The sequence below is a fragment of the Equus przewalskii genome, chromosome 6, assembly GCF_037783145.1.
Source record: "Equus przewalskii isolate Varuska chromosome 6, EquPr2, whole genome shotgun sequence".
Lineage (NCBI taxonomy): Eukaryota > Metazoa > Chordata > Mammalia > Perissodactyla > Equidae > Equus > Equus przewalskii.
Window position 1 is genome coordinate 72,684,365 of NC_091836.1, and position 66,935 is coordinate 72,751,299.

A 66,935-nucleotide genomic window follows, 5' to 3' on the forward strand; every position below is an offset into this window, starting at 1 on the left:
ATTATTTTTCTTCCTCTGCATTCTAATTCTGCGCTCTTGACACCAATGGATCAGCTTACCTTGGCTTATTCTTAGGCCTTCTCCCAGCATTCAACAACTATCTGAGACACTCTCCCATCTCTTTTGATCCGTAGGACCCTGAGCATGAGGGTCTCCCTCTCCATCTCTCTCTCTGTCTCCTTCTTCCTCTCTCTCTACACACACACTTTTTCCCAAGACTCATTTGAAAGTAAATTGTAAACACTACAACCTTTCTTCATAGATAGTAAGCATGTACCTCCTAAAAACAGATTCTCTTACATAACTACAAAACCATTTTCAAACCCAGGCAAATTATACTAACCTAATAATATCATCAAGATACAATACGTATTTAAATTTCACAGTTGTCCTAATAACTACTAGTTAATGCTAGTATTTGGTTATTATGTATCTTTAATCGCTTTTAATTTAAGTTAATTCCTCTGATGTAGTTTTTATTTTTATTTTATTTTTATTTTTTTATTATTTTTTTTTTTAAGATTTTATTTTTTCCTTTTTCTCCCCAAAGCCCCCCGGTACATAGTTGTGTATTCTTCGTTGTGGGCTCCTCTAGTCGTGGCATGTGGGACGCTGCCTCAGCGTGGTCCGATGAGCAGTGCCATGTCCGCGCCCAGGATTCGAACCAACGAAACACTGGGCCGCCTGCAGCGGAGCGCGCGAACCTAACCACTAGGCCACGGGGCCAGCCCCCTGATGTAGTTTTTATAACATTGCATTTTTAAAAGATTTCAGGCTAGTTTATATGTGTGTATGTATGTGATCCTTCCCATACTTGAGATTTTTCTGATCATTTCCTTATGATTAGGTTCACGTTGAACATTTTTGGTAGGAATTTGTACATGTGATGTTTTATTCTTATTGTACATCTCAGAATGCACGCAAGATCAGATTATTCCATTATTGGCTAGGCTAAATTTGATCACTTGTTTAAAGTTGTCATGGCCAATCGTTTTATTGTTTAGGTACATTCATTGTTTTGTATTTAGTAAGTAAACTTTCCAGTGATGCAGAGAGACTGTGGATATTTTGTTTCCCAACATCCTTTATGCATTTGTTGATTATTTTTAAGTTACGTTAAAAACTGCAAAAAGGTACTTTTCTAAGTCTATGATAATACTTTAGCATTTATTATATGACATTCTTCTATAAAGAAGAGTTTTCTTCTTTTCCTGCTATTTTCCCTCTTTGTTTTGAATATCACTATGGACTCATATTTTTAAAAAACTCAATTCATGATCACCAATTGCTGTGAAAATTGTTTTTAATGTTCCAATTGTCAACCTTTGGCCACTGCTAGCCCTTTCACATGAATTCGTGTGTTTCTTTTTTACACGACCTTATTGTTTCCGTAGTCTTTACTGCTTCAGTTATAAGCTATTCCAGTATCAACTTATATTTTCCCTGTGTCATAATTGGAATTACTATTGCTCCGAGGATCCTGGGTTATTTGTAGTGGGGAATGGTATTTAGAAAGCAGTAAGTGGGTACTAGCTCCGCTCACTGCTACTGGTGTCACTGCTTCTGGGCACTTTCAGAGAACAGAGAAAGAAAATGTAGATATATAATTTTTAAAAAATATATCTACTTTTTTCCACTACTTATTACACTGACTTAATTTATCTTCCATTCCCTTTTTCCTGTCTGTTACGACAATCTCTTAGATGGTTTCTTTACGATGTTTTTCTTCTCCCTTTCAACCTTTCTAATCTGTAATCCACAGTTAAGCCTGTGCAACCTTTTACAATGCAATAGCCTTTCCATGACTGGCTTTTAAACAAAGAATGAAGGTCAAATGTTTCAACAGGTCTGAGGGGCCCCAAGAAATCTCATCACTGCTCGTGATTTCTGCTCATCTTCTGTTTTTCTCCCTCCAACACATACAGATTCTGCGGAGCCATATGCGACTACTCACCTTTCCATAAGCACGGCAAATTATTCCACACCTCGGGTTTTTGTTTTTTACATTCTTTTCCCTTTCTTAGGTGCGCCCTCCCCTTGCCTATCTTTTCTGCCTGACAAACTCATACTCACCTTTCAGCCTCCTGACCTACCTCCTTTCTCATTTCCTCTTGGCAAGGCAGTAAGCCCTCTTCTAGGTTCATATAGCACTTTGTGTGTATCTATTGCAGCTCCATTAAACTTTATTATAATTATGTGTTTACAGGCTTCTGTCCTCCAACAGATGGAGGAGACCATATATGGTTCATTTTAATATCTCTTGTCCAGAGCACAAATTCTTGCACTAGGAAACACTAAAGAAAATATCAGAGGTTAATGAATTCAGGGAAGAATCAAGACAGTTCTTCACCCATTAGTCTGAGGATGTTCATTTACTTGTCATACTCTTGATAATGTGCGTAGGTCAAGCCTCGGAATAAGGGCAATCTGGACATAAAATATGACTGGCAATGTTTTCCCTCAGATTTTGTGGCTGTTCCTTGGTTTCATCAGCCCTGCCTCATTAGCACTCTGAGCATGGGGCCCCTGATGGGTTTGGATTTCACACTGTAGATGATGGGATTGAGCACAGGGGGCACCATCAGGTACACATAGGCAACAAGAGCATGAACAATGGGGGACAGGTGTCTCCCAAAACGGTGGATCATGGACACTCCTATGACTGGGATGTAGAAAACCAGAACAGCTGAGATGTGAGAAACACAAGTGTTGAGGGCCCGCACACGCTCCCTGGGAGAGGCCAGACCCATCACTGTATGAAGAATAAGGATATAAGACAGGACAACAAGCAAGGAGTCTATACCCACTGTGGACAGAACTATGTACAGCCCATAAATAATGTTGACAGTAATGTCAGCACAGGCCCGTTTCATGACATCTACATGGAAACAGAATGAGTGGGACAAGAGGATCTTGCCAGGGCAAAAGTTCAGCCGCTTTAGTAAGAAGGGCAGTGGGAAGAGGGACACAGTGGCTCGAGCCACAATAGCTAACCCAATCCTGATAATGACATTATTTGTGAGGACAGCTGCATAGTGCAGGGGGGTGGAGATGGCCACAAAGCGATCAAATGACATGGCCAGGAGCACTGAGGACTCCACCACAGAGAAGGAGTGGAGGAAGAACATCTGGACCAGGCAGGCATTGAAGCCGATGAGCCGATAGTCAAACCAGAGCACAGCCAGGGTGGTGGGCAGTGTGGACAAGGTGAGGCCCACATCGGTGAGAGCCAGTATGGACAGGAAGCAGTACATGGGCTGGTGCAGGCTGGGACTCCTCCTTACAGCCAGGAGGATCAGGCCATTTCCAGTGAGAGCTGCAGTGTACATGGCAGAGAAGGGCATGGAGATGCAGCCATGAATGGCCTCCAGGCCTGGAATGCCAATCATCAGGAAAGCAGATGGCTGGAAGAAAGAGGTGTTGATACAGGTCTGAGAAGGGAGCATCCTTGGAGGAAAGACGAGGTGTCCAGAAAGATGTGACCTCTTCAATCTGGGCAGAAAAATAGGAAGATGAGACAAAAGTATTGGAAAAAACACCAACTCTGATGTTAGTTGACTTCAGTTCGCACACAATAGCAAATATGAAATGTGAAAGAGATCTAAAAACATACTCCATCTAAAAGCAAACTGGAGAATATTTATAATTCATACCTATTTACTGTGAAATATCATTTGATAGGGTGAAACACTGATTTCTTGGCATACTGAAGAAAATAAGGTTTTGTTTCAAAAAATTTGAGATGATTCTACAGAGGGTAATCAAAAATCTCTATTTTAAACAAGAAGCAGTGGTCTCATGGAGATAAATTGCAAACATTCTGTATAAGCCTGAAGTGCTGACAGCATGGGCTTATTTCTCTTTCTTGGATTCACCTTTAAATCCCCCCAAACCAAACAAACAAGTAAATAAGCAAACAAAAAGCACTCAAAAGGTAGGTTAATAAAAGAACCTAAGGGAAACTGCCACCCAAATATCTTTTAGCAGCTATTTTAAAACCCAGCAAAAATAGGTCTTTGAGACAAAAGGAGTTTTAGCATGAATCCTGGGGCCTACAGTTATGCCATACTGAGCCAATGGGATCAACTCACTCTGAAAGTAAGGATGACCTATTCTTTTCCTTTTCTTTTGGAATGAGGGTGACATGCACTTTGCCTCCAGAGCAGAGGAGTTTGCATATTTTGGTGGTAGATTTTGAAAGAAAGCATAGTGAAGTAAAGTTGCTGACAGGGTCGGCTGCGTCATCCTCCATGCCTTCTCTCTCAGACACTGTTTCTGAGCAAATATCAAGTCTCGGTGCAAGTCACCCCAGTCAAAGACGAGCAACGGAGAAGTTCCAACATAGAATTTGTGCAGGTATGTTTTGTAAAAATGAAAAGGTATAAAACAAGTTAAATAGATGTAAAAATGCTCTTTGAGATAATGAATTATTCAGGAAAGAGAAGAAAATTCTTTATGAAAATTTCCTAAGGAAAGAAATTAAAGAAATCATGAACCAAATTAAAACTTTTGATATTAGAGTATAAAAATGAGTACAATAAAAAAGAAAATGAAAATCAAAATGGAAACTGAAGAAAATAACATGAGGAAAATTATAAAAGATACTTTGAAATAGAAAATATTCCTATTACGAAAAGGCATACTACTTAAAACACTCAGATATAGAGAATAGAATTACAAATAATAAAACAAAATTAAATTAAAACAATGATAAAAGTAATTAGAGATAATACAATAGACATGCCAGATAAATAGTGGAATTCAAAACGTAGGTATTCTTGAATAGGAATAAAATAAAAATGCAAAATAGAAAAATATTTACGTGTACCATAAAATATTTTTCTGAAAGATGAAATAAACACTAAATCTTTATATAAAAGTGCTTGTAATGTAATGTACCAGAAAATAAATACTAACAAATAAGCAAATCTAGATGTATCTAGGTATAGTTGTTATATTGAAACAATAAACAAAAATTCTATAAGCACTCTGATAGAAGCAGCAAATCTCAAAATGGAAAAATATCAGACTTTATCCCAGAAATCTCTTAAGACCAGTAGACCACAAAAAAAGGATCAATGTGTACAGAGAGTGTGGATAAATTGATGTAATCATGTATTCCTAATACATCTAGAATGTTGTTCGGGTGGAAAAGGAAAAAATACGTCAAAGTCAATGTTTTAATTGTTATTTGTAATATGGACTATTATTGTAGGATAAATCATTTAAGTAGTTATTTTAATGCCTTTGGAACTCAAATTTTAAAAAATAAAAGATACATATCTAAAATCAAATGAGTAAATCAAAATGCTGTAATCATAAAGTTGAGTTGGGAATATCAGAATAAGCTTAAGAAATATTTCTCTTTTAAATAATATGTATTTCTCAGCTTTATTCACAGAAAGTGACTACAAACAAGAACAACTCAATAGCAAGGAACACACTTAATGCTTAGATGTGGTCTCTAAATACCCTATTGTCCCGAAAGGAGCCAGATAGCCTTTGACAAATGGCTGATTTCAAGCATTGGGCTGGAAATATACCAAACGAGCTTCGATATCTTTTAATACTAGAAAACAAGGAACCAATCAAAGAAAATTAGGATCATTTAAAAAAGACGAAGCAGTCAACTTAAGAGGCTCCCATTTGCCAACTATGGGCCAATTGATTATCAAAGGGAATAATTACTGCCATAGGCTGAAATATATTAAATATGTGTGTGTGTAAGGATGATGTCAGCAAGATTAAGTAGTCAGTATTCTGAAAACTGCAAATAACCTGCTTTTTTTCTACAAATTGTTGCCTGATGTAAAGAAAAAAATTGATGAAGGAAGGTTTGTCTCTACAGAAGCATCCCAGCTACTAAGAAATAATAGAATTAGAGTACCACTTTTTTGCAAACCCAATGAAATAATGCCAAAAAATCAAGTGCTGAGAGTATCACAAAAATGACAGACATTTATATATTTTACGAAAATAATAAGCCTGACTCATATCTGACCACCAATTTAGAGAGAATATAGGGGACAACAGGCAAGCAGACATGTTAAAGGACACCAAAAGGTGCGTGAGAAGGATCCAAATTTAAAAAAACCCTCAAAACCTTGACAGGACAAAATTCTAACTTCTTCCACAAATAAATTACAAGAAAATAAAAAAGGAGGAAGGAAAAACTATAGATTAAGAGAGACTTGACTATATCAACCAAATGCAATGTCTGAACCACGTTAGGATATTGTTTCGAGCAAATCAAATATAAAAAGTGAGCAAACTAACAATCAAAAATACTTTTCTAGAGTAATTGGGGAAGTATGAATACTGGCTGAAATCTTGATGATGATGTTTTATTTTGGTGTGATTATAACATTATGGCTATGTTTTACTGTCTGAAAATATTCTTTAAATAAGAATGACACAATGACTTAGAATGACTTCTATATAATTGAAGGAGTGGGGGACACATGGTGGGGATTGTGTGGAGCTAAGCTGAAAGAGTGGCTATGAGCTGATGTTCAAGGTAGCTGGATATGGTCATATAGAGATTGATTTTATCCTGTCTCTAATTTTGAGTATTTTTGAATTTTCTCATAATAAAATACTAGCAAATCAATAGTTTTTCTCTATAGCAATTAACAACATTTAATGGGAAGAGTTTTCTAGTTAAACATGGTGAATTGCATACAAACATCTCCATTCTGCAAAATCTCAAATGATACTAAAAAATTAAAAAAAAATTTATCATAGTGACAGAAGAATAGGATGGGATATAAGGCATATCAACAATATTATGGGTGATGGCTAAAAATAAGAAAAGTGATAAGAAACTGGTAGAAATAGAGTTCCTATGGAGAGGAGGTTATGCTACTGATTCACTTGAAAAGGATTAAGGAGTTAGAGTAGATAAAGGCAAGAGTGAGGAGTGGGATTGAAGACAGGATGATTTTATAAAGAGTAGTTGTAAGATTCTCTTTCTTGTAACTTCCAATCTTATAGAAGACAGATCACTTTCTGGAAAATTTCTACTAGCAAGGTTCTGGACTCAGAGATGCCAGACAGAAATGAAAGAGGAATAATATTGAAAACAAGGGGATTGAGGAAAGGTTAGGCTGTCTGGCCCTCTTTTCCCCACTTGGTTCACAGAGTCCTGGAAATCAGGTTTATTCTGCACCATCAGATGGCTCCATGGGGTCCTCCCAGCAAATGAGTGTGACAAGGCATGTCTGTGGAGAAATGCCAGTCCAGACAAGGACAAGGATGGATGAAATACTGAGCTAGTGCTCAGATGACCTTTGAATGCCATATGGACATTGACACATCCTCTCATCTACTCCCTCTCAAGACTAGGAGGAACATACCTTCCTGGAGGTGTGGTCTGGGATTCCAATTTGCCTCTGAGCTGTAAACTCCCTGAACCTCAGGAAGGCAGCATCCTTCAGGCCCTCTTTTACAAGAAACGGATAGGGCCACTATCTCTCATTGTCCAAGACTGATTATTTCTCCTTCTTCTGCATTATTTTTTTTTCCAGAGCCTTCCCACTGATATCTCCATGTGAGGCTGAGGTGCTGGCAGTCATCCACCTGGGAAATGAAGAAGGGGGTGTGTTGGGGCTCCAGGTTAGTCACCCTGGCCATTGTCCCAGGTTGCTCTGCCATTCCACATCCTGCAGGATGTCTTTGTGGAAGAGGGATTGGGTTTTATCCCACTGCACGGGGATGCCTTGGCAGCAGTGCCTATCTTCAGGGAAGGCCAAGCCTGGACCACAGAGGAATCACTCCACTCAGGTCCCTGGGGAATGGAAAAGATGAGATTACTTTGGAATCAGAGGAAGTGTTTGAAGGGACTAAAGAATAAGGGGCAAAGGGAGACAGGATCATAGATTCTGCAAAACCCCACTGTGTTTTATTATCTTCAAAGACTATCAGCTTCAAGACCCCATCTGCATTTGAACTCCTTCCAGGACAACATTCCTGGTGAGGCCCCAGGAGCAGTCCTCCAGGAGTTCCCACTCCTTGCAGAGGGCGACATGAACTACAAAGCCTTTTATAGTCACTCCCACTTTTCTCTCCTCATACCCTTTTTAATCCCTGGCAATCCGTAACGTATTCTATATCTCTATAATTTTGTCAATTCAAGGATGTTATATAGATGAAATTATGCTGTATAGTATCTTTGGGATTGTGGGTTTTTGTTTCCCCACTCAGCGTAATTCTCTGGAGATTTATCCAGCTTATTCTGTGTATCAATAGTTCATTCCTTTTTAAATGCTAAGCAATATTGTAGGGCCTGGCTCTACCACAGTGTGTTTAACCACTCACCTGTTGAAGAACACCTGTGCTGTTTCCAGGTTTTGGCTACTAAAAATAAAGCTACTATAAACATTTGTATGCAACTTTTTGGTGATCATAACTCTTCTTTTATCTGGGATAAATGCCCAGGAGTGCAAATGCTCGGCCATATGTTAGTTTCATGTCTAGTATTTTTAGAAACTGCCAAAATATTTTCCAGAATGGCTTCGCTATACTATTTTACATTTCAACCAGCAATGTATGAGTGATTCAGTTTCCCCACATCCATGCCAGCATTTGATGTTTTCACCTTTAAAAAAAAAATTAGCCATTCTGATAGATGTGTAGTGATATCTCACTGTGGTTTTAATTTTCGTTTCCTACTGGCTAATAACTTTGAACATCTTTTCATGTGTTTACCATCTGTTTATCTTTTTCCATGAAATGTCTCTTTACGGCTTTTGCTTAATTCTAATTAGATTTTTTTTTCCAGTTGAATTTTGAGAGTTTTTAATATATTCTAGATACCAGGCCTTTGCTGGATATAGAAATTGCAAATATATTCTCTCAGTTTGTAGGTTGTCTTTTCATCCTCTTAACTGAGTCTTTGAATCAGCAGCAGTTTTAATTTTAATGAAGTCTAATTTATTGATTTATTAGTCATGCTTTTGGTGTCAAGACTAAGAACATTTTGCCCTAGATCCTGAGGATTTTCTCCTATGTTTTCCTAAAAGTTTTATAGATTCATACTTATGTTAATTTTTTTTGCATTTAGGTCAGTGGTGAATTTTGGGTTAATTTTTGTATGTACTGAGGTATAACTAACAAATAAAATGCAAACTGATGCATAGCCACTATGGAAAACAGTATGGAGATTTATCAAAAAGTCAAAAATAGAAATACCATATGATCCAGCCATCTGCCTACTGGATATTTATCCAAATAACATGAAATCAACGATTCAAAAAGATTTATGCTCCCCTATGTTCGTTACAGCATTATTCACAGTAGCCAAGAGGTGGAAGCAAACCAAGTACCCTTCAGCAGATGAATGGATAAAGAAGATGTGGTACACACACACACACACACACACACACACACACATACACACTAGAATACTACTCAGCCATATAAAAGATGGACTCGTACTATTTGCAACAACATGGATAGACCTTGAGGGTATTAAGCTAAGCAAAATAAGTCAGACAGAGAAAGACAAATACTGTATGATTTCACTCATATATGGAAGATAAACAAACACATGGATAAGGAGAACAGACTAGTGGTTAGCAAAGGGGAAGGGGGTGGGGGAAGAGCAAAAGGGACAGAGGGGTGCATACGTATGGCGATGGATAAAAACTAGACTATTGGTGGTGAACATGATATCGTCTGTATAGAAACTGAAATATAATAATATACACCTGAAATTTGCACAATGTTATAAGCCAATATGACCTCAATATAACAAAAATAAAATTATAATATATTTAGTGTACAATGTGATGATCTGTGTTTACGTTGTGAAAAGACTCCCACCATCATTGAATTAATTAACACATCCATCACCTCGCATATTTACTTTCTTTTTTTGGCTGAGAACATATAGGTTCTACTAGCAGCAAATTTGAATTATACAATACAGTGTTATTAGCTACAGTCACTATCTTATACTTCAATCCTCAGAACTTGAGTTATTTCAAAACTCAATTGGAAGTTGGTATTCTTTTACCAACTACTCCCTCTTTCTCCATTCCTCAGCCTCTGGCAACCACCATTCTACACTCTGGTTCTATAGTTTGACTTTTTTTTCCTCCTTGATTCACGTGTAAGTGATACCACGCAGTATTTGTCTTCCTCTGTCTGGCATATTTCACTTAGCATAATGCCCTCCAGTTTGTTGCAAATGGAAGGATGTCCTTCTTTTTTAAAGCTGAAAATATTTCATTTATTATATACAATAGGTATATATCACATTTTCTTTAGCCATTCATCCATCAACAGTCACTTAAGTTGTTTCCTATCTCAGTTATTGTGAATGATGCTTCAATGAATAGGGGAGTACGGATATCTCCTTGAGATAATGATTTTTGTTTCCTTTGGATAAATACTCAGACAGAAGTGGGATTTCTGAATCATATGGTAGTTCTATTTTTACTTTCTTGACTAACTTCCACACTGTTTTGCATAGTGACTACACCAATTTACATGCCTACCAACAGTGCACAGGTGTTCCCTTTTCTCCACATCTTTGCCAAGACTTGTTGTCTCTTGTCTTTTGGATAATATCTGACACCGACTATAATATCTATTGTTGTTTATTTTTGTATTCCCCTTACCTTCTACAGTGTCTGCAATGATTCTTGAATGTTTACCATTGAATGATATCAAAGAAATGGACGTTAGGCATGAATTTTGGCATCAGCTGGAGAACTCGTGGTGATCATCATTGGAAAGAATCTCAAATATGTGATGCTGGTAATCTCTGGTCATAAATATGTATTGAGATTAAATCTTTTCTTCCAATAATAAAAAAAGCTTGGGGAAATCTCTATGGCAAGAAACAAACAAACTTACATTCTGTCCTTCATTCTTGTCAATCCAGGCTGGGATAAATGTTGTGCTGCTCAGAGATGGGGGCTAAATGAAATTACTGGCAGATCGGTGCTGTCTTAGTTACGGGGCAACCTCAGACTCTTTGACTCTCAAGGGAAATTGGGTACCTAAACTCGTGCCCTTCAGTGACCAGGCCAATATAAACATGGCTGGGAAAAGGGCAGTCTTTTTATGGTCCTCAGTCCCTGGAGATTCTTTTTTGCTGGGAAAGATATTCTCACTCCAGTGAACACTTGCCTGAGATCCAGAAGCATCTCTCACAGGGGTTGCCTGGGACCACCTCTATGAGTTAGCTCAGCTCCTCAGCACCCAGAGGGCTTCCTTCTGGAAGCCCTTTCATATAAATGGGAACCAGAAGGCAAAAGCTTTCTCAGGACCCTTATCCACGTGATCAAGGAGTAAATAACGGCTATAACCTTCCTTTAGTTTGCTACCTTCTAGAATGCAATTTCATTTTCCCGGGACAACATTGAAAACTATGGCCTTTCTGTTGGTCTTTCTCCTATAGTGCATAAGATCAGTCATTTCAATCCCATCTGAATCCCATTTAAATCTCACTTCCCCCATCCACCACGCTCCTTTACTTTTGCCCATCCTCCAACCTTAGTCCAGAACAGGCGTAAGAGAGAAAGAGAGAGAGAGAGAGAAAAAGCCCAGTTCTTAAACTTTAAGTTCCCAGGCTAATGTGACTAGAAGAGTGTTTAAAAAAAATTTGTGTGGCTTACTTGCCACATTTCTAGCCCCTCAATATCCCTGTGAAGCAGGGGTTATTACTTGCACCCTTCATGGTAAAAATAATGCGCAATTATTGAGTTCATACTATGTGCTAACTACTGTGCTAAATGTTGTACATGGATTATTGCACATAATTCTCACAAAAACACTGAGGGGTAGATACTGTTGTCATCTCTAATAAACAGATTTTTAGATGAACCATAATTGGCAGAATCAGAGGGTAGGAGATCAAGTTGATAAATACGATGTTTGGCCAAATAGCAGGTGTGGCCTCAGGGAAGGGGGCTGGCTTTCTTAGGTGAGTCAGAAAGCACTTCCCAAGGAGTTCCTGGAGGGTTTCAGCCTTGCAGGCCTTTTGGAATTTTTTGTGGCTTCTTAATATTCAGATCACATAATATTTAGAATGGTGATGGGATTTAGAGATTATCTAACTTAATCATCATGTTTTACAGAGTAGTTCAAAGAGTTTATGTGAATTAGTCAATATTACCCATCTAGTGGCAGAATAGGAACTATAGCTCAGAGCTCACAAATTCTATCCCAGGGTTCTTTCCTCCTCTCGATATGGGGGATTAAATCCTCTTTGGGCTACTTTTAAAAAACTTTCATAATATATTTTCTTTACAAATACAATCTTTACAAAATACAATTGTTTCAACATGTTCTTGATATTAAATTGATAATGAGATATTTTACATTATTTCTTTGATGATTATTTATTGTGGTAAAACATACATAACATAAAATTTACCATTTTAACAATTTTTTAAGTGTACAATTCAATAGGATTAAGTACATTCATGCTGTACAACCTTCACCACTATCCATTTCTAGAACATTTTTGTCATTCCAAACTGAAACTCTATATCCTTTGAGTACTAACTCCTCATCCTCCCCTCCCTTTAGCCCCTGGTAACCATTATTCTTCTTTCTGTCTCTACGAATTTGCCTATTTTAGGTACCTTATCTTATTTCACTTAGCGCAATGTTCTCAGGGTCCGTTCATGTTTTAGAAGGTATCAGAATTTCATTCCTTTTTATGGCTAAATAATATTTCATTCTATGTATATACCATATTTTGTTTATCCATTCATCTGTTGATAAACATTTGGGTTGTTTTCACCTTTTTGGCTATTGTGAATAGTGCTGCTATGAATATTGGTATACAAGTCTTTGGATAACTTTTAAAAAATAAAAATCTTAGGGGAGAGAGAAAGATAGGGAAGACAGCAATAGAATATGAATAAGTTGAGCTGTGGTAGAATACAGTAAGGGACCTGGGAGCAAGACAGGCTTTATTAAATTGTCAATCTGGCCATGCTGTTAGGCTTACGGAAGCAGGCAGGAGGGCATGATTTGAGGTACAGTGATGGTCAGGCAGAGAGAAGAGGATGGAGGTTGTGGAGAGAGACATAAAGGGGTTCAACATCATAAATTGAGGCCCCGACCTCATTGTTTGGAGTGAGGCCCAATAACTGAATCTCCACTTTTACAGAGCATGGGCATCCTTTTGTTTCTTTAGGGAAGTAACCCCTTACTTCCATTCTGCTCTCTCTCAGCGCTGGTCCATCTGTACTGACTAGCTGCATGACTGTGGAGACCACTTCACTGCCTCTCAGCAGGGAACCACGATTGGACCCTCACGGATACATATGCCAGGAGGGCCCTTTGCCAGGAGATAGGTTAAGTGTCTGAGGTTCCCGCTTCCTAAGAAAGAGCGCACAAGTTGGAGTCTCCTCCATGGTTTATTCACTCATGTCCCCCACCCAAGATTTGTTCAGTGAAGCTACTGAGGGGACACATAGGCCCAAGGATAGTCAGATTTCAGCTTCTTATCAGACTCATTCAACAACACAATGGGAATAGCTCACCTTGAGAAAGATGCATTCAGATTCCTGCACTGCTGGGAAAGAAAACTAGGGAAACTGTCACATCTCCAAATCTGAGATGTGGATTCTGTACATTTAGAAGTAATAAGCATAACATTTCGCAAAATTTAAAATAAAATTTTATTATACCTTATACTTATGTCAAAACTCAGACATTCAAAATGTTTGACAGATACAGATTACACTAAAATAAAGGGAGAGGTGATTGAGAAGATGTAGGAGATAAATAGACAAAAATATTCTCCCTTAATCTGGAAAGAAGCAGGCTGTAGAACATGAAAGGTGGCTGAATAACAAGAAGAGTAATCTGGGTTTGTTGCCCACAGCAAGGGCAGGGTTATCTCTCAACACAAATGCAGTCATTCATCTTACAAGGCACACAGCAGAGGGAAAACAGTGGATTTACACAGGCTGAGGAAATAAATGGCAGATGTTAAACAAGAAGCAATATAACATGGACTATAAGTAACTGTATTTGGTTATCAAATTTAATTTGCAATCTTGGCACAGCACTCACAAAAGTGTGACTTAGTTATCTTGTTTCATTTCTGATAAAAATAGCACCTACCACGTAAAATTGTGAAGATCAGGTAAAACCTATAGAGCACTCATCACAGAGCCTGAAACATTGTAAGTACTTGGCATAGCTTCATCGGCATTATTATTTAGGGCTTAAATTCCCAGATAATGTGTAGTAAACCAGCAGCGAGCTCTGTGACAAGCCCTGATTTATGTAAATTATCAGTTTCATTTTCTCCATTTTAAAAGTTGTACTTGTCAACTAAACAAGACCTCCATAACAAAAAATTTAGAAATTAGGAACAAAAATAAGTCACTAATGATTTGAGCACATTTCCTTCAAGGCATAGATTGTTTTTCCAGTTAGTTTTAATCATGTGTCCTTATTGCTTTTCTTAACATTATATGCATGTTTCATTTCATAGCAGTCTTTAAAGGTGTACATAGTATTCCTTTAATATGGATTATTCCCCATAATATTCCATTCAGTGAATGGACCATACTTGAGTTTACTATTCCTTACTTTTATAGATCCTACCCTAGGATTTCTAATATGTGATTACTCTAAATAATGGTGTAACTAATATATTTTATGAAAAACCTGTGTTCTTCATTTAGGGATATTTTGTTAGGCTAAATTTACAAAAGTGAGGTTACAGCATTAAGGCATATAACTTTTTAGAAGTTCTTGCTACATATTCCTAATTACACCATCAGCTGTGACACTTAAGCATATACGTTTCAACACAATCTCCTTTTTCATTGTGAATTTTCATTAATAAAAACTGCTAACTTGATAGGTAAAACTGATGCTTAATTATTGTTTTAATGTATGTTTCTTGGATTACTATTTAGACAAAATAATTTTTCTCTCATTTCAAAGCCAATTTGTATTTTTTGTCACTCTTCTTTATGTTTGTTTATTACTTATTGGGGCACTGCTGGATTTTCTAATTTAAATTTTTTATTTAATAAAGTTATCAGTAAAATTTTAACCTATGGAAGGGAATCATGTAGCTTCTCAAATTTCACCCTGAGCAGAGGCAGAATTTGGAGGCCAAACCGGATGAAAGCATCGATATGCTTATAGATAACTGGAATTAAGCTAGCATTAAGAAATCACTATATGAAGCCATTAAAGATAAGGGAAAGTGGAGAGGTAAGGGTTACCTGCCTCCCACAGTCTGAAGGTCCTTGTCACAGCTCATCTTGAACATTGCTAGCACCCGAGTTCTGATCTGTTTGGTCTTGGCCCCATAGATGATGGGATTGATCACAGGAGGCAGCAGTAGATAGACATCACCCATGAGAACATGCACAATGGGATCAAGGCTGTTTCCAAAACGGTGCACCACTGAGAGACCAATGAGAGGCACATAGAAGGCCAGTACTACACCGATGTGTGACACACAGGTTCCAAAGGCCTTGGCCCGCTCTGACTTGGAAGGCAATTGTAGAACTGTTCGTATTATCAGAAAATAGGACAAGGAGATGAACAGGACATCCACACCCATGACCAGCAGAATGGCAGTAAGACCATAGACCACATTGGGCAACGTGTCTGCATAGGCCAACTTCATCACATCCTGGTGCACACAATAGGAGTGTGAGAGCACATTGGAGTGGCAGAAGACCAGCCGCTTGATGAGCAGAGGCAGTGGGATAAAGAAGAGGGATCCACGGACCACAGCCACCATACCAATCTGCACTGTTACTGTATTGTTGAGCACTGCAGCATGGCGCAATGGATGGCAGATGGCTATATAACGGTCAAAGGCCATGGCCAGTAGGATGGTGGACTCAGTGGCTGAGAGAGCATGAATAAAGAACATCTGGGCAATGCAGGCATCAAAGGTAATCTCCCGGGAGTCAAACCAGAAGAGAGCGAGGATCTTAGGCATGGTGGATGTAGACAAGGCCAGGTCAATGGCTGCCAGCATGCAGAGAAAGAGGTACATGGGAGCGTGCAGGCTGCGCTCTGTTCTTACAATGAAGACCACGATGCAGTTTCCAAATACTGCCACAGCATACATTGAAAGCAGGGGAAAGCCAATCCAGAAATGGGCTTCTTCTAGTCCTGGGATACCAATAAGCACAAAGGTAGAGTGTGTGAAGTTGCAGGAATTCATAGCTGGCACTGAGAAGGGAGCGCTGGAGAGGGTGAGGTCACACTGGCAGCCTGTTACCCTGCTAGGACACGGAGCACAATCAGAGAGGCCAGCCCTGGAAACCTGGGAACTGAATGCATCTAAGCTCTCCCTCCCCGGCTCTCTCTTCCCACTCTCTAAAGCCATTTAGGCTCTCTTATAAGCTCTGAAGCCCTCTTCCAAAGGGAAAACTGACAGCTCAAATCCATTTATCAATTACTACTCTCAAGATCTATTTAAATTTTTTAAAGAAGACTGGGGAGAACAATGCTTATCCCAAAGTGTATCCTTCCCAAGTTCCCTCAGACTTCTTCTCCGGGCCCATACCTTTATCGTCTGGACACTGGGTGGTCCTTTTCTCAGAGAGGTGTTAAGAGATATTGGGAACCCTTTCCCGATAGGGCTGCATCCTCCTTCCTCACTTCCCCTCTCCTTTTCTTCAATTTATTCTTTCATTCCATAAGCATTTACTCATATGACCTACCATATACAAGGCTATTTTCTAGATGATACAGAGATGAAAGATATATCTTTTGCCCTTTAGACACCCTGCCTTGGGTGGAAGATAGACAAGTAACCAAATCATTAGAATTTTGGGATAAGTGTTAGCATAAGGTGTGCATTTAACACTTGGGAGGGGGAGAAGTACAATCAGAAGAACCTGCCTGAAAAAGATGAGCCTTCTGTTCAATCTTGAAACAAGAGTGGCAATTAAACAGAGAAGGGAATAAAGGATATACCAAGCCAGTGAGGATAGGGAGGTCTTTTTTTTTGCAAATTTTCAGGATTCCAAGTCCAGGTCTCCAGGTCTAAGGTCAGCGAGAGAGAAAAGAAACACAACATTAATTTTTTAAAAAATGAAAAGAAAAAAATACGCCAAGAAATAAAGGCAAAAGTCGATATCTTAAGGAATAAAAGGAAACTCCTCTGGAGTCATCAAATGAAAGGCAGTAACTCCCTCCAATGAATTCTCTGGAGAGGAAGGTGCTGGCATGGCGTGTGGCCTCCAACAGATCCTAGCTGCCTGTCCTGGTCCCTGTGAAGACTCTTCTCTCTGCCCCTGGCTGATGGGCTCCTGCACACCTGAAAGCTGCCTCCAAGGTCACTCTCATTGTCCCAAGGAGAACTTGGGTTGAGTCGTGATATTCCTAGATCTTTGTCTTTCCTGGAACCTTTGCCAACGTCATTCATATTATGGGAGACATTTCCTTTTTGAAACCCCAGTGTTGTTCTGCCCCAACCCTCCCCCGTCCAAACACCTGAGCTCTGACCTGATCAAACACTTTCCATACCAGGCTCTCTGGGTGTCCTGGTCTTTAGAGCTAATTGTCTCTAAAGAGCCAAGGGCTTGCCTTTAAGAAGAGCCTCCGAATCTCTGGAATAAACTCTGCAGGTGTCTTCATCATCGGTATTCAGGTTAACCTGTCCATCTCCCCAGGATTCATCTTCACTCCTAACCAGGATCCTTACTGCCACTGAGAGATGCTCTTTCATTTGGTCACAGTGGAGAGGGTTTAGAGACCAACAGTCTTAAAATATAATTTGATAAAATTGGAACTAAAAGATTTGACTTTGATTATCCCCAACATAGATAAGCAAGGAAGAACAGATCCAGGACTCAAAGGTCACAAAATCCACACCTCTAACCACTATTTGCTCTTCTCTATCCTCAGAACTTGTGCCAAGCCATAACACCAGCCCTCCTTGACAAATATCAGATCCCAGATTTGGCTACTTGCTGATGTCAGAGGATGAAAAGCCCTGTTCAGAGGCAGATAATTACATCCTTCAGTGAGATAAAAGACAGCTTATATCTTGTATACATCCAACCATCTATGTATCTGTCATAGATAACTTGGGGAGGGAGATTCATAAATCCAAACAAATCAGGCTGAAAAGCATGAGATAATGCTAAGGAACCTTCCTTGGAGAGAGGCCATATCACTGGACCTCTGTGTCTAAGACAAATGGGGAGCAGGTGAAGAACAGAGCAGCATAAAGAGGTAGCAGGGAAGCAGAGTAATTTAAGTGTCCTTTCTTAAGGCCGCTTGCCTCTGCTCCTGCATGCAGCACTGACAGATATGAGGGACTCTGTTGGCCTCAAAGTCGGGTACTCTCCTGACTCCTCTCTCTGCAGGGCATCTTTTCTGCCTTGCTGGTCATAGTCTAAGACTTTGGGCCATCGTCTTGTCTCCCCAGTTACCTGTCCTACAAGACCTCACGACTCCCTCCCATATTGTCTGGCCTTCTGCCTAAAGTGACCCCTGGCTAGACCCAATTTCAACTTCTCTTTGGGTCTGAACGTGGCTGTTGCATTCGTTCTTACTTGCCTTTCTGGATAGTCAGCTAATGCTCCAGGGCATTTCTTCTCGGCCCATGAAAGTGTGAGTGGGACACAACTGCCTCCTCTTGCCCTGCCATGAGGAGTTTGTGGGGGTGTCCAAGGCCCCTTAGGAAGGCAGGAGTTTGGGCTGCCCAACCTCAGGTGAGGGTGCCCTCAATTGAAAACAGTGCAGTCCTATTGAGAGAGCAGCTGGAGCTGGCTCGCCCTTTCAGGCACAGATCTATTTATAATGCTGCGTAGGGGCCCATGGGAACAGGCTGTGGGAGCACAGGCTGAGGCCCCAGAGGCGTGGCAGACAGGAGACAATATTTTCAAGTCCACTTGAGTGTCACCCCCACAAGTTCCCCACTGTTTCTGTCCGTGGGGGTGAGGGGCAATCACAAAGTGCCCACCGCCTTTGTCATCACTCCACTCTTACACATGTAGGGTTCTCAGCAGCCTATCTCCACTCTTCCAAGTAACTTAATCTCCCAGTTAGCTACATTGGTTAGTGGTTTTCCTCATTAGCCACTTTGTTAGACACAGCAGCCAACGTGGGTATGTAGTCATGTCCTTGGGCTCGAGGAGTTTGCAGCCTTTTTAAAAACTAATATGGGTACACAAAAATGTTGTCCCATACTTCAAAATAAGGGCGTCTGCTTCTTCAGCTTTGTTTTTCTCAGCTTTCTTTCAGTTAATGAAACAGACCTTGAAGTAAGGAAGCTACTCTTTATTGCACCTGTGTTACAGGTGAAGAATAGAGGAGATAAAGGTTTTTTTGCCTTAGGTTACATGGTTAATTAGTGATAATATTGGTTGGAGAACCAGGAATTCTGACTCCTTATTCATTCACATTCACCAAATATTCATCAAGAGTCTACAATATAACAAGAAAAATAGACCAAAAATAAAACAATCCCCACCCTCATAGAGTCTACATTCTAGTGAAGGGAACAGACAATAAATGGAGTTAATATGAAAAAACTAAATAGGGTGTTAAGTTGCCCTAAGGAGAAAAAATAAATCGAGGAAGGGAAGAGATAAATATCAAGGGGGCAGTTGAAATTTTAAGTGAAGTTGCCAGGGAATGCCTCACACAATGGAGACATTTGGAGAGAAGCCTGAGAGAGTGCGAAATATATCCATGGAGATGTCTGAGGAAGACCATTCCAAGAAGAATGAACAGAAACTACAAAATTCCTGAGAAAGGAGTGTGTCTGGTGGTTTAGAACAACAAGGAGGCCAGCATGTCTGAGCAGAGAGAACAAGGGAGAGAGCGCTAGAGAGATGGAATCAGAGAGATAATGGGAACTGGATCCTATAGGGCCTCAGAGGACTTTCAACACATTTAAGGATTTACACTTGGACTCTGAGTTCAAGTAGCTACAACAGTGGCCATGTGTCCTAAAAGCTCTGGCTTTTAGGAAAGTCTCAAATTCATTGTGAGCTTGTTCACCTTCATCGGAGATGACATTTACTCGGCAAACCTCCCATTCCCAAAGTGTCCAAATAACACACTTCTAGGATGGAATCTTACAACTTTCCAGGATTGTTGGACAGAAGGGTTATACTCACGTTAGTGTGTGGGAGGAATGGTGGGGGAGGAACATCTGTAGAAGTAGTGTGAACTTCCTGGCTGTTTGGTTCTTGAGATGAAAGTTCCTTCTTCTCTTTCACATTTTTAGTGGTCTAAGTACCCCAACCTTCTTCTCTAACTCAAGTCGCTCTTTTTCTCTCCTCCCTTCCCCCATACCCCGTCTTATATAGTGTGCGGAAACAAACAAACGTCCAGTCTGTAGGTCCACATCATCTGAACTTTTTCACTTGTTTCCAACAATGAGTAAAAAGCAGTCTCTAATCTTGTGAACTGGGCACAGTCTGTTGTGGGAACAGTTGCAGTAGAGTCTGAAAAGGGATGTCATGAGAAAGAAGCACAAGGTGCTGCAGTAGCACCTGGAAAGGACCCCAGACAGACTTGAGAAGTCAGGAAAAGTTCTCTGAAGGAAAGTCACTTCTAAGTCAGGCAAAGGGAGAGGGTGAGGAGGGTGCTGTAGGTGGAGGTAACAGCTTGTCAAAGGCTTGAAAGTGAGATACAGCCACCGGGGTTAGGAAACGCAAGTCGTTTGTTACGCCTGAAGCATTGTATAGAGTGGAAGCAAGGAGGCCTGAGGGGTAAATAGAACCAGGTCATTCTGAAATTTTATTATCTTTTACTATGTGGCAGACCTTGTTTTAGGGTCTGGGAACCAAAAATGAAACAGTCCTTTTTCTCAAGTGGGGGAGTCCTTTTTCTTGTAATGGGGGAAACTAGAAAAGAAATAAAAGATATGCTGTACATGGGGGGGTGGTGAAAGTGCTAGAAATTAAAATCAAGGTAGGTAAGGAAGAGTGTGAATATAGACAGAAATTGAGGGAGAGATGTTGTTTCTATTTTTTTTTTAGCAATGTCAAGGGCCTTGTAATAAGATGAGACTTAAGCAGAGACCTGTACGAAGTGAGGCAGTAAATAATGTGGGTATCTGGGGGAATACCATTCGAAGTAGGGAGAACAGCAAGTGCAATGTGTGATGTTGGAGTAAGCTCAGTGAGTTTAGGGAAATATTTAGAGACTGGTGTGGATACGGTAGAGTGAATAGTAGGAGGTGAAGTTGAAATGATGGAGGGGAGTTATCATGTAGATCCTTATAAGGTATTATGACTATAAATTTTCCGTGGGTAAGACAAGAAGCCACTAGAACACACTGAATAGAGGGAGTGACATGATCTGTCTTGTGTATTAAAATAATCACTCTAACTACTGTGGGCAAATAGACTGTCAAGCAAAAGTGAATGAAAGAAGATCCACGAGGAGACTATTATATTTAAAGTCTAAGATGTTGATGGCTTGAATCATGGTGGTGGCAGTAGAGGTGGTGGAAAGTAGTTGGATCCAGATATAAATATCTGGAAGAGTCATCAGCATTTGCTGGTAGATTGGATGTAGAATAGGAGAGACAGTCAGGTTCTATCTCAGATTTGGAAAGGCAGAGTTTCTGAGTCATGGAAGACTGGTTGAGCACGTGTTTTCCTTGGTGCAAATATTAGGATATGTTTTTGGCTTGATGAATCTAAGGTGATTGTTAGCCATTCAACTGGAGATACTGATACATAGGCAGTTGGATATGAGTCTGGACTATAAGTATTAATTTGGTATTTGTCAGCATATAGGTGGTATTTAAAGCCATGATGCTAGATGAAATGACAAAAATGGGAATATAAAAGTAAAAAACAAGTCTGCAAAGTCCTGGGACATTCTAACATACAAAGATCAGGGAGATGAAGACTAACAATAATCGAGACTGAAAACATTATTGTCAAACATGTTGAGGGTTTTGACGTCATCCTTATTTTTAAATAGCCAGTATTGTAATCACTAAATAAATGTCCTATAGATAAGAATGACTGCTTCTTCTTTCTTGATGGATCTGATACCAGTTTTAGGGCCCACCTTTACTGAGTAATATCAATGTGTCATTGAAATATGTGCTTTAAAAATCTGAGAATTAGTAGATATACCCAGGTTGGAAAAAATAATTAACTTGCTAGATTAAGCCATTACATGAAATATTTGTCACAAATTTAAAATTTCTAATTAAATGACACAAATTGTAATTCACTTGCAATCCATAGTCTATTTTCAGTTTTCGCTTGGGTAGAAAGTTGATGGAGGGTAGAGAAAAATTCTGGAATATACTTAGTTGGGAAAGAACATCAGGTAGAAATACATTTGTTAGGGTTGAAAATTTTGTTTTGGGCTTTTCCAATGTAATTTGGCTGAGAATTTCTAGAGGACAGAGTTGTGTTTTTTGTTTGTTTGACTTCTTCATGTCACATGGACTGATAAATACGTATATGCACCAAATGTGTGTGTGTGTATATATATATATAAATATTATATGCAACAGTATAGCATTAAAGTTAAGAATGGGGAGAACCCTGGAGTCAGTTTGCATGGATGTGAAAATGGCTCTGTCACTTACTAGCTGTTTAAGCAACGTACTTAACATTTTTGTGTTTCAATTTTTTCATTGATAATAGGAGTAACTACCTTACAATGTTATTATGGATATAAAATCTGTTAATATCTATATAAAATGTTTAGAACGACTGGTTAAAGGAAATAATAAATGCTAGTTAAAATTATTGTTACAGTTAGAAAATGCTACTTATTTTTCTTGAAGGAGTGACTTTTTCATAATGTGTCTTTCTAACTGCTGTGAAGTAAGCAGAGAAAGGCTCTTGGCAGGATAAACAACAGTTTAGAACCAACAGTGATGGGGAAGAGAAATTCTAGCCTTAGAGTTTTAGGCTGTTCCTTGTACCCATTTTTACAACTTTGTCTCCTCTTTTGTAAAATAAAGGGATCAGTTTAGCTGATATTCTAAATATATTCCAGCTTTAGTTTTAAATTTTGCATACTCAGCTTTGTTTTTTAATTGATAACAATGACCTGACATAGATTCTAGATTCATAGCCTAGAATTCTATGATTCTATGTGTTTTGGGAACGGAGAATTTTTATCACAGCTCTACGTATCTGTTTTGTCTTCACACTGTAGATGATGGGGTTCATTACAGGAGGGATCAGCAGATAGGTGTTAGCAATCATAGTATGTACATAGGCTGGGGCCTGTTTCTCAAATCTGTGAACAAAGGACAGACTGATCAATGGAATATAAAAAATAGCAACAGCCCCAATATGGGAGATACATGTGCTGAAGGCTTTCTTCTTCTCTTCTGGGGATGCAATGCTGAGAACAGTCTTAATGATCAAAACATAAGAAAGGAGGATGAGGATTGAGTCCACACCAACAGTAGAGATCATGGCATTCAAACCAACTGCGTTGTTGATCCTGGTGTCTGTGCATGAGAGTTTCATCACATCAGGGTGGAAGCAGTAGGAGTGGTGGAGTATGTGGCTGTGGCAGAAAGACAGTCTTTTAAGAAGTGCTACCATTGGTGTCAGCATTAGTGTCCCCCTAATAACAATTGCCACTCCAATTTGAGCTATTCTGGAGTCAGTTAAAATGGTGGCATACCTGAGGGGATTAGAGATTGCCACAAAACGATCAAAAGCCATGGCCAATAGCACTGAAGATTCCATGACAGTGAAGAGTTTAATAAAGAACATCTGTGACAAGCAGGCGTTAAAGCCGATCTCCCTGGCGTTGAACCAGAGTATACCCAACACGGTGACCAGAGTGGATATGGACAGGCCAAGGTCAGTGGTAGACAGCATGGAGAGGAAATAATACACGGGTTCGTGGAGGCTGGGCTGAGTGACAATGGCAAAGAGAATCAGGCTGTTTCCTGAGAGGGCAGTTACGTAGAGACAGCAGAAGGGAATGGAGATCCAGATATGAAAGACTTCCAGTCCAGGAACACCAGTCAGCAGAAAAATGATGGAAGAGGGTGTGGTATTCTGGAAGTTGGACATGCCGGATTGAAAATACAGAACGCCAAGATGAAACTCTGGAACAACAAATAAACCCTATATATATATTTTTTATTAATCCAATTACAGATAATTTTATTCCACCAAAAGCTAGCCAAAGAAGAATATCTATATATTACGTAAATATGAATGGCTTATTTAAATTGATAAAAGCGTTGTCAGATTTCAGTTGCTGTAGTAGATACTTTTTTTTTTCCTTGTATTTCCCTCAGCCCACGGTTTATCTTCCCTGGGGCCCTTTGCTGGCAGCTGTGTTTATACTATGTGATCTTTCCTCCCACTCCTCTAAGCCAGAGATGAGTGGACTAAGAAAAGACACCTTACGCCGATCATAGTCCATTCTCTTTGGAATGTTTAAATTGTGATATGGAGGTAGCAGTCTAGTTTTTCTGTATAGTAGGCATTGGAGAAAAATAGATTGGGGCTATGGAGCAGCATTACATTGGCCATAAGTATAGAAATCAGAGAAGTTTACAGACATTTTGGGAAGCCAGAAAGTAAGGGGAAAGGGATACTTATAATCCAAAATAACACATATGAAGTAATAATAAATGGCTTAGGTACTAGTGCAATCACATGCGTTTGCCTACAGTGTCTAACCTTTAAAATGACACTTGCAATGCAATATCAGGCATTGCATTTGGGAGAGACGGAAAGTTGGAACACAGACCTATCACCTACAGGGCTCTGCCTCAACTTGGTATAACGTGCTGCCATGTTCAATTGTGTTTCTTTATTCAATATGCCTGAAGACTAGTTGTTCTGCAGAACAGATTTCCTCCACTCTCCTTTTTGTTAAGACACACTTCTCCGGAGATACCTAATAGAATGTTACTGTTTTGCTTTGGAGGGAAATATATAAATTTATTGCTAACATCTTATTTTTTTTTCATTGAGTAGAGAATTACAGACTAGGCAGATGTGTTTGTATGTGTCGAAAGGGGGAGTCTGGGAAAAAAGAAAGATTAGAGCTGTGTCTAGAGATGGCTGGATCAATGAGAAGCAGCCAATTTTAAGGTTACTGTTTCTCAGGGGAGCCTGTTTATTTAGACTGTACAAGTTCACTCAGATAAAGTGCCACCTCAAGAATTCCTAGATAATTCTCTTAGTTTTAAAAATTGGGAAATTTTTAATTGAATTTAATGGAAAATCAGAGAAAAAAGAAGTGTTAAGTCATGTGAATTCACCAAATAAGCACACTATAACTTTAGACTCTCAAGTTTAGAGTAATGAGAATGTCCTTGGAAAACCAATGAAATTACTCTCAGAAAGGGATTATCAAACGCATAATGGATGTAAGAGCTAACAGAAATGGAACATTCATTAAGGAAGGGAACATATTTCTTTGGACACTGCTTCCAATGACTGTTTATTGAGTATCATGAATTCAACCGATGTTGTAATACAGAAATGAAGTGGATACAGTCTTGCAAGACTGGCATGTGTGTCACAATTAATTGTGAAATTATGAAAGGTTAACAAGTTCTATTAACACTTTTCATACATAGGTTGATTTCTGAAAAACATTTTTAGTACTATACTTAGTTTAAAAAAATACATATTCATCAGAAGGACAAGCTAAAAATGTATTTATTAAATGAATGATACGATAATTTAAAATTGTAGGTGAATCTCTTATTTTACATCAAGTCTTAGACCTGTAAATGACCGGTTATTTACGATTAATTTGGGACTCAGTTTTTTAAGTTAACAGAATCCTGGGGTTACTGGGGGAGGCAGTGTAATTATGAAAGAGGGGAACACTTCAATTCTATGTACAAAAGGTTTGAGGTATTTGGAGAGGTTTCCTAGGAAAGGCAGTGCTTGAAAGATTTCTACGTTTTGTGTGAGTCAAGATGAAGTATGCCAAGGCTTTTAAGACAGCATATGTGAAAGCGTTGAGCCAGAATGAACTTGTAATATCTCTTCCTTTGCTCCTGTCTTACACTCTCAGAGACATTTACTGAGTATCTACTTTGTGTAAAGTGCTGTGTTAGAAGCTAAGTCATAGCACAGACAAACCCCTCTAAAGAGTTTACAATCAAGTGAGGGAGAAAGAAAAGTAGTATAAATAACTTCAATATCTAGGGTACAATGACAAGTGATACAAATTGTTATGGGAGTTCATATGGCCTCCATATAGGTTGATTAATTCTGGCTATCATGATTTTCACAATGATTATCATGATGCAATGACTGAGTTGTAATTTTTGCCTTTGAGTCTAGGAAATTTTATGTGTGCTTTTTTTTAAAAAATAAATTGCTATATGAACAGTTTCTCTTTCATCCTGACTTCTTCATATCTCCCCTTACATTAATTCAAATGATTTATCCATTGCTCATTTTCATTCTTATTGTAAGTTTTTTTTTTTCCTTCCTTTTCTTGCTGAGACACCAGAAGAAAAACATGCAGTATAGGTTGAACTGATCTGTGCTGAGCCTGGCAGGATGGAACTCCCTCCAATTCCTTCCTTTCCATCACTCTACAACTATATCTTCCTGAACCCTCTTCTCATCCATGCTGGGCTCAGACACAGAGAATTCCTTAATCCTTTCATAGCTATTATTCCACCTAAGCTCTTTACCATCCATCATAAACACTTAGTTCATTTCAATATCAAACATACTTGGAGCTCACTGTGTATTGCATTAGCACCAAGAATATGAAGCAAGTAAAATAACTTGGTTTGGTGCCTGAGAAAACCAGAGAGGTTGTCAGGAGCTGAAAATGTCCTCTTTATAAGCCTGAATACCTTATCTTTAACAAGAGCTTAGTCATTCTTATGAAAATGAAAAATGAAACATTACCAATTTTGAATACCTACTACATGCCAGGCACTGTATTAGGCACAGCACCTACCAGAGGAGTCAGAGACAAAGAAATATTGCTAGTTGTGGAGTGGATGATATGTTTCTCAGAGATAAGACATAAATAGTGTACAGTGACAGATTCTGAGTGTGTGTATAGATGAATATGTCTGTGTGCATGTCAAGAGGGATTAGTTCCAAGAAATCTTAACAGAGTAGATTAATTATGACTGCATGAAGTTTTGTTGGGTGGATGCGAGTTCTCAAGGATGAAAAGCATGAAAGGATTATTCTTGACATAGATAACATGAGTTGAGGCTGAATGAAATAGATAACACAAGACAGTTTGTTGGACAACTACAAGAAAATTGACATATTGGAGCCTTAAATGTGAAGCTAGGGAAATCAGTGCGAGCCAGGACATAAAAGTCTTGAATTCCATGGAAACCATAAGAAACTTAGATTTTAGTTACAGAGCATCAAGAGCCAGGCATTTCCAAATATTTTTATGAATAAGTAAACAAATTATTCTCCATCTCTTCTAATTTAACTTCAACAGAATTCTTTTCTTCTTTAGTATCTTATTTAATGCCATTGGCTCCCTTTCTGCATTCTACAATACCCAAGTTTTACCCCAACCCATTTATGAAATCTTCCCACACTTTTATATGGATATTTTCAACACATTCAGCCAAGATATATTGAACATTTGTCATAATTGGCCACTGTGCTTAGTTAGTGAAGGAAATGAGACATAAACCTTGTTTTCCTCTCATATCTCCATATCTTTTATAATAACAAAAAAGTGTTCTTTGAAGAACAGTCTGCTTTTATTTACTATTCCTTTACCTTCAGTAACAATCTGGATTCTTTCTCTAACGACTCAGAAAATTCTCCAACTGTTGTCACCAATGACTTTCTAAATACTAAGTCCAGTTTACCTTCAGTTATTTTCCTCTCCCTCATCTCACATTTGTGTAATGTTGACCTCCTCCTCTTTGAAACTTAGTCTCACTAGCTCCAACGATAGTTATTCTGTGGGGTTTGTTCCCCCTGTTTATCAAACAGTGCCTTTGTTCTCTGTCTCCTAATTGTGATGTTCTTTAGGAGTGTGTTTTTCTTCCAAGAAGCACCCCTTATTTTCTTGTGCTCCATGTCCTCTCTTTGGGATGTCTTCGTTATTCCCATGACTTTAAATAGCACTTATGTCCAGACAACTCACAAATCTGAAATCTAATTATGGCCTCTCCTGAGTTATATATTTCAAACCTTGACAGAATCTCTAAAGCTGTGATAAGGTTTCTGACTTAAACTTGAAGGCAGTAATGAATCATGGAACTGGAGTGAGGAGATCAAACTGGCAATTTAGAAAAATAACTGGCAGTAGTTTGGAGAAGAAATCAAAGTTCTCTGCTTAGTGTCAGTGAATAAAAGGTGACAAACTATTTTATGTACTCTGAAGGACATCTCCACCCATAGTCTCTCAGACACCTCAATCTCAATATAAGCGAAACAGAACTCATCCCTTCCCCTATTCTGAAACTGGCTCTCTCTGCTGTGCTTCATTTATCAGTAAATGACATCAAAGTCTAGCAAATCATCTAATTAGAATGACCTCCACCACGCACACACATATTCACACGCTCGTCTCCTTCTCTCATCTTCTATATACAAATACTCTTTAATTTACATTGATTCTACATCTGAAGTGTCAAAATCTGGAGCCTCAGGAGGTCTATATATGAAGGCTAATTAATAGCAGTCTGGTTGGTAGTGGGTACTTGAAACTGTATTTCATCTCATTTTCTTTAATTGAAAAAACATAGCTCTTCATATCAAAGAATAAAGGAGGGCTAACAAATATCACTAGGGAGAGGCACTAAAATTCCCCCAAGCTACTGTTTTATACTGCCATCAGCCTTGAATCTGTTCAGTCCATCCTCTCCAATCCATATACAACCTTCATTTTCCCTTGTGAGAAATAAGCTATAGTCTCTCAACAATATTCCTGTCCACTTAGTTCACAGTGAGGCTCCTCTTCATTGTATATCATAAGCTGTAGCTTGTGGCTATGTCTTTAGCAGCCAAAATAGACCATATGGCACCGTTAATACTGTCCAACCCATTGCCAACAGCATGGCTAAAGTGTGTGACTGATTTGGGTTCAGATCCTTGCTCAAACACTAACTAGTTTTGAAAACCTGTACAGCGATAATAATGAAAAAATATTACTCATAGCAATAACTGCCATCTATTGGAACTTGGTCCTTGAATGTTACTATGTTGAACACTTTATAAACATTCTATTTTTAATTCTTAATATAACACCATGTGGGAAGTATTACTAAATGCACTTTAAATTCACTTTTTTGTTAAAGAAACTGAGTATGAGAGAGGTTATCAAACATATTCAGGATCACACACTAGTGCATGTCAGACCTGGGATTCTAAACCCAATTCTTTTTAATTCCAATGCTCATGCTCTCAAAAAACGCTGTTTTGCCTATAAGTAATGTAAGCTTTCTTTGATCCAGTTTCCTCATCTATAAGGTGGCATATGCACTGTGCCTAATACAGTACCTGGCAAGCAGTAAGTGTTCAAAATTGGTATTTTTTCATTTTTGGTAAGAATCATTAGCATTAGAAGTGAAGTTTTCAGCCCCTGGCAGTCTCTTTGGTTTTCTCAAGCACCAAACCACTAACCATGGTTTGTCTAGATTCACAACTGATTAAGCCATTTGACCAACAAACAACAGGCTATGCAATCCACACCAGGCAGAGCCAAGTGCCTATTCTCTACACATTTCCTGAGAATAAATAATTCTACAAATTCTACCATCCACTTCAGCCTACCACCCCACTATCTAATCTAATTCTGCACAATGTGAGAAAATTCTTCCCTGTGGATAAGAAACCTTGGCTCATCTAGAGTCAAGTGTTTTCATTAAACAAAACAAATTTACTTACCATACAGCAGTCTGTCTATCCCTCTCAGACTGACTCAGAAGGCAGAGGAGGCTTTAGATTCCAGGGGAGGGCTAAGTTTATGAGGAGACTTATTCCAAGTCTGGTTGGAGACAGTCACAGAGCTGAGAGGCCAGTTCCTGGTGCTGGTGTAACTCACTGTGTCTCCAGGGTCTGGAGGCTCCCAGAAGACTTCTTTTGTCTCATAGAGCCTTTTTATATCTGTTCCATTAAACAATTACCTATTGTGGCTATGTTTTTTACAGGCTGTTGTAATTTTTTTGGCCTTGTGTTCTTCTATTAAAATTTTGGTAAAAGCAGTTTTGAGATATACTTCACATACTGTGAAATTCACCCATTTGAAGTGTACAATTCAATAGTTTTTAGTAAATTCACATAGCTGTGCAATAACCATGATCACAGTCTAATTTTAAAAAATTTTCATCACTCCAGAAATAAACCCTATACCCATTGACATCACTCTGAAGAGGATTTATAAAAATAAAATATTATACCAGATTGCAAAAAGGCATCTCCTCTTGTGGGTGTAAATTACACTCCACCCCATAGCTCCTTAGTTTGTATCATTAGTGACAGCAGTCCTATTTTATTAACCTACCTGTACTTTTTAGCAATCTCTCGCTTACGACTAGGAAAAAATATAATTCATTCATCCATATATATATATATATATATATATATATATATATATATGCAGTAAATATTTCATAAGCGTGCCTATGTTCCTAACATCATGGCTAAGTGCTGGAGATTAAAAAAAGGGAACATAACATAGTTCTTACTGCCCAGTGTCTCTCAGTTCAGTGTAGAAAACAGACAAGTGAACCAATAATTACCAATACTGCTAACCAATGATCAGATTATCTTAAAGATAGGAAGCAAATACTTGGAGAATATCATAGGTCCATAACAGGTGTGCAGAAAATCAAGTTTTATTTACTTTTTAATAATTTAATCTATTTTCAGTTTTGAAATCCAAGCCCACTAGGTGGAAGAAAACTAATCACAATAATTTGGGGTATCCCCACTTGTGTTCAAATTTTGAGGATCTTATATTGTATCAAGGAGTTCAAGTAGATGGGTGACAGATGTGGCCAGTGGTATCATCCGATGTGAAGTGACTATTGCCCTTTTTAGTCTTTAGTAAATAGCACCCACAGATTGCTATAGACTGTCCATCTTTTTTACTTATGGCTACTTATGGTCCTTTTAGATCCTCAGATATTCTCACCATTTTGGGACAGCTCTTGACCACAGGAATCGTGGAGTCATTCTTGATTTCTGTCTCGTTCACTCTGCATATAAATCTACAAATCCTGCCAATATCTTTGAAAATATAACCAGAATTTAATCATTCTCCATCACCTCCAAAAATTCTCCCTTTTCCAAGTCACAATTATCCCTCACTTGGATAATCTCAGTAGTTTCCTAACAATTCTCCCTGTTTCCATCCTTATCTCTGCCCACCACCACATCTGTTTCACCTCAAAAAAATGTCTTGGTCTGAAAAATTTTATTCTTTATAATGTAGCAGAAACAATAACAACGGCAGCAATAATATTTTACTATGCATTCTATGTCCAAAATGTTATGCCAAATGTTTGTGGTAGGCAGAGTAGTGGCCCCTGAAGGCGACTATAGCCTAATGCCTGGAACCTGTGAATGTTACCTTTACATGGCAGAAGGGACTTTTGCAGATTAAAGTTGAATACCTTGAGCTGGGGAGATTATCCTGGATTATCTGGGTGGGTCCAATCTAACCATATAAATCCTGAAAAGTGGAGACCTAGAGAGATGACAGCATGAGAATGATTTGATCCATTGTTGCTGGCTTTGAAGATGGCAGACGGAGACCGTGAGCCAAGGACTGTGGGCAGCCTCTAGAATGAGAAAATGCAAGGATATTGATTCTCTCCTAGACCTTCTAGAAAGGAATGCAGCCCTGCTGATGCCTTGATTTTAGCTCAGTGAGACTCTTATCAGACTTCTGACTTATACAACTGTAAGATAATAAATTTGGGAGAAGAATCCATTATTACTTTGATTTATGTTGTTACAAAGGGTTATAGGGTTTGAGTAATTTACTTAGGTTTCTTAGCTAAAAAGTGGCACAATCCATATTCAAAGCTTGGGTTATTGGAGACACTTTCAGGTTTAAAACTCATTCCCAAGAGAATCTTCACATGACCATTCATCCACCACTATTTCCAATTCAAGTCCTTCCAAACCCAGCAGCATGCACACATGCTTAAGTGTCAGACAAGATGTTAACACAGTGTCACTTGTGTATGTTTATATTTTGCATATGAAGGTTTGTTCTGTTGTATCTCCTCACCACAAACTTCTTAAGACCTTTGAAAACATTTTCTCTTCCAGGCTGGGCAAATTGTAGGGCAGTGACTGCTTCCCCATCAGTCTCAGAAACTACTTTGGAATGATCACTTTTCTTTTTCCCATGGTCAAAAGAATGTTACTTTTCTCTTAGAGCAATAGAGTTACTATAGTAGTATGAAGTACATTCCTTGCCAGAGCTTGTTTCATGCACATGGAACTTGTGTGCATACTGGTAATGTAGTGATAAAAACAGTGATACACATATTTTCAAAATATGGCCCTTCTCACTGCCCTCCTCTCACACCAGCCCAGCAGAACGAGTAGCTGGTAAATTGAGTGAGCCTTCTGAAAGTCTGAGCAAAATGTCCCTCAAAATCACATAGCAACAGAAATATGCAGTTATCTGTATGCCAATATCAGTACCATTGAACCCATTAAACGTACCATAGTCTACGGCATCATTGGACTTTATATTAATGTTTCCCAAACTTGTTAATCTGAACAGGAAGGACAGAATTAGAAACAAGAAAACTGTGCCATGGAGACTTGCAATAATACTATTTGGGTGTCAACATTTTGCTATAGTACACAGTGAAATATTCTTGCCTATCAAATCAGTGATTTTTCCTTTAAACATAACACATAGTGTTGTGTGCTGTGTTATGATAAAATCATTGTTTTACAATACTTGTATGAACTTTCTGGAAGTGAATTTTGCAGGATATTATTGCCTTAAAATTTGCATAATATTACATTTCTAGAAATTTATCCAAAGGAAAAAATATCAGAGATGCAAATCGTGTTTTACGTAGGGGAACATTTGCCTCAGCATTATTCACCGAGTCGAAAATGTACACAATTCTCAATGACACAGAAATAAAGTATTTACATCCAGGTGTAGGATATTATACAACCTTTAAAATTCATGCATGTAGCAGCTGATGTGCATGGTCATGCTGAATCAGGAAATGGGAAAGCAGGACTCAGGGCTGAGAGTCTTATAAGGCAGTAAACAGTGTAGATTCTGAAAGAAACAGAAAGTCTGAGACAGGAGCAAGAGGCCAGAGGTAAATCAGGTAATCTAGGGTTAATGTATCCAAATTGTAGAAATAAACTTAAAACCAATCAAACAGTAATAACAACAAAAACTGGTTGCTGCATCAATACTTTTAGGCCACTACTTACAAAAAATGTTAAGGTCCTACAATTCCTTCTGGCCCTCCAGTGTCTTGTGAGAGTCTCATTCCCCTCTTCTCCTGGATCCCGCCATGTCAAATTATTAGCAGTTCTCCCACTCTGTTGATTTGGCCAACACTGACCATTTAATTTTAGTAAATTAGGAAATGAAGCTCATCCTTACCTCTCTGTATCAGCTTCTTCTGGCTATTCCTATTATTCCTATTTATCATTCCTCTCTGCTCCCACCATGTCTTGTACATGCTTTCATCAACATTCTCCATTCATTCATTCATCGTTACAAAAATATTGTATACACACTATATATCTGTTACTGGACTAGATCTGGGGTGGAAAAGTGAACGCAATAGGCACTGGCCCAGATATTCCAGAGTCTAGTGGAGGATAACACTAAGAATGTGGGAAATTATAATACTGTGTTTTAATTACTTTAAAAGAAGAATTAAGAGAGACCTTTGCTACTAAAGAGTCAATAGCATTGGCATCACTTGGAAGCTTGTTAGAAATGCAGAATATCAGATGTACTGAATCATACTCTGCATTTTTGCAAGCTGCCTAATGGACTCATGTGACATTCAAGTTTGAGAAGCACTGATGTAGACCACGTAGGTGTTGGGACAACCTAGCCCTGTGTTGTCAAGGGAGGCTAACCAAATATAATTGCTAAAATGAGATCTGAGGAAATGAGAAGGATTTTTCCCAGAGGAGCTAGGGATGAGGGTGGGAGAGCAGAGGGTAGGATGGGGAAATGATAGGAGGTTAAGGAAATGCTCCAGGCACAGTGGACAGCTGTGGTGTTTCATCCCATTGGCAGACTAAGCAAAATATTAGGGAACTGCAAAGCAATGCAACTAAAAATAAAACCCCAAACAAAATCAAAGCAAAATAAAAAAAGCAAAAAACCACAATATTCAGTTTCCATTAATTTATCCACAATTTTGAAATCAGAAAATCTAGGAAAAAGCCATTTTAATTTTCATACAAATGTAAATTCCAAGGCAATAAAAAATGAAATCTATTTTGAATTATATTTGAGGCAGAATTTAGGACTCAGTAAACACCTTAAACTGCCGCGGAGAACAGAAGGAGACAAGGCTCAGAGGTGAGCAAAAGCATGCCGAGTTCAAGGAATTGAGGATGAGCTCAGCATGGTTGAAGCAGAGAGAGTGGAAAGACAGTGCTTTCAGGAAAGAACTCTAAACGGGTAGGTGAAGGCAGGGAAAGTATTCAAAATATTCACGTCCTGGGACTGACCAATTGAAAAAGACACTGTACCAGTCAAAAGGAACACTGGTCATTATGCCCTTTTTTGTGTATCCACAGATTATTTGGCCTGGGCTGGTGAATGGTTTAAACTCCTTGGGTGTTGGAAAAGAGCCTGGGTTCTGCTAACTGTGTCCCAGCTCCTGCAGCCCTGCTCACGGACCAATGTTCTTCAGACTGGAATCCCTGGCATGGCCAGCAAGATTTTTGCATTTATATCCCTGTAACAGCTTTTTATGCTAAGAAGCATGTTTAACTAGTTATTGTTCTTGAAACTTACCAACCCTCGCAGCTCATGTCTAATTGTCAAAGGCTCTATTAACGGCCAAAGGCTGAAACCACTTATGAGTTTCCATAGTTTTAATGGAAGCTGTCTGTCAAATATGGTTAATGTCTCCACCACAGAGGGAGACATACGGGTGTTAGTTTTAGGCCAGTTATGAAAGCAGCCTAGTGCCTTTGCAAGCTTGCAAGGGACGCACAAGGGACTCACACAGTTTTGTAGTCTTCGTTAGTCTCTTCCTTTTCTTTTTAATAGTTTTATTCTTTATAGAAGTTTTAGGTTCACAGCAAATTGAACAGAAGGTACAGAGATTTCCCATATATTGTCTGCCCCCACACATCCATAATCTCCCCCAGTATCAACATCCCACACCAGAGTGATTTATTTGTTAGAATTGATGAATCTGCATTGACACATCATTATCACTTAAAGTCCATAATTTACAAGAACAAATCGTGGTGTTGTGCATTCTATAGTTATGGACAAATGTATAATGACATATATCCACCATTATAGTATCAAAGAGAAAATATTTTCACTGCCCTAAAAATCCACAATGCTCAGTCTATTAGTTCCTCACTCCCCACGAGCCTTTGGCAACCATTGATCTTTTTGCTATCTCCACAGCTTTTTTTCAGAGTGTCACATAGTTGGAAAAATACAGTATGTTGCCTTTTCTGAGGCTTCTTTCATTTAGTAATGTACATTTAGGTTTATTTCATGTCTTTGCATGACTTAGTCACTGATTTCTTTTTACCATTAAAAATATTCCATTATCTGGTTGTATCATAATTTATTTATCCATTCACCTACTGAAGGACATCTTGGTTGCTTCAGGTTTTGAAAGTTATGAATAAAGCTACTATAAACACTCATTTACAATTTTTCTGTGGATATAACTTTTCAATGTCTTTGGGTATATACTAAGGAGTGCAGTTGCTGGATTGTATAGTAAGAGTATGTTTAGTTTTGTAAGAAACCACCAAGCTGTCCTCCAAGGTAGCTATACCATTTTGCATTCCCACTAGCAATGAATGAGAGCCCTGTTGCTCCACATCCTCTCCAGAATTTGGTGTTGTCAGTGTTCTGGATTTTGGCCATTCTAATAGATGTGTACTAGAATCTCATTGTTGTTTTAATTTTCATTTCCCTGATGACATACAATGTGGAGCATGTTTTTACATGCTTCTTTGCTGAGTCACTTTCTTTTAAGTTATCATTTCTGCCCCTGTGCACAAGTTACCAAAAACTCGCAAGATATTCAGGGTGCCCAGGAAAGGTCTTGAGCTCTGAATCAGATGCTAGTGCCCCAGCCTTAGTGAATATAGTTACTTAGCAACTACTTTCCTACCTTTAGTGGTTAAAGAAATGCAGCTCATCCTTACCTCTCTGTATCAGCTTCTTCTGGCTATTCCTATTATTCCTATTTATCATTCCTCTGGGCTCTATGTCTTATGATTGCTGTGATATTAGCAAACGCCTGGTGAACAAAGTTATGGGTGATCCATTAAAACCACTTCTCCCTTACTTTTGTCCTGTGTAAAGCTTTGACTTACAGCTGCTCAGGGGTCAAAATGCTTTTGAATGAGAACTAGAATTGTAATTCATCTCCAGGATTCACCTTTGGAGAAGTAAGAGTGAATCTAGACTGAAAAGAAATTGCCCTTCAGAGCCTGTCATTCGGGGCGCAGAGTGTTAGCAGGACACGGGTGTATAGAGTTGTCTCGTAGGAATTTGTTTTTCTGCTGGGTAAATGGCTTTCACCAGGCAGGTTCTGGGCTCCTAATAAAGGCTGTCCTTTCTCAAATCTGTTAGCTCACGCTTTCTTGAGAACTCCCCGTGAGCTCTCCTGGCAAAAGTGGACCTTTTTAGAGATGGCTTAAGGTGGCTGGACTGATCTGCGACTGTTTCCCCAGCCTTAGGACAGCAGGACCTTTCTGCCTGCAAGTTTGTGAGGTGGAGATAATCTCTGTCTCTCTCTCTGGCTTTCAAAGACTCTCTACTGCTGCCTGGGATGACTCTTCAAGAAGCAGAGGGCAGGATCAAATGACCTCCCTTTCCAGACCCAAGAATTCTTCTTTGCAGGAGGTCAGTGTTTTAGTGCATTGAAGTCTTTTCTGAAAACATCAGGGACTATAGTCTTCAGATAGTCCATAAAACCAAGAGTTCAGAGGAAATTGGTGAACTCAGTAATATATATTCATATATCAATTTAAAAACAATTGAGGTGTTGTTCAAAGTAGTTATTAAAATATAGACTACCGTCATGAAATCATGAGCATGTGTTCGTTCAGCCCACATTTTTAAAAAAAGTTAAGCACTTTTTAAATAAGGAGAGGCAAAGCATAGCGTTTGAAGTTAGAACAGATCTTGGATCTGCCACTGTCATGTTGGATAAACATGAGAAAGTAACATGATTCCTCTGAGCCTGGGTTTTCTAATCTTAGCCTCAGCTATGATTTAAAGGTTGACAATTTCACCTAGAAAGATTTCTTTTTATCACCAGTTCTAAATTTGAGCAAATTCCTAGTATCAAGGATGAATACCAGGTTAACAAGAAAAACGTTAGTTTATCTCATATATTAGTATATGTCAATAAGATTACATAAAACTTACTTCCAATCTGAGGGGGTCATACAATATGAATCACAATATATGCCTGATATTAAGTGCCTGGAGTCTATCACTATTATCAGATGCAATGAATTCATTTATTCAACAGATATCTTAGATACTATTGTACCAGGCATTCCTCTCTCTGAGATCACAGGTCTGAGGAAAACTGATGAGGTCCTTTCGTTTTCCTGGGGGTCATTCTCACTTAGTGGTCATACCTCTGCAATCTCATTAGTAGCTGCTTTTTCTGTATTTTCTTTAAGTACTACTGTTATCTGGGGCTCTCGCCTCAGACCTTTCCCTTAGATTTTATTATTCCAAGATATTTTTTACCACTCCTGTAACTTCAACTTATACATCAGTTTGACAACTTGCTATCAGGGCAGGAGTCATTTTGTTGGGTATGGAGAGGTAAGTACATACCTTCTAATTCTTTTTTTTTGCCAAGTAATTTTATTGGGATCATGATGCTTTAAAACACACTGTAATTTCAGGTGTACATTATTGTTTATCAATTTCTGACACTTCATTGTGCTCACCCCCAGTAGTCTAATTTTTATCCATCACCATAGAAACATGCCCCTTTATCCCTTTTGCCCAACCCTCAGTCCCCTTTCCCTTTGGTAACCACTAATCTGTTCTCTTTATCCATGTATTTGTTATCTTCCACGTGTGAGTGAAATCAAGCAGTATTTGTCTTTCTCTGTCTGGCTTATTTTGCTTAACATCATACCCCCAAGGTCCATCAATGTTGTTGCAAATGGGATGATTTTGTCTTTTTTATGGCTGAGTAGTGTTCCATTGTATATATATACCACATGTTCTTTATCCATTCATCTGTAGAAGGGCACTTGGGTTGCTTCCACATCTTGGCTATTGTGAATAATGTTGTGATGAACACAGTGATGCATAAATCTCTTTGGATCATTGATTTCAAGTTATTTGGATAAATATCCAGTAGTGAGATAGCTGGATCACATGGTATTTCTATTTTTAATTTTTTGAGAAATCTCCATACTGTTTTCCATAGTGCCTGTGCCAGTTTGCCTTCCCACCAGCAGTATATGAGCGTTCCCTTTTCTCCACATCCTCTCCACCGTTTGTTATTTTTGTCTTGGTGATTATAACCATTCTGATTGGTGTAAGGTGATATCTGATCATAGTTTTGATTTGCATTTCCCTAATAATTAGTGATGTTGAACATCGTTTCATGTATCTATTGGCCATCTGTGTATCTTCTTTGGAAAAATGTCTGTTCATATCCTCTGCTCCCTTTGATTATTTTTGATTGGGTTGTTTGTTTTATTTTTGTTGATTTTTATGAGTTCTTTATATATTTTGGAGATCAACCCCTTGTCTGATAAATGATTTGCAAATATTTTCTCCCAGTTGATGGGTTGTCTTTTCATTTTGTTCATGGTTTCTTTTATTTTGCTGAAGCTTTTTAATATGTTGTAGTCTCATTTGTCCCAAGGCAAGGGAAACTTTTCCTTTTGTTTCCCTTGCCCTAGTAGACATGATATTCAAAAAGATGTTGCTAAGACCAATGTTGGAGTTTGCTACCTATATTTCCTTCTAGGAGTTTTATGGTTTCAGGTCTTACATTCAAAATTTTAATCCATTCAGTGCTAATTTTTGTGTATGGTGTAAGATAATGGTCTACTTTCATTCTTTTGCATGTGCCTGTCCAGTTTTCCCAACATCATTTATTGAAGAGACTTTCCTTTCTCCATTGTATGTTCTTGGCTCCTTTCTCAAAGATTAGCTGTACATAGATGTGTGGTGTTATTTCTGGACTTTCAACTCTGATCCATTGATCTGTTTTAGTGCTAGTGCCATGCTGTTTTGATTACTATAGCTTTGTAGTATGTTTTTAAGTCAGGGATTGTGATGCCTCCAGCTTTGTTCTTTTTTCTCAGGATTGCTTTAGCTATTTGGGGTCTTTTGTTGTTCCATATAAATTTTTGGATTCTTTGTCCTATTTTTGTGAAGAATGTCATTGGGATTCTGATTGAAATTGCATTGAATCTGTTGATTGCTTTAGGTAGGATGGACATTCTAACTATGTTTATTCTTCCGTCCCATGAACATGGACTATCTTTCTATTTCTTTATATCTTCTTCAATTTCTTTAAATAATGTCTTACAGTTTTCAGTGTATAAGTCTTTCACCTTTTTGGTTAAGTTTATTCCTAAGTATTTTATTCTTTTTGTTGTGATTGTAAATGGGATTGTATTCTTGATTTCTCTTTCTGTCAGTTCGTTGCTGGTGCATAGAAATGCAACTGATTTTTAAAATTGATTTTGCACTCTGCAACTTTTCTGTAGTTGTTGATTATTTCTAATAGGTTTCTGGTGGATTCTTTAGGGTTTTCTACATATAGAATCATGACATTTGGAAATAGAGAAAGTTTCACTTCTTCCTTTCCAATTTGGATTCCTTTTATTTCTTTTTCTTACCTAATTGCTCTGGCCAATACCTCTAGTACTATGTTGAATTGGTATGGCAAGAGTGGGCACCGTTGTCTTGTTCCTGTTCTCAGAGAGATGGCTTTCAGTTTTTCACCATTAAGTATGATGTTGGCATTGGCTTTGTCATATATGGCCTTTATTATGTTAAGGTACTTTCCTTTTATACCCATTTTATTGAGACTTTTTATCATAAATGGATTTGGATCTTGTCAAATGCTTTCTCTACATCTGTTGAGATGATCATGTGATTCTTAGTCCTCATTTTGTTACTGGGGTGAGTCACATTGATTGATTTGCAGATGTTGAACCATCCCTGCATCCCTGGAATAAATCCCACTTGATCATGGTGCATGATCCTTTTAATGTATTGCTGTATTTGGTTTGCCAATATTTCATTGAGGATGTTTGCATCCAAGTTTATCAGCGATATTGGCCTGTAGTTTTCCTTCTTTGTGTAGTCCTTGTCTGGTTTTGGTATCAGGGTAATATTGGCCTCATAGAAAGTCTTAGGGAGCATTCCATCGTCTTAAATTTTGTGGGATAGTTTGAGAATGATGGGTATTAAATCTTTGAAAGTTTGGTAAAATTCTGGTTATCTGGTCATCTGGTCCTGGACTTTTATTTGTTTTGGGGGGAGGTTTTTGATTACTGTTTCAATCTCTGTACTTGTGATTGGTCTATTCAGATTCTCTATTTCTTCTTGATTCAGTTTTGGGAGGCTGTATGAGTCTAAGAATTCATCAATTTCTTCTAGGTTATTGAATTTGTGGGCAGAAGGTTTTTCATAGTATTCTCTTATAATCCTTTGTATTTCGGCAGTATCTGTTGTAATTTCTCCTCTTTCATTTCTAATTTTATTTATTTGAGCCTTCTCTCTTTTTTTCTTGGTGAATCTGGCTAAAGGTTTGTCAATTTTATTTATCATCTTAAAGAAACAGGTCTTAGTTTCATTAATCCTTTCTAGTGTTTTTTTTAGTGTCTATTTCTTTTATTTCTGCTCTGATTTTTATTATTTCCCTCCTTCTGCTGACTTTGGGCTTTGTTTATTCTTCTTTTTCCAGCTCTATTAGGTGCATTTTAAGATTACTTATTTGAGATTTTTCTTGCTTGTTGATGTGGGCCTGTATTGCTATGAATTTCCCTCTTATGCTCACTTTTGCTACATGCCATAAGATTTGGTATGTTGTATTTTTACTTTCATTTGTCTCTAGGTATTTTTTAATTTCCCCTTTGATTTCTTCATTGATCTAATGGTTGTTCAATAGCGTGTTGTTTAATGTCCACATATTTCTGAATTTCCCAGTTTTTTCTTGTGGTTGATTTCTAGCTTCATAGCATTGTGGACAGAAAAGATTGTTGGGATAATTTAAATCTTCTTAAATTTACTGACACTTGCCTTGTTTTCCAACATATGGTCTATCTTTGAGAATGATACATGTGCACTTGAGAAGAAAATATATTCTTCTGTTTTGGGATGAAATGTTCTGTATGTATCTGTTAAGTCCATCTGATCAAGTGTTTCATTTAAATCTATTATTTCCTTGTTGACTTTTTGTCCAGATGATCTGTCCATTGATATAAGCAGGGTGTTTAAGTCACCTACTGTTATTATGTTGCTGTTACCTTCTCCCTTTAGGTCTGTTAATAATTGCTTTATGTACTTTGCTGCACCTGTGTTAGGTGCATATATATTAATAAGTGTTATGTCCTCTTGGTGGAATGTCCCTTTTATCATTAAATACTGCCCCTCTTTGTCTCCCATTGTCTTTTTTGACTTGAAGTCTGCTTTGTCTGATAAAAGTATGGCAACACCTTCATTCTTTTGTTTGCCATTAGCTTGGAGTATTGTCTTCCATCCCGTCACTCTAAGCCTGTTTGTCTTTAAAACTGAGATGTGTTTCCTGGAGGCAGAATACTGTTGTGTCTTATTTTTTACTCATCCAGCCACTCTGTCTTTTGATTGGAGAATTCAATCTATTTACATTTAGAGTGATTATTGATATATATGAGGGCTTAATACTGCCATTTTACCTCTTGTTTTCTGGTTGTTCTATGTTTCCATTGTTTCTCTTCCTTTGTATTTCTGACTGCCATTTCATTTTGGTGGCTTTCTCAGGGGTTTTTCCTCAGTTTTCTCTCTTTTTGCGAACTGTAGCTTTGCTCTGATATTTTGTTTAGTGGTTACTGTGAGGATTGGGTGAAAGATGTTGGAGATGAGATAGTTCATTTTCTCATAGCCTCTTATCTCCATTAACCTAAGCAGGTTCCTTCTCTTTCCTTGCCCCTTCTGAGTAATTACTGTTATAAATTGTTCTGTTTTTAAAGTTGTGAGTTTGTGACTGAGTTGAACTGTTTATCATTACTTTTGATACTTTCTTTCCCTTTCTCTTTTAAGTTGTAATTGAGTCTTTGCCTCCTTATTCCAGTAGAGAGCTGAAGGTTTCTGATTATGTCTATTTATCTCCTAGCTCAGAACTTTGTAGACCTTTGCCTTTTTGTTGCCAGTGTGAGGGCATCTTTAATTATTTCATTCTAGGAGAGGTCTAGAGGCAATGAATTCCCTCAGATTTTGTTTATCTGGGAAAGCTTTTATTTCTCCATCATATCTGAAGGAAAGTTTTTTCCTCAATTGTTGCTGCAGTTTCCCATGGTGTTTGATGAACTAATCTTTCATTGGGCATTTCTGGTATTCTTAGGTCATAGATTCCACCTGTGACCACTAGGGGTAATAGGAGCAGAGTTTCTGCCCCTACCCCATCTGCTGGAAGCTGTGGGGGTATTATGGGTGCTTGCCCCAGCCTGGGGTGTGTTCAGGTGCTTTAGTGGACTGTGTTTGGCTGGCAGGGCTTCCTTGCTGGACCAAGCTAGGGACACTCCTTGGTGCTGCAGGGGCACTATGGGCTCCCCCTCCCTGCCAGGAAAGTGATCACCAGTGGGCTAAATGCTGCCAGTGCTTCTTTCCACAGCTGTCCATGACATGTTCCCTCTTTGGGGGCTCAGCAGCACTATGAGTGCTCACACGCGTGGGCTTGGGGTGTGTTTATCCCAGTGTGGAGATGTGCTGTGGTCTCTGCTTGAGGTCTGCAGGACTTCTGTGCTTGGCAGGTGGGTCTTCCTTGCTGGGATCCGAGCTAGAGCCATTCCTTGGTGCTGCAGGGGCAGTATGGGTTCCCCCGTCCCACCAGGAAGGTGATCCTGAGTAGGCTGAAAGCTGCTGACACCTCTCCTCACACCCACCCAGGACATGTTCCCTCTTTGGGGGCTCGGCAGCACTATGAGTACTCACACAGGCCAGAGGTGTGCTTGCCCCAATCTGTAGATCTACTGCAGTCTCTGTTTACAGTCCACAGGGCTGCTGTGCTTGGTGGGTGAGGCTTCCGTGCTGGAGCAAGCTAAGGCCACTCCTTGGTGGCACAGGGGCATGATGAGCTTCCCTTCCTCACCGGGAGGGCAATCATGAGTGTACGCTAAGGATTACCATAGCCTCCTCCTACAGTTGCCCTGGTGAATGTTCCCACTTTCAGGGCACTTGCACCAGGCTGGAAAGCATTTGTGTGCGTGCACAGGGCTACTAGAGGAGAGCAGGGCATGCTCACCTATCTCTACCACTTCCTGGGGAGCCAGTCCATCCATCCTCAGATGTATAGCTGCGTGTGTCTCTCAGGCATCCTCTTGTGCTGTATGGGCTTCCTCTGTTGGTCAGTGAATGTCCATTTAGTTGTAGTTCAAAAGGGAAGGACAAAGGGAACAGCTCACTCTGCCATGTTGCTGAGGTCACCCATACCTTCTAATTCTTACATATAAGTCACAAGTGAAAAAGTGAGGTTTGTCTTCCAACTGACTTCCAAGGGCAGAACCAAAACCCATGTATATTATTTTGTTATATGTTGCCTCTCAATTCAAAATTTCCAGCCATTATTATTATTTTTTTAGTGAGCCTTCAAGAGGCTTCCTGTATTGAAAATTTTTGTCTTTTGTTCTCCTCAAATGCCCTCATCATCACTCTTCATGTAACCAATTATACCCACTCAAGTTGAAGCCACTGCCTGTTCATTCAGGGGTTGGAATGAAATTCACCAAATGAACTTACACTCAGATATGTTATTTTCTAGCCTCATGGACAGACCTTCTTGGAGTACCAGGTCTACTTCTAATTCTGTCCATTGCACACACTGGGATTTTGTTGGTATTTAAATATGTGTTGAGAGAATGCATGCATGAGTGAATTAAAGAGGAAAACATATTTTAAAAACCAAGCATTCTTTCTGTATGTAAAAATAGGATGTCAGAAAACTTAGGATAACAATAAATATGGAGTAACTCCTTTGATCCTACAGATTTCTTCATCTGGGTCAACACATAGGTATATCCTCAAACACAGGAGATGGTGCAAAGCTGTCCTCCTTCATCTGGGTGGAGATGAACCAGACGCAATGAGGGTTTCCGAGGGACCACACTCCCAACCCCAAACCCTTCCCTTTATTTTCAGTGCCCTTTTGCAAAATGGAACATTAAGAATCTTACTCAGGTTAATTCTGGTCCAATTATTATCTGTTAGCTTGCAATGAGTTCTTTTGTTCTTGTTAAGGTTAACTTTAGGCCATATTTCTTTAGGGAAAATTTCCCTTAAACAATAACAGATTCACAACTACTACCTATATAATCAAACACTTTACCAACTATCACCCACTATATTTTTACAGATTGAATTGGTTCTTTCCTAGCATTTAGTTTTTATCAATAGCTGTTGTGTATTTATTTAATCCAAAGTATTTTACTACAAAGTATTTAATATTATCTCTATTAGCTTCCTTTCATTGGGTACACAAGGACTTATAAATCTTGCTGGACTTCTTAAGGGTATTTGCCTTGGAAACTGAGAAATGAAGAAAAGCAGGACGAATTCCCTTTTGTGTTGTCCTGTGGTAATCAGAAATATCCTGTCTTCCCATGAACATAGAATGATAGAACTGGAAAATATGTTACCATTATCTAATCTGACCTCTTTTACATTTCTATGGAAATATACTGAAGCCTAGATGTAACATGTAGCACTGTTGCTAAAACTCTGGTGTCCTCACACAATTTAGTGATCTCTTTCCCTATTTCACCAAAGGTAAACTCCAAATCAAAGAAAAGAATAACTGGGTGCGTACTTCCATTGAAGAATAGGACAAGGTTTAAGAGTGATCCTAAATTGTATGATATATAGAAGAGAGCGAAAACATTTTTTCTTCCCTGTTTTTACAGAATCTTGTCATGTCTCCCAAGGAAATCTGTCCCTTCACTCATCATGCCATCCTTCAATCAGAGCATTTTCCACCCTGCAGTCTTCTTTCTTACTGGCATCCCTGGTTTGGAAATCTACCATGCCTGGATCTCCATCCCGTTCTGTTGTCTCTATGCCATTGCCATCTCTGGGAATGGCATGATCCTGCTTGTCATCATCACTGAGTCCAGCCTCCATGAACCCATGTACTATTTCCTCTCCATGCTATCCTTCACGGACCTAGGGCTGTGCCTTTCCACGTTAGTTACCATGCTGGGCATTTTCTGGTTCAATGCTCGAGAAATCAGCTTTGATGCCTACATTGGCCAAATGTTCTTTATCCATGGATTCACATTCATGGAGTCCTCAGTACTCCTGGCAATGGCCTTTGACCGCTTCATTGCCATCTGTAACCCACTGAGATATGCCACAATATTAACCAATTCAAGGATCATCAAAGTGGGCTTTGCAATTGTTATTAGGGGGACAACAGCTCTTGTGCCTTTACTCCTGCTTCTTAAGCACCTGTCCTTCTGCCATAGTCGTATTCTGCACCATTCATATTGTTTCCATCCTGATGTGATGAAGCTTTCATGCACAGACACCAAGATCAACAGTGCATTTGGCCTGACCATTGTCATCTCTACTGCTGGCTTGGACTCTATCTTGATCCTCCTCTCCTATGTTCTGATCATCCACTCTGTGCTCAGCATTGCCTCCCCCGAGGAGCGTAAGAAGGCCTTTGGTACCTGTGTCTCACATGTAAGTGCCGTTGCAATCTTCTACATTCCCATGATCAGCTTGTCACTGGTGCATAGATTTGGGAAGCATGCCCCTCCCCTTGTACACACTCTCATTGCCAACGTTTATCTGCTCATCCCTCCTGTAATGAATCCCATTATCTACAGTGTGAAGACCAAGCAAATTCGCAAGGCTATGCTCAAAGTATTTCTTTCCAAGCTAACTTAGGAAATTTTCAGGGTACCATTTCTTTACCAAGACTTCTCTGACTCATATTTGATCAATCATCAGTGTGAGTTATATCTATTCCTGGAAAAAGCATCTTTATACACGCTTTGACCCTATTCTGGTCATCCAGTAACTTACAATTTACACACTTCTAGACTGTTATTTTCTGAGAGCAGGAATTGTGACTTGTGTGCTTCTGGAGCTTCCACAAATACTGCGCCTGGCACATAACAGGACCATGGTTAAAATACGTCTACAGGCATGGGCCAACAAAGTCATATTTTGGGGTCTAGAGTATGCCTCACCACCTCTAGAGTATGTAGCTACCCAAAGTATGTCTGATATAATTTAGATCAGTAGGAAAGTGTAGGTTTCTGTAATTCTTACAGTTTATTGATAATGATTATTATTATCCAAAATAGATTATTCATGGCTGAGGAACATGAATAAGCACAATAAACAAGAAGAAATGTGAATCAAAAGGGTACTTCCCTAAATCTAAATGAGTCTTTCAGGTCAGTTTGGTAAATGCATTAATATTTTAATTATGCAATATATAGTGATTCATCTTCTATATATGTGTCTAAAGGGGGATAATGGGCAAAATTGCAAAGTTGTATTGCGATGTTCAAAACATCATTATACATTGCAATGAAAATCTGGACACTGCTTAAACAATTAGTTTAGGACATTGGTTAAATAAAATATGAACTATCATGCAACAAGCTAAAACTGATATAGATATAAGTGATACATTGTTAAGAGAACAGATTAATTAGCATACTGGGTACTTATCATTGTTTGTGCATATATTTCATGTGAATATATACATACATGTGCAAACAAACATTAAAAGAGTATGGCCCACCACAGTCTAGCAGTCTAGGGGAAAATGGAGACTGCAGTTTGAGCTCACAGGCACCATAACTCTGTACGCTACTCAGTACAGAACAAGTGGATGGAAAAATTCAGCTATCATCTTCCCTCTGGGGAGTGAAATTGTGCAGCCTTGCAGACAGCACACCAACTTCTTCAAGAGGGCTCCAAGAGGACTGATCTCTCTCTCTTGTCAGTCATGGAGCTTGGATGTGTTGTCCACAGCCTGGCAGCCTGAGAGAGAATGAAGACAGCAGCTTGGGCTTGCAAACACCATAGTTCCCCATCCTGCTCAACACAGAATTAGTGGATAAAAAGGCCCACCTCTCAGCTTCCTTCTGGGTTGGGAAAGAGTAAAGCTATATTTACAATTACCCAACTGTTCTGAGGGGCACTCCTGGAGGACAGACCTCTTTCCTGTCAGTCTTAGAGCTTGGATGGGTTCACTACAGTCTACTAGCTTGGAAGAGAAAGAAGTCAGCAGGTTGGGCTAGCAGATTCCTTAGCTCACCCTGCTGGTTCACCACAGAGTGACCTGAAAGAAACTCCAGCTACCTGCTTTTCCCTGGGGAAGGAAAGAGTTGATAGAGGCCCCCAGAATCTCTCCCTGGGCTCATTGGTAGAGGTTGTCTTCTCTACAAGCCAGTCTGTAAAGGCTGAGAGAGGGGTCTGCTTTATCTAATGTGCAGACATTCACACAGACAGTCAAGGAGAAAGAAAAATCAGCCAAAGATCTTCCAAACAAAGGAGCGAGATAAGTCTTTGGAAACTGACCTTAATGAAATGGAGCTAGATACTTTACCTGACAGAGAATTAAAAATGCCTGTCATACAGATGCTCATCGAGCTCAAGAGAACAATGCATGAATACAATGAATATTTCAACAAAGAGACAGAAAATATAAAAACACCAAACAGATATATAGACAAATAAAGAATACCGTATTAGTGTAATGGTAGTGGGTAAATCATTTTTAATTCAAACATATAAGTTAAGGGAGAAAAGCATTAAAAATAACTATAACCACAAATATGCTTAAACATACACAATACGAACAGATGTAAATTATGACAACAATGACGTAAAGTATATGGGGGGGAGGATTTAAAATGTAACATTTTTGTATGCAATTGAACTTAAGTTATTATCAACTTAAATTAGACTGTTATAACATGGTTTATGTAAGCCCTATTCAAAAATACCTGTAGAACTTACACAAAGAAAAACAGAAAGAAATCAAAGCATATCAGTACAAAAATCAACAAAATACAAAGAAGACAGTGAGGAGACAGCAAAGGAATTACAAGATGAACAGAAAATAACTAACAAAATGGCAATAGTAATTCTTCCATATGAATAATCACTTTAACTGTAAATGGATTATATTTCCCAAACAAAAGGAAAGAGTGGCTGAATGGATAAAAAAATATGATCTATCTATATGCTGCCTATAAGAAACTCACTTTAGACTTAAGGACACACATATGCTAAAAGTGAAAAGATGTAAAAAGTTATTCTATGCAAACAGTAACCAAAAGAGAACTGTGGGTGTTAACCTTATATCAGACAAAACAGACTTCAAGTCAAAAATGACCCTAAGAAACAAAGAAGGACATTACATAATGATAAAAGGATCAATCCACCAAAAAGATATAATAATTATAAATGTATATGTAGCCAACATCAGAGCACCTAAATATATAAAGCAAACACTGAGAAACTGAAGGGAGAAATAGATAGTAATACAATAAAAATAGGACGCTTCATTACTCCACTTTCAATACTGGATTTAACTACCAGAGGATCAATAAGACAAGAGAGAGCTTGAACAACACTATAGACCAAATGGACCTAACAGACACATACAGAGCATTCCAACCAACAACAGCTAAATACACACTCTTTTCAAGTGCATCTATATCTTTCTCCAGGATAGATCACACGTTAGGTCTCAAAATAAGTCTTAACAAATTTGAGAATATTGAAGTTAGACTGAATATCTTTTCTGACCACAATGGAATAAACTAGAAATTAATAGCAGAAGGGAAGCTGAACACTTCACAAAAATGAGGAAATTAACACAGTCTTGAGCAACCATTGGGTCAAAGATGAAATAAAAGAAATTAGAAAATCCCTTGAGACAAATAAAAACAAAAGTCTAATATATCAGAAATGAAAGAAGAGACATCACAACTAATGGTGCAGAAATAAAAAGCATCATAAGAGAATACTGTGAACAATTGTATGCCAACAAACTGCATGACCTAAAAGAAATGATAAATTCCAAGAAACATACAACCTACTGAAAGTAAACCTGAAGAAATAGGAAGCCTGTACAGACATATAACTAGCATCGAGATTAAAACAGTAATCAAAAACCTTCCAACAAAGAAACTTTCAGGACCAGACGGCTGCACTGGTGAATTTTACCAGACATTTAAAGAAGAATTAATGCCAGTCGATCTCAAACTCTTCAAAAAGATTAAAGAGAAGCGACTACTTCTAAGCTCATTTTATGAGGTCAGCATTACCCTGATACTAAAACCAGAGAGAACCACAGGAAAAGAAAACTATGGGCAGATATCTCTAATGAATATAGATGCAACAATCCTCAAAAAAATAGTAGCAAACCAATTTCAACAGCCCTTTAAAACTATCATGGGATTTGATCCCTGGGGAGCAAGGATGTGGGATCTTGCCATGGCATGGCTTGATGAGTAGTGCTAGGTCCGTGCCTGGGATCTGAACCTGCGAACTTCATGCCACTGAGGTAGAGTGTGCAAACTTAACCAGTACGCCACCAGACTGACCCCAGGAATAGTTTTGAAAGAGGAGAATTTTGAGAGTGGGGCAACCATATTTTTGGGGTGTGTTTTAAAATAAATATGTTACAGAATGTTCTTATGAAAGGTACAACTCTGACATACTGCAATAAGAAATGACTCATGAAGTGTCAATAACATATAATTTTGCATACTACAGTCATATGTACACCAATAAGATCCATTTTAAAGTCTATTCTTTTTTCTTGTTTGTAAATTGATACCATTCACAGAAAATTACATAAGTAAGAAATTTTTTTTTAATCTTACAAGCTATACTTTTTGCTGCTTTTTACTAGCTGTGTTGCACTGTGAATTCTACACCATCCAAAATGGAGGTTGTTTTGTGCCAGTCTCAACTTATCAATAACCCAAATTGTGGATGGACTGGCCCTTGTGGTTCTTACTACAACTGCAAGGTGCTCTTCAGCAATAACCATCAAGAACTTAGAAAGAGACAGGGTTTATTACTTACAAGTCCTGGAAAGAACATGGCACACCTGGGGTCACACAGGGAGGTCAAGGGTAGAGAAAAATCATAGGCCTGGGGTTCCGCTTTTATTGGGGTTAAGGGTGGGGGCCTGGGTTTTCATGGGTTCACTCTTTATTGGTGAATTTAAACATAAGAGCAGGGATTAAAGCACAGGAAGAAAACAACCAAAAAAGTGGCTAAATAGTCAGTTATCTAAATCAACCAGATCCCTAAAATAAAGGAAACATGAGGTAGGGAGCAGCCTGGCTCTTTATCTAGTCTTTTGGCTGGTGATGTGGGTTTTTTTTTCTGAGATAACTTACATCTTCTGAATTGGATGTCTCTTTGAAGTAGATGCCTTGGCAATCATAGCTTACATCAGTTATTTGCATTACAGAAAAGGAAAAATAACTGTCAGGGATTATACTACAGAGGTCTATACATTTTTGCAAATGTTGCTTTTTTTAATTAGACCTTGAAAAACAATGCTTGTTCAAGACTGTCTCAGACAAGGCTGAAAACAAGTCTGGTTAATCAGATGTAGAATTTGGAAGAGTAAGTAATGGGTTTTCTGCCAAGACCTTATAGCACATTGAAATTCTGTTTGAGAATGTTTCTGAAACTGATATTTCTGTAGAACTGATATATTGTGGCTTAGAGGGAAAATTTGATATTTTTACCACTCAGGTTGATATTGACACTGAATAGAGAACAGCAATATACTACGGAGCCTTGAATAAGGCGCCCAACTTCCTCAGTTGCTTCATGAGAAGCTGCAGAATGTGTTTTTCTAGCCAAAGAGAAAGATTAAATTCCATGCTGAGCAATTTCTATTCTGTTATTTAGATTCAAACGCCTTAGAATCACAGTACTTCCATGAGATGGATCCCGCCTCCCTGTTTGGCTTCATGACTTGCCACTTACCCTCCCAAGTGCACTCAGGACTCCAGGTGTGCTGAGTATGTCATTAGTCACCTCTGTTCTTTCACGCTCTATGCTCCCTTGTCTTCTGACTGACCTGGTGCTGACATTCCTGCAGCTTAAATATGTGCTCTTCTATGCTCTCATCGTAAATGTGTCCTGTTGCAATCACTGAGTTTTACATGTATTTCTTTACTGAGTTTTGAGCATTTGAAGGAAAGTGACTCTGTTCTATTCTCCATATTACCAGTGCAAATCTCTGGAATGTGATAGTCTTAAAGTGTTTTATGAAAGAATTAATGAAGCGTTTTTTTTTTTGACAGAAGCCAAGAGGTTTCTAAAAAAAACAAAAAATTCATCCAAATGATGTTGGAGGAAGATATATTTATCAGCTAGATGTGGGGGTAGTGAGTGAGCTCGTGCATAAAGCAGATGTTTTTGTCTGGAATTTTATATTCACAAATTTAACAAAACTTAATCAAGACATAAAATCAAAGAACCATAACACTAGTCCCCATACAAGTAAGTGTAATGAGGTAGAAGGGGAAGGAAGCCATGAGGTGGAATGAACCCTTGGGAAGCTTCACACTCTGGGGGCCACAAAAAAAGTCCACCAGGAGTTTTCTGATAAGAGATTTCAGGTAGCCTGAGTCATGGCTCCTTATATATGCTACCTACGCCTGAGTAGAAAACCTCCCCAGTTCTTCAGTCCCTTCCTGGCAAACAGGGCAGGAAAGAGTACATCTCTATCCTTTGTAAGTAAAACTACTACATTCAGGAAACACATCAGCTTTACACATAGTTTCCTTCAAGAATGAGGAAGATTTTATTAACTGCAAAGTGCTCTCGTGGGTGCCTAAGGAAAACAAAGAAAATCTTTTTCCTGAAATCTGTATCTCTAGGGACATTTTATTATAACTTATGGGGTTCAGTTGATCTATGGGCCATATGTCTTGCTGCTTGGAGCAGGCTGTTAGTATGCCCATGCAATTGGTTAGATACAGGTTTTGGGTTGTGCTACATTTCAAAACTCTTGGCCAAGATCAGCTGGCATACTGCCATCACCTGCCACCAACATCATCCTCATTCTCCTCCTCATTTACCATTATTAAATGCTTCCCATGTTCTAGTCAGCATATTAGATGCTTTACAAATGGTATATCATTTAATCTGTACAAATTAATTCTATTGGTGAGCTCCAATTTCACAGAAGTGATATCTGATGTAAAGTTATTATCTGGAGAGCACCAGCTAGTTGGTGACAGATCCAAGATTTGAAGCTAGGTTTGCCTGACCCTACAATGATATTGCTCACTTTCTATAATCAGAGGAGATAACTCAAGATAGCCCTGCACAGAACCTGAAGCAAGCTCTTAGAGTAAGGTTGGAGTATTATCTTATAAGAAGAAGAGAACTATTGTGAACATACGGGGCAGGGGGCACATAATGTTTAGTCTACAATACAAGGACAGAATCTGCCCTCAGAAAACAACAACAAAAAACCCCCAAACTATAACATGCACACCACACACATACACAGGCACAAACACATACAGACATAACTCAGTTTGTGGGAATGAGGGAGAGCTCAGTAAGATAATTCCAATAGTCACGTGTATAATTTCAGAAAACACAGTTTGACTTAAGTAGGCAAAACAGGAATGCACTGAGGTTCTGATATATTTCCAGAATCCTTGGTTTACAACTCTCGGATTTAATGTATATCAAGTCTATATCATTGTCCCACACTGTACAGAAAGAATGCAAGTTATTTGGAATATAATGATGAAAAGTAATGATCCCCCTTCCACTAGCTTATTTTGGTTAGAGAGGAATATTTTCAAATAATTTATGATTACACAATAAAATAACCACTATTCTAATGTTAAAGTAAAAAAAAGATGTGACTCCAGAAGAAGAAATGGTTTCTTTGGACTTCATGTGGAGAAGGTAATGTCACAAAATGTTTCCTAAAGTAAATAAGTTAATGTTGAATTTATAAATAGATTAAGGGGGAAATGATGAGTCTAAACAATGTAGGCTCATTCAAGAAGAGTGGGAAGTACATGAATTAAGGAAAGTACAATGATGTGAAAGAAGGTGTTGTATTTGGTGGTTTGGTGAAGTAGGAAAAGCACAAGTTGACGGCATGAAAAGGTTCCTGGGGCAGGGAAGAGGATAGACAGCCCTAAAGGCAGATGTTGGTCAGATTGGGAAGATCCTTGACGGCTGTAATAGAGAAAAGGAGTTTAACTTCATGCAGAAGGTAATGAAGAGCTCTGTGTGAGGAGTGATGTGGAGATGTATTTTTGGGACATCAGGCTGGTATCATGATGATAATTCGGCAAAACTTGAAACACAGGGCAGGGAAACTACTTATGAGAATATTGCTGTAGCTCCTTTAAAAACTAATGAGAGTGTTATGTAAAATAGAAGTAATGGAAATGGAGGATGAGGATGGTCAAACAAAGGCCATTTCAGAAGCTGAACCTGTATAAGTTTGGATATTGGATGGCCTAGATAGTTGTGGTAGGCAGAATTCTAAAAAGTCCCTCAAGACTCCTGCCTTCTGTGTACTTGTCTAGTATAAAACCCAGCTCTCAAGTGTGAGTGAACCTATGAATGTGAGGAATATCACTCCTGTTATTAAGTTGCATTATATGGCAAAGGAAGTTTGCAGATGTAACAAAGATCGCTGATTCCTTGACTTTGAGTGAATCAAAAGGGAGATTATGCGGGGCGGGCCAGACCTAATCATGAGAGTCTTTAAAAGAGACAAGATGCAGCAGAGTTTCTCCTGCTGGATTAGAAGAGACAACAATTTATGTTGTAAGAGGTCCACATGGCTGGGACTGAGGATAATCTCTAGGAGCTAAGAGCAACCCCTGGCAACACAACCAGCAAGAAAATGGAGACCTCAATCCTACACCACAAGGAACTCAATTCTGCCAACAACCTGAGTCTGGAAGAGGATCCTGAGCTCCAGATGGGAACACAATCCTGGCTGAAACCTCAATTTTATACTTGTGAGCTCCTGAACAGACATCCTACTTATGCTGTGCTCAGACATCTGACTTACTGAAATGTGAAATAATGGATGTGTCTTGTTTTAAAGAATAAACTTGTGGTAGTTTTTATGCAGAAATAGACAAATAATGCAACAGATGATGTATCTGTCCAAAAACAAGGCAAATTTCAACTATGGATGTGAACCATTAACAAGGAAAATGAGGATAGACAAATATTCAATAAGTTGTTGGTTAAGGGAAGGAGACACATACAAAATGGAGGCAGGGTTAATAAGAAGGAAGTTGGAATGTTTATATACTTTAGTTATGAAAGGAAATAGAAACTTAAAAAAAAGAAAGAAAGAAGGAAAAATTTTGGGGTTTATTTCTTAAAGCAGAAAGAAATCTATGTATTCATTCTTTGCTCAGTGTTTAGAAAACATCCACATTCCTTATCCTTTTAAAGGTGGAGTGATAATTCCATGTTGCATCCCTGCCACCTTTAAACACTACTGTTAGCACTTCATAGCTCACACTTTAGTGGCATTTCTAAAATACCTGAAATGACATGCCTTGGACGTGCCTAGAATATCTTCTTAGTGATTTTTATCTACCATCCCCTGCACAAGTCATCTTCATGTTCTCATGGATGCCTTTCTTGACCCTTTCCCCACTCTACTTTCTAATAAATACAGCCTCTGTATTTTAAAAACAAACCCGTTATTGTATACATCACACTGCATTTTTTGTTTGTTTACAGGGTTGCTTTCCTAACTATCCTATGCTTTCCTAAATATCCTCAAAGGTCTGCGTCATAGCTAATTTGATTCTGTATCCCTATAGTCTGGATTACAGAGTGCACTCAATAATTTAACGTTAAACTAAAGTAATATCCAAAATTGAAGGAGAGGCTGAGGTTGTCTTTGGAAAGATGCAAAAGTTCTTCTTTTTATCAATCAGGAAAGAATGAAGAAATGTTGAGAAAATTATAGCTGTGGAGGGAGGAAGAAGTGACCACATGAAAAGTTATTAACCAGTGGACATTGCCCAAGATGGATTTAGATAATATTTTCATCTTTTCTTTTAGCTCTGAGATAATAAGTCATGTGGATAAGTAGGGATGGCTGTGCAAATAGAAGTGGGAAAGGAAAGGAGAAAAATGATTGTATAATATTTAACTTTAACTGTTTGAAGTGATAATAGCTATTATTTAGTGAACTTTTACCACAGTGAGGTACTCTTCAGAGCTTTTCACAGATAATAACTAAATTAATCCTCATAGTAATCCCATGGGGTGTATATATTATTATTTCTTTAGACCTAGGAAAATCCAGGCACACTCAGTTTAGTAAGGTGTCATATGGTAACTTAGTTGGTAAATGCATTAGCCTATGCTTGAACCCAATCAAGGTTTAGAATATTTGATCCTAAAACATTGACTTGGCATGAAGGATAAAAATTCGTAATATCAAACTGTCCATAATACTCACGTTGTAGGTCCTACATACTCAAATAGTTTCATTTGTAATTTGTTAATTTCTCATATTTGAAGAGATGATTACATTTTGGGCCTCCAGAAGCTAATTTAATTTATTTTCTGTTTTAGAATCACTACATATACCATTTCCTATTTGTCTAACAATTCATACCACTTTTTGAACACATTTCAACAAATATTTATTAACTGTCTACCATAGGAAGTCCACTAGGACTGAAACCCCAGCCATATCACTCAACAGCCATGTGAAGTTAAATAGATTGACTGTTCCATTAGCTTGTATACTAATTTTGTATTCCTGTAATTGTTCATTTCCTATTTTCTGCTCCTTTGTTTGGGGTGGTCTTAGTTTTATTTTTTTAACCAATCTATATTGATATAGATATCAAACTTTACAAATTTTTACCTGGGTGAAATGATTATTTTCATGTTGAATTCAAAATAAATAAAGGCATTTTATCATGGAAGGACACCCCGCTTAAGATTCTGCAGTTTGAGTTCAACATGTCAACTTTCCAGAATACCACATCCTCTTCCATCATTTTCCTGCTAACTGGTGTTCCTGGACTGGAAGCCTTCCACACCTGGATCTCCATTCTCTTCTGCTGTCTCTACATAACTGCCCTCTCAGGAAACAGCCTGATTCTCTTTGCCATTGTCACTCAGCCCAGCCTCCACGAACCCGTGTATTATTTCCTCTCCATGCTGTCTACCACTGACCTTGGCCTGTCCATATCCACTCTGGTCACCGTGTTGGGTATACTCTGGTTCAACGCCAGGGAGATCAGCTTTAACGCCTGCTTGTCACAGATGTTTTTCATTCAACTTTTCACTGTCATGGAATCCTCAGTGCTGTTGGCTATGGCCTTTGACCGTTTTGTGGCCATTTCTAACCCTCTTAGATATGCCTCTATCTTAACTGATCTTAAAATAGCACAGATTGGAGTAGCAATCATCACCAGAGGGACATTAGTACAAATACCTATACAAGTGCTTCTAAAGCGTCTATCATTCTGCCACAGCCATGTGCTTCATCACTCCTATTGTTTCCACCCCGATGTGATAAAGCTGTCATGCACAGACACCAGGATCAATAGTGCAGCTGGGTTGACAGCCCTGATTACCACTGCTGGGGTGGACTCCATCTTCATTCTCCTTTCTTACTGTTTGATTATTAAGACTGTCCTCAGCATTGCATCCCCAGAAGAGAGGAAGAAAGCCTTCAGCACATGTATCTCCCATATTGGGGCTGTTGCTATTTTCTATATTCCATTGATCAGTCTGTCGTTTGTTCACAGATTTGGGCAACGGGCCCCACCTTATGTACATACCCTGATTGCCAATGCCTACCTGCTAATCCCCCCTGTGATGAACCCCATCATCTACAGTGTGAAGACCAAACAGATACGCAGGGCTGTGCTGAAAGTTCTCCATCCCGGTGCAACAAAGAGCTAGACGGGCTTTTCAGATTTTGCTAGTCCTGGTCATTGCATGGATGAGTAAAATGCTATTTATATAAGTTAAAATGTTGAGACTCATGCTTCCAGTGAAAGCATTCCGAAAGATCACTTTAGTGTTAAGTATGAGCTGAAACTCTCTATTGCTATTTTTCTCAGAAAACCACAATAATATTAACATTTCTTCATTTAAGAGAAAAGATTTTCAGTGACCTAGACACAAATGACCTAGTTTCAAATGTGGAGATATTATTATTGTTTTAAAAAGGAAAATAGCAATAAAAAGTGTATTAGCAATAGCAATTTTGCTGAATATTATCGTCTAAATCAAGCACATATAATTGGCATTATGCATGGTTATGGAATTGTTCCAAATACAATTGCTAGTGTCACCATCATACATGTTTCACTGCTTAATCAGTAACCTAACGTTTTTTGGTCAAATATTCTTACTTACCCCAGCTCTTCAGGGAAGATTTTTTATCACAAGCATTCTGTGAAAACTAACTCTGCTTAATTCAACTCCAATCTATATAGTTCCTTTGGGAGTACAAATGTCATGCTTAAGGCTCAATAAGTCTGTTTTTGGTTTTGGCAACTATCATTTAGAAATACAGTAAATTTCTCTGAAGTCTCAAGATTACCAGGAACCAAATGCAGACATAGTTTAATCTGGTTGGATTTATGTTGCCATATTTGGACTCTCTCCTCAAGGAATGGTGAAGTGGGTATGTTAGTCAGGCTCTAGATAGGAAAACAGAAATCATTCCAGTAGTTAACACTGGAAGTATTTAATCCAAGGAGCTAGGTAAACAGTTATTGGAGGGCTGAGAAGGCACAGAGAACACAGAAATAATAGAGAGCTAATAACTGCAGGATTTCACTTCTACCTGTATGTCTGTGGGAACAAAGAGAAAGTTTGGGGTTATGAAAACCTAGAAGCTTGGTAGAAGATCACCCCAGAGCTGAGACTCAGACCTATAATGAAAGGGTGCTATCCTGCTGGTTCTAGTACCCCAGGAGTTCAGAGGATGGACTAGATAGAGCCAAGACTCAAACCTCTGTGAAAGGGTACTTTGTAGCTGGAGCTCATGCCTCAGGAGCACAGAGGAGGAACCCTCATGGAACTGGGAGTCAGACTCCTGCAAAGGGGCACACCCTGTCTGTTTCTGTTTCTTCCAACGGAGTATGATGAGACTGTTGGGATTGTGGGAACAATTAAAACTAGAATCTGGATCCAATGCTACTAGGCAGAGAACTATAGCTGTTGTGGCATTGACAGGATCAACAAGCAAACATGAGATACTCGTCCTGCCAGTAGCTTCCAGTCTCCTTCTAGCATCCTCCAATTAACAGAATATGACAGGAACCAGCTGGCAAACCATGAGTGTGGTTCACGATTCCTTGTCTTCTCATCAACAGAGTTTATAGAATGGTGGTTTGAAGCTGAGATACAATATCTTCATAGCCAGCACAGTGGGGTAATATGTATGTATCACAATTAAGTTTGATATAGCCATGACAAGGATATCTTATGTGCCCCAAATGGATTGTTGGTAAGAACATCAGTAACTACTGACTAGAAGCTATACAAGTGTTTCCACAGTTCACCGAGTATTTCTATGTACTATCGTTTGGAAGGCTGCTAGATGACAATTTTCAGGTCTTTCGTGGTGGCACCTCCCCTCCTTTCTATCAAATTTTTAGTTCTCCCAGGACCACCCAGTTCCCTCCTCAACGGCTAGCAATAAAGTTCCAGGCTGTGTCTGTGTCAGCTTCTGGTTTGGAGTTTGCTGATTGCTCATAAACTTTTCTGCAAAACTATACTTGCTCTTTGTTTTTAGGGCATCTCTTACTTTCCCAGTTGCTTTCGCCTCTCTTAATCATGCATCATTTCCAAAGACTGAGCATATACCGTATTTTTGACTGGAAACTTTTGCTCATTACTTTCATTGCCCTTCCCAGTGAAACAGATCTACTGTTCATCCTTCCGTTCTTTGCTTGATGATCTAGGGTGTTGACTCAAATGGACTGTATTGTCAGATGCCCTTGTGGACTGACTTCTAGCTGGGTTATAAAATGGAAGGCACTGAGAGGAGAAGGAAGGGTGGGAGCTGAGATCCTGCTTTGATAAGAATTCTCTTACCACCTTGGCTCCTGGGCCAGTACTGGTTTCTCACTCTCCCTGGTATCCAGGTATCTCAGCATCCCTTGTTTGTTTCCTTAACCCTGTCCACTGTTCTGTAATTAGTTCTTTCACTAAAGTGTCTCCATTTAAGTTATCTGAGTGATTTTTATTTCTTATTGGTCTCTGACTGATATGTATATATATCTTCAATGGACAAACAAAATGACTCCTTGATCCTACTGGCATTAATGCCTATATTTGTAAGTACTTTTTGGGTATGAGATGCATAAAATAGGTGCCATTTGATCTTTTTGTCATCTGAGGCTTAAGGTAAAATGCCTTTCCTGAGCCTTTCACTCCTGTTCTTAGTCCCATGAGCCTTGCCTCAGCCACATATAAGACTCCAGGGCAAGCCCCACCAGGGTAGTTTCTAGGTATAGAGCGGCTGTGCAGGATTTTCCTCTACATCCTATCACTGCTTGAGACCAAAGTTGGGTGGAGTGGACTTCTGACCTCTTGGTTGGCTGGTCTGTGGGAAGCCTGGTACATTTTTTTCTGGTGCAAATAGAACAGACAGCCAGAACTCCAGTCTGAGAAGGGGGAGGGAGGCTTTGGTTCTCCCCTGGGATTCTTCATTTGACCTTTGCATTCACTGAAAATGTAAAGAATCCATTCACTGTTTACTTTGGGCTCAACCTGTAGAATCTACAGTTTATAAGATAAATAAGTCCTAGGGATGTAATGTACTACCTGATGACTATAGTTAATAGTGCTGGATGATATATATGAAAGTTTTTGGTCAAATCGTTATGCTGTACTCCCTAAACTTATACAGGGCTATATGTCAATTATATCTCAATAAAACTGGGGAAAAAAAGAAATTGGCCTTTTCATGCCTCCAGGGGCTAATGGTCTTGTTTGGAAGCAAGAGTCGTACCCAAATGTTTTGCAGAATATGAGCTAAAAATAAGGTTGTTGTTTGGCCTATGCAAAATTCCCAGAAAGAGGTTTGAAGCGAAAGGAGATCCCTCCTGTAGGAAAAAATCCAGTCTTCTACAAGTGTCTCCCTCGATTCAAACTCAGCTGGAATCTGGCTGATAGGTACAGCCTGTAAGAGTCAGCTCTCCTGAGATATTAAGCAGAGTAATAGAAAGAAATGAATTTGAGGAAGAATAAGTCCAGTCCACCTTTTCTGCTGTTTGTCAAATATATACATATAATAGTTGATTTAGCATAACAGGAGACAGCAATTTTTCATGTAAATGAACAAAACTTCCTCCTCTCCTTAAAAATTACAGATGTGAAAGCCCATCAGGCATGGAGTCCAGTACTTTCAAGTGATAAACTATTCTCCCAATCTGCTCAGGACATGGATCTTCACTGCCTGGTGAATTTTGTGATAAACTGTCAAATTAAGCACTACCAGCGCTCCTCATACAAAATAATTGATTGATTATTACATATGCATTAAAATACACATAGAAGGTTCAGTCCTCACTTTTATAGCTGGTCATGAGATAGAAATTTATCATTTTCTTATCGGACTCTCCACTATACATCATCTTTACCATAGCCATCATTCTGGCTGGTGGGTTGACCCAAATTTTATTCCTGAAGGCATTGGGTCCTCTGTGATCTTGCGCTTATTGAGTTACTGTGGTGTTTCATCTGCCTTTACAGCAGGGTATGGAACATAAGAGGAGCCCTAGTGAAACCTCTAGGCTCTGGATATGGTCCTCACTGTCTCCATGGTATAGCAGCAACCCAGTTCCTCCTTAGTTTTTGGAATCAGCTTTGTAACCGTGCTTCTTTGCCTGTTAGCACAGTGGCAAGAGGAGCCCCAGGTAAACATTTTAGCATAGATATGTGGGGGATAGAAAGCAATTTGTTAGGTTTAATGTTAGGAGGGGTATGGAGATCAGAGTCAAGAGATGAGGTATGACAGCAAGACAAGATGGATCATTCACTTGTAAGAAAAAAAGAATAGAAATAGTTTTCATTCACTCAAAATGTACAACAGTGTACTTTTATATTCATAGATAACCCAGGGCTATGTGGTTATAGTATAGTCTGAAGCAACCTGGAACAATAGAACACCCCACAGAATATCACACTGGACCACTACGTTGATGAAATGATGAAACCATGCTAATCATGTGGAATGGACAAGTAGCTAGTAACACATGCATTCCAGAAGGTGGCTGGCAACTTTTAGTGACCCAGTTGTCTGGGGCATGCTAGGACATCTCTTCCATAGTAAAGGAAAAATATTGTGTCTTGCATTTCCCACCACAAGAAGGATGCACAATGCTTAGTAGGCCACTTTGGGTTCTGGAGGCACGTGCATTGACTGTGCTTCTCTCCCCATCTCTTTCCACACATAATTAGGTGTGGTCTAGTTGACACTGAGCTTTTTCTCAAATACCAATAGGCTCCTCAGACATTTCTATGCATTTCCTATTAAAGAATTAACGTATTTGTGTACGTTCTTTCTGAATGAAGATGAAAGCTCTAAGTGTTCATGGGCTTAAGGACTATGGCTTGTTAAGAAATCAGGCTCTGATCTGGCCATCCCCTAACATGTGAAGTCAGTTGTCAGCAGCTTTGCTCTGCCTCTGCCCCTCCCTGCACATTTATAGTTCTGTAGCATGAGAGAAGGTACTCTAAGATATGCTACATGTATAACATGATGCGGGGACACTTCCAAAAATATTCTAGATTTAAAATTCTTGTTACTTAATCTAACGCTAAAGTGTGTGTGCATGTGTGTGTGTTTGTGTGTGTGTGTGTACATACATGGGGCTATTTCCTGTCCACCTGAATTCATTGTCCACGTGAAATGATGTATTTAGGAATTCTTCATTGTGTGGTCTTCTATATATTTAACATTTTCTGTTCATGTTTCCCTGGATATTGTTTCTATTTACCATAGACTGTCTTCTGCACCATGAGGAAGGGAGGAGTTATCCTGTCATGGGGAGGAAGAATCCACTGTTAGCACTTCATCTGGGTCCAGGGGTTCTCTATTTCTCCTGGATGTTGCTAGAGTTAAAGTGCAGACCTGCCTCAGTGGCAGAATCATTCATATTCATTTTTTCCACCTTTAGGCAAATTTCTCTGTGGCCTAAGATACAGCACAGTGAGGGCCAGGTTGGGGTTAGAGGGCAGAAGTAAAATAATCATATTTTCAATTGAATTCTCCAGTCCAACACTTTAGGATTGGAACATCCCTTAGAATAGCTTCCACTGCCCTTCCCTTTCAATATTCTCCTGTACAAAATGTAGGCTGTTTCATCCATCAATGTTATTTCATCATTTGTTCTATCTTTCATAATTTTCCTAAATTCATAGGTCAGTAATTATACTCTTATATTCTAGTGACACTATTGATTTCATTTTTATCCAGAACAATCTTCTCTTTTTTCTAGGGTGAGAGCATGTGTGATCTCTCCACTTTCTTTATAATTTTCAATTCTCCTTTTAAAAAATGTGTCTTATTGTGATACAATTCACATACAATACAATTCATCCATTTAATGTGTAAAATTTAATGGTTTTTATGATATTCACAGAGTTGTGCAATTATCACCGCAAAAATTTTTAGGACATTTTCATAATCACAAAATAACTGTGATACTGGTAAATGACTGGTGAGCAAAATCATGGGTGACCACTTCTCCCTTTCTTCGCCCTATGCAAGTTGCAAGTTTTGACTTACAGCTGTTCAAGGGAGCAAGAAGGTCTTGAATGAGAACTGGAATTGCAATTCATAACCAAGATTCACCTTTGGGAAAGTAAGAGTGAATCTAGACTGAAAAGAAATTGCCCTTTAGAGCCTGTCATTTGGGGCAGAGTGCTAGCAGGACACAAGTGTATAGAGTTGTCTCCTAGGAATTTGTTTTTCTGCAGGGTAAATGGCCCTCACCAGGCAGCTTCTGGGCTCCTAATAAAGGCTGTCTTTCTCAAATCTGACAACCCTCCTATTCCAGAGACCTCTCCCCATGAGCTTTCCTGGCAAAAGAGGACCTCTTTGTAGATGGTTTAAGGGTGCCGGACTGATCAGGGACTGTTCCCCCAGCCTCAGGACAGAAGGACTTTTCTGCCTGTAAGTTTGTGAGATTATCTATCTCTGTCTCTCTCTCTGGCTTTAAAAGACTCTTGACTGCTGCCTGGGATGACTCTTCAAAGAGCAGAGGGCAGGATCAAATGAGTCACTTTCCAGAGCCAAGAGTTTTTCTTTGCAGGAGGTCAGTGTTTTGGTGCACTGCAGTCTTTTCTGAAAACATCAGGGATTATATAGTCTTCAGATAGTTTATAAAACCAACAGTTCAGAGGTAATTGGGGAACTCAGTAGTATATATTCAACAGATTCATTTATTATGTCAGTTTAAAAATAATTGCTGCAATGTTCCAAATAGTTATTACAAATATAGACGTCAGTCATAAGCATGTGTCCATTCATTTCACAATTAAAGAAATGTTATTTTAAAACAGGGATTGGCCAAAGCATGGCATTGGGAGTCAGCAGGAAAAGGGTTCAATTCCTGAATCTGCCAATGGTTTGTTGGGTGAATGTAGAAAGTAACATGAGTTCTCTGAGCCTCAGCTTTCTAACTTTAGCCTCAGTTCTTCCATATTAAAAATAAGCTAATAAGGTCCAATGCATGTTGTTGTGATAGCAATGGATATGAAACTTTGTAGTGGGATCTGTCTATTTATCTGTTCCTAGCAGTCTGGTTATAGGAAAGAATTCTTCCTATAGATGGAGGAAAGAGACATTCAAATATATCTTTTCAAAAATAGTTATTTAATATTTCCTCATTAGCTTCAGTGCAAGAAAACTCAGTTGTGGTTAAGGAATCATAGAATTAAAAAAAGGGAACTCTAAGGTGACCTAAGGACTTTCAGTTCTTATGATGTGTCAAGGTAGGTTCACCAGTTGTAACAAAGGTACCATCTGGTGGGGGATGTTGCTAATGGGGAAGGCTACACACGTGTGGGGGTAGGGAGTATATAGGAAATCTCTGTACCTACCTCTTAATTTTGCTGTGAATTTAAAACTACTCTAAAAAATAAAGTCCTAAAAATCATAAAAACAACAACAGTTAAATAGGGTAATATTTAACATTTTTCATTCTGATTATTCCTATATCTAAAATTGATACTGGTCTATTAATTTAAATTTTCAATTCAATTCAATTGTCTTTTGTAATACTCTACATGAAAATTATTCACCAATCAGAAAAAAATCTTAAGTAACATTCTCAGGCAATATGAGAAGATACCCTCCCCCCCCAGCACCTTCCCCAACAAACACAGAGAAAGAGCAAAGGGAAGAGAATGAGATGCTATGAAAAGGGAAAGAAAAAGAAAGCTATTTCTACCCCCTAGCTTTGCTAATAAAGTTTGCTGCATTAGAATAGTCCTAGTATGTTTCCCTTGATTATGGGAGTTGAAAAAGATACCATGAGAAGCATGCAGAATAGCAGAAAGAGGGATTCAGACAAAAAGATATAATGAGGTAAATTCTCAGGTCCATAGGAGTCATTTAACACATTTTCATTATTGTTATTAGAGAGAAAAGCTGGCTTGAACACTTAGATAATCCACTGGGATCTCAATTTATTTGCTATTATAGAAATAGCATTAAATCCAGGGTCTTTTTTTTTTTTTTTTTTTTTTACAGTAAAAAGCATATGATTTTAAGGTCCTTACTACTTTATTTTGAAAAATTGTTTTTTATCATCAGATCTAAATTAAAGCAAAGTCCGAGTCTCAAGGATGAATGCCAGATTAATAAGAAAACTGTTAGTTTTCCTCCTATTTTAAAATCTGTCAATATGATTACATGAAATTTATTTCTAATTTGAGGTGGCCATATATCAGGTATCACAGTACATGCCTGATATTAAGTGTCTAGGATCTATCACTATTATCAGTGGCAATGAATTCATTTATTCAACAGATCCTCTTAGATACTGTTGTGCCAGGCATTTTTCCTGCCTCTGAGATCACAGATCTGAGAAAAACTCATGACCTTGCATTTTCCCGTAGGTCATTTTCATCTTAGAGGCCATGCCTCTGCAGTCTCATTCGGAGGTGCTTTTTCTGTCTTTTCCTTAAATAACTGCTATTCCCTAGGGCTCTTTCCTCAGATAACTTTTCCCTTAGATTTTATTACTCCGAGATGTTTTTCATCACTCCTGTGACTTCAACCCAAACACTAGTTTGACAACTCTCAAGACTTACTATCAGAGTGGGACACACGGAGATTCTTGCATGTATGTCACAAGTGAAAAACTGAGGCTTGTCTTCCAACTGATGTCCAAGTGCTCACTCCAAACTCCTGGATTTTATTTTGCTTTGCATTGCCTCAATTCGAATTTCCAAGCCATTGACTATTTTAGTAAGTCCTCAAGAAGCTTCCTATATTGAACATTTTCCTCTTCTCCTTTCTACAAATAGTTGGAGAAACATCTTCTTAGCTACACCTCCTATAACCAATTATTCTCATTCAAATTGAAGCCACTGCCTGATCATTCAGGGGTGAGACTAAAAGTCACCAAATTAATTTACACTCAGATATTTTCTTTCCCAGAGTCATGGACAGACCTTCTTGGAGTACCAGGTCTACTTCTAATTCTGGACATTGCATACACTAACACTTTGTAGGTATTTGCATATTTGTTGAGAGAATGCAAGCATAAATGAGTGAAAGAGGAGCAAATGTTGAAAACCAAGCATTCTTCCTGTATAAAAAAATAGGTTGTCAGGAAACTTAGAGGAAGACCCAATATAGAGGAACTCCTTTGATCCTACAGATTTCTTAATCTGGGTGAGTGCGTGCTCATATCCTCAAACAGAGGAGATGGTTCATAGTCGTCATCCTCCATCTGAGTGGACATGAGTCCAGACTCAGCGAGGATTTCTGAGGGGACTCCCTGCCCCATTATATTTTCAATGCCCTTTTGCAAAAATGGAATATCAAGACACTTTTGGGTAATTCTTCTCCAGTTGATATCTGAGAGTGTCCAATGAGTTTAATTGTTCTTGTAGGGGTTACCTGAGGCTGTCTATCTCCAGGCAGAATTTCCCTTAAACAATGTCAGGTTCACAGCTACCACCTATGTAAACATTTTAACAGCTATCACCCACCATGGTCTATTTTCACAGATTGATTGGTTCTTTACTAGTATTTAGTTTTTATCAACAGCAGTTTTGTATTTGTTCAATCAGAAGCATTTTTCTAGAAAATATTTAATATTCTATTTTTTATCTTATTTTCATTCCATATATAAGTACTCATAAATCTTAATGGATCTCTCAAATGTTTTTGCTCTGGAGACTAAGTGAAGAAAAGCAGGATGAATTGCCTTTTGTGTTGTCCTATGGTGAGCAGAAATATCCTATCCGCCCATGAGCATAGAATCACAGAACTAGAAAATATGTCACCATTATCTAATCTGATCTCCTCTTTTATACATGTATGTGGAAATATACTGAAGCCTAGATGTAACAAGTGGGCCTCTTGCTAAAACCCAGGTGCCATCATA

General features: G+C 38.6%; 5 protein-coding genes and 1 long non-coding RNA gene across 7 annotated transcripts; 3 read left to right on the plus strand and 3 right to left on the minus strand.

Moving 5' to 3' along the window:
• Positions 1 to 2,489: 2,489 nt before the first annotated feature.
• On the minus strand, positions 2,490 to 3,446 carry LOC103553195 (olfactory receptor 51I2-like). The gene has a single exon (XM_008523664.2). The coding sequence runs from the start codon at positions 3,444 to 3,446 to the stop codon at positions 2,490 to 2,492; it is 957 nt and encodes a 318-aa protein (XP_008521886.2).
• A 3,166-nt stretch (positions 3,447 to 6,612) lies between these two features.
• Positions 6,613 to 29,805, minus strand: LOC103553829 (olfactory receptor 51E2). Its single transcript, XM_008524560.2, has 3 exons — positions 29,781 to 29,805; positions 15,213 to 16,229; positions 6,613 to 7,786 (listed from the first exon to the last, which is right to left on the minus strand). Exons 2-3 carry the CDS (start codon positions 16,169 to 16,171, stop codon positions 7,738 to 7,740), a joined length of 1,008 nt encoding a protein of 335 aa, XP_008522782.2. The 5' UTR covers positions 16,172 to 16,229; positions 29,781 to 29,805; the 3' UTR covers positions 6,613 to 7,737.
• Positions 7,516 to 15,034, plus strand: LOC139083967 (uncharacterized). Its single transcript, XR_011541168.1, has 2 exons — positions 7,516 to 7,614; positions 10,632 to 15,034. It is a non-coding gene; the product is annotated as an uncharacterized lncRNA (long non-coding RNA).
• LOC103553837 (olfactory receptor 51F2-like) lies at positions 23,008 to 23,987 on the minus strand. The gene has a single exon (XM_008524569.2). It carries the CDS (start codon positions 23,985 to 23,987, stop codon positions 23,043 to 23,045), a length of 945 nt encoding a protein of 314 aa, XP_008522791.1. The 3' UTR covers positions 23,008 to 23,042.
• Positions 29,806 to 44,923: 15,118 nt separating the features above from the next.
• LOC103544345 (olfactory receptor 51F2-like) lies at positions 44,924 to 46,200 on the plus strand. Of its 2 annotated transcripts, XM_070626693.1 has the most exons (2): positions 44,924 to 44,978; positions 45,290 to 46,200. In XM_070626693.1, exons 1-2 carry the CDS (start codon positions 44,924 to 44,926, stop codon positions 46,198 to 46,200), a joined length of 966 nt encoding a protein of 321 aa, XP_070482794.1. The 2 variants fall into 2 exon arrangements, with proteins under 2 accessions (XP_070482794.1, XP_008509410.2); XM_008511188.2 differs by lacking the exon at positions 44,924 to 44,978 and having other exon boundaries at positions 45,256 to 46,200.
• Positions 46,201 to 56,301: 10,101 nt separating this feature from the next.
• LOC103544344 (olfactory receptor 51F2-like) lies at positions 56,302 to 57,252 on the plus strand. The gene has a single exon (XM_008511187.2). It carries the CDS (start codon positions 56,302 to 56,304, stop codon positions 57,250 to 57,252), a length of 951 nt encoding a protein of 316 aa, XP_008509409.2.
• The last annotated feature ends 9,683 nt before the right edge of the window (positions 57,253 to 66,935 follow it).

Coding starts and splice junctions, on each gene's coding strand:
- LOC103553195 (XM_008523664.2), bottom strand. CDS start 3,446: ATGCTCCCTTCTCAGACCTGTATCAACACCTCTTTCTTCCAGCCATCT.
- LOC103553829 (XM_008524560.2), bottom strand. CDS start 16,171: ATGAATTCCTGCAACTTCACACACTCTACCTTTGTGCTTATTGGTATC. Junction 7,787..15,212: donor CTTCAGACTGTGGGAGGCAG/GTAACCCTTACC, acceptor TCCATTCCCCAG/GGACCTGAGTGGAGTGATTC.
- LOC103553837 (XM_008524569.2), bottom strand. CDS start 23,987: ATGTCCAACTTCCAGAATACCACACCCTCTTCCATCATTTTTCTGCTG.
- LOC103544345 (XM_070626693.1), top strand. CDS start 44,924: ATGATAGAACTGGAAAATATGTTACCATTATCTAATCTGACCTCTTTT. Junction 44,979..45,289: donor TCTGACCTCTTTTACATTTC/TATGGAAATATA, acceptor TTTTCCACCCTG/CAGTCTTCTTTCTTACTGGC.
- LOC103544344 (XM_008511187.2), top strand. CDS start 56,302: ATGTCAACTTTCCAGAATACCACATCCTCTTCCATCATTTTCCTGCTA.